The sequence below is a fragment of the Ornithodoros turicata genome, unplaced genomic scaffold, assembly GCF_037126465.1.
Source record: "Ornithodoros turicata isolate Travis unplaced genomic scaffold, ASM3712646v1 Chromosome58, whole genome shotgun sequence".
NCBI lineage: Eukaryota > Metazoa > Arthropoda > Arachnida > Ixodida > Argasidae > Ornithodoros > Ornithodoros turicata.
In genome coordinates this window covers 1-64989 of record NW_026999385.1, presented here as the reverse complement: position 1 = coordinate 64989, position 64989 = coordinate 1, and the positions used below count along the sequence as shown (strand labels likewise).

The 64989-nt window shown below is 46.6% G+C and overlaps 1 protein-coding gene across 1 annotated transcript; it reads right to left on the bottom strand.

The window, feature by feature from the left end:
- Window positions 1-9475: 9475 nt before the first annotated feature.
- Window positions 9476-59102, bottom strand: LOC135374442 (venom metalloproteinase antarease TserMP_A-like). Its single transcript, XM_064607403.1, has 13 exons — window positions 58953-59102; window positions 51337-51429; window positions 51141-51264; window positions 49929-49967; window positions 47631-47758; window positions 47490-47561; window positions 47278-47408; window positions 22073-22110; window positions 20011-20119; window positions 18342-18503; window positions 16838-16970; window positions 13820-13915; window positions 9476-9650 (listed from the first exon to the last, which is right to left on the bottom strand). The coding sequence occupies exons 2-13, from the start codon at window positions 51379-51381 to the stop codon at window positions 9558-9560; spliced, it is 1170 nt and encodes a 389-aa protein (XP_064463473.1). The 5' UTR covers window positions 51382-51429; window positions 58953-59102; the 3' UTR covers window positions 9476-9557.
- Between the last annotated feature and the right edge of the window lie 5887 nt (window positions 59103-64989).

The window sequence follows — 64989 nt, the reverse complement described above, 5'->3', positions numbered from 1 at the left end:
GGATTTCTCGACAGACAACGTTGATACCTTGCGTAACACTTCGATGTTACCGGGAAGACGTTGTCTGACTTCCTCTACGAGCGCTAGAACAAACTTGATACAGCGTGCTCTGATGTTGGACTCGTCTTGTAAGGACATACCACGTTCTTTCATTTCCGCCATCTGTCTCTCAAATAGGTAACCCAGACAGGGTCTAGGGTCCAAGTTCCCTTCCAGTGTCGAAGTAAGTGGGCAGAGTTTGGCTGTTGGGAGAACCATCTTTTTGACGAGGGAAGTAAGCAGAAGCGTTAGGTCATTCAGGAGCTCCGTTTGGTCTGCGTCATTTGCCTCAAACGCTTTGTTTACGTTCTGGACTTCTCCGAGGATAGGTCGCAAAAACGAAAAGTACGCCATGTTCATATCATGCTTGTACATCGCATACAACACCTCTGCAGCATAGCACTTCTCCGTGTGCCTCACGAGCTCAAAGTGTTTCGTCAGCTCCAGACACTGGTCCACTATTCTGACCACGGCGCTTTCAATTGACATCCACCTCGTTGCACATGACTGTAAATCTTTAGTGGCTCTTTGACGTCATTTATAAGCGCGTACAATTCCTTGTAGGCGATCTGTCCCCCAGAAGACCGGGAGAACCAGTTGTACGTTTCGCTGATCCAGGTACTCAAGGTTCCTAGGGAGCGTGTCCGACGCCGCAGAAATGGATAGCTGTAGTGAGTGGCAGACACAGCGGATAAGAATAAGAGCAGGAACTTCCTGCTTAAGCCTTTGGTACACTCCGCTATTTATCCCAATCATCACACTTGCATTGTCTGTACCGAGTCCCATCATCTTGCCCTTTGCGAGGTTGTACCTTCTCAGCAGGCAATGTATAGCTGACACGATACTGGCATCGTCGCATTTATCGATAACGGATAGCCCAAGGAACGTGGTAACGATCCTTGAAGTCATTTGCCTGTAATATATGATGGATACAGCCAGCATCTTGGTCACACTAATGTCAGCGGACTCGTCTATGATCAAGCTCTAGAACGACTCGCCAATATCTTGCGCAAGGTCGTCTCTGAAGTGGGGGAAGAGCACATTTTTCAGCACTGCCGAACATTTGGACCGGTGCATTCTGTAGTGCTTTGCTGCAGCACTGTCGACAAAACACTTCTTGTCAATCCCATTTAAGTGGTCAGCCGTAAGCACTGATGTGCGCTCTGCGATAAAAAGAGCTGTTCTACGTTCTGCATCATGTGCTGTGCCCACTTTTAGAAAGGCAAATTTGACAGAGTGCTGACCTGACGATATGTGTCCCACCGCAGCCTTGTGTTTCGCACTGTTGCTATGCGCCTCCAAATCCGAATATTTAGAACCTAAAGCGCATCCACAATACCCGCACTCAGCCGCCTCAGAACCTTCTGCCCGCGTTCCGCATCGTAGCCATGAGCTCAGCAGTGGGTCCTTGAGCCACTTCTTACGGAATTTTTGGGTATTTTTCTGGGTAACTTTCGGCATTCCAACAAAGTGAGAGCACACAGAGACAGCAAACGCTTCGAACCGAAACTTTAGCATGGAATGCGCGACAGCGGTCGAGACGCGAAGACGTGGGGAACCACCTCAAGCTTGAGAGTCCGAACAATTCGCTCAATAAGAAAAGGCAAGTCGGTGTTCCGAGGGAACAGTCAAATTCGGATTGTCGTTTCATGGTCCCGGTGTCGCAACGAAGCTATTGAATATGACTTTATTTGCACGACAAAATGACCCTCTGACAAGCCTTCTCTGTGCTGACTTTCCGCACCGAAAGCAACGGTCCGCATGAATTCATAAGTGACATGATATTTATTTTTTCTCTTTCTCGCTCCTTTTCGCTCTCGGCATGTTGGATGTGCTTTGTACAGTTGAAATTATTGCGTAAAGTACTACTACAGCACAGTTTCCGGTTCGTGTTTGTTGTTCCAGCGAGGGGCGCGAGCGAGACAATAATTATCCGGCAAGAATACGCCAGAATCCCGCCGACTCCACTAGGATCCGCCAAATTTTGGGAGGCCACCGCCTGAATTCCCGCTAGCCGTCAAATCAAAAATTTGCCCCGTCAGACGTGACTTAATCCGCCAGATCTAGCGGGAAATCCACTAAATTGGCAACACTGCTCAAAATGCCGGGCCTCCTCGGAAGAAAATACCACGTGACTCGTTTCGTGCAATCACGAGGCGGCGTCGGCTCGGAAAAGGAATACGATACTTTGACCCCTGTTTAGTGACTCTAGTAATCCCTTACATCGATTCACAATTTGTGAGCTATATGCCACTTTTGGAAAGAAGAAGAAAGATGAACCCAGCTGGTGAAGAAACTTGGGTCGTGGAACCATTGCGCTGAGGCAATCTGTTTTCACGTGCCCGGTATTGGCAAAAGGAGTAGTCCGCTCTCCAAGCATCAATTCGCAGGTATCTGCTTCCAGAGTAGTTCTCCTGATTTTCCGAATCCCCTGCTCAGTTTTTGCCGACTCGAGCTGTACAATGTATTATCGGCGTTATGGATCGTTGGAATTACCAGGGTTTGAATTTCGCGCGAAGAAAGATGTATACGCGACTTCAGTTCCGAACAATTAGCCGCAGCCTTGGCGCGTGACCTGCTGCCACGAATACGTGAATCGAGGAGGTGTGGGGGAGGACGCTGACACATCACGGAAAAGTCGCGCGACCGGATGAGCAGATTCTCCGGCCGCTCGTCCTCATAAGCGCGAGTCCGTGTCCGCTGCCCACTGTCACGACAAAGCGTAAATAGCTCTTGAAATACGTCGATTTCTAGCGAAAGGGCTGGCAGGAGAGTCGTTTCGATTCAAATAGCTCTTGAGAGACGTGTTTTTTTTGAGGGAGAGAACATTGCCTTTCACCTGGTTTTGAGCTATTTCTTCTACGTCGCACTCGCAGGGTCAGAGTCTACGCGGCCACAGCCCCTTTAGTGATGTCCTAGCTGCGGGTGTCGCATCTGCATCAACATGTTCACGTTATGCCTCGTCTCACGCTACATCGGACAGGAAACTCGTAACATCCTGGGGAACGTGCACTACCTGCATCGGACAGGCCCCTGACAGTCGGCGAACATACCGGCAGGTGATACTTTTAACTGCTTTGCCCCTATCAGTATTTCCGCTCCTGTTCTCCACCCTGTTCTCCATGTCCCAGGGCCGACCCACCTTATGGTAGATGACCCGCCGACTCAGGCATCATTGACATGAGGGTATTGACATCGTGTCTGATTGACATGATATGTGTCGTGCACTCCGGAAAAAGAGGGGGTCAAGTTCAAGTATTTGAGCAAGTAATCAAGAGCTGTATGGCTCTTCCACATCCTTGCACTCTTTTGCCTTCATGCTTTGTGTTCTTTTTTTTTTTTAATTTCATGCCGTTTCGATTTGATAATTGAATTTTCCCTTGCTGTATACTAAAATACCAAGAGTCAGATAGCATCCCATAATGCGTTACTGTGACTGTGTTCAAGGAACTCACAAAGCAACACTCTACACCACCAATAATCTCAAATCGACCCACGGAAAAAAATAATTCAGATTGCTGGGTTCGTCCTTGGTAGGTGTAGGATGCGGTGTGACAGTTTGGTATATAAGAAATTATTTCTTCATGCACAGAGGTACTGAATGCGACTTGACCAGGACGCGCAAACATGTGCATCCAGGAGTATACAGGGTGTTCAAAATTAAGCTTTCACTAGCACTTTATAAATAGGCGAACAAAAGAAAACTGTTGCTATTTTTTTCTGTTCCTTGAGTAAGAAACAGGTGCTACATAATTAGCAGCACCTGTTTCTTACACAAGTAGCGTAAAGTTATCATCCGGTTTCCTGTCATCGCTGTGTTTGCGTAGCGCTCGTGAAAGCTTAATTTTGAACACCCTGTATTATCAGTACAGACAGAATGGGTAAGATTTTCACCTTACGTGTAAATCTACTCCCAGTTTGATATTTCTGGCCTTCATTTTCTTCTCTGGCGGGAACTGAAGTGGCGGGATTAACTGCAGTTATTATACAAGATCAGCTAACGCGCTCAAAATATTCCGCAGCTCGCAGTCAGTGGCTGCCAGGCATATTTTCGTGGCTGATTAGCGGATGCCAGCATTGAACACACGCCCCAACAGGCAAGTTCGGTGACAACGGCACGGAGTACACAGTTCGTGGTACTGTTTCCAACGGCAGTCTATTTACCGGCCTTTCAATGTGCATGCCTACAGGGTATTAAATTTCGACAGCATTTATGAGCGAACCCTTCGAGCTTTCCTGAGGTGAGGTATGTCGTAGTGTAAGCTCTGCATTGTGTGGCTGCTGCTTGGATATCACGTGTTCAAGCAAGCCTACAAAACGGCCGTGAGAGACGACCAGCTCTCGGGGCCTAGTGGCTACAATGATGGCATCTTATGGACCATTTCACTGTTTGCAAACAAACGGCGCAAACCGGAAGACCTACGGGGAACAAAACAGGTTAACGTGCCCTGGCGCTACCTGGCGGCATGGAGCTGTCAAAAGGGTCTTCGCGAACAACAGCTGTAACCGGAAGACCAACGGGACACAGATCTAGCTGTCGCGCGTTGGCGCACCCTGGCGTCGCGAAAGTGTCTGTAAGCTGACCCGGGTTCGGACCTGTGTGTGGCTGTATTGTGTCTGAGTGTTCTCCCTCAGACGATTTGAGATATGTTATCGGTACGGTAAATGCCCAGAACGCATGATCACCGTGCGATAGTCGTGACGCTGCCCGCCAGAGCGTGGCCGACTACGGTGAGAGGGTGAGCATCAGATGTGTCACACGGTTGTCGGCTGAGGAACTTTTTCAGTTCAAGTGTAAGCGTGTCGAGCGGCGTTGACATCTCCGTGCGAATGGGACTTCAGAGCAATGCGGGCATGTCTTGCGAAAATGAAGAAGAGCACCAACTTCATCTGCAATGTAAGTAGGACGCGCACTAGAGCAACGTGCCACCCTGCAGGTAGGCAGACCGCTTGGAAGTACTATGTCACCACCTTACTAGATAAGCAAAAAGCTATGTAGTACTCTCCAACTTTCCGAAAATATGGTGCAGCCAATGATGTTGCGGGCCAAGGAAAACGACAATGATCATAGATAGGGGCCCTTAACGTGCAGAGCCCGAATTCACATGTTACCGACATAGCGAGAAGCCTGCTTCTGGCCAAGTGCAACGTACTTGTCCTCTTGGAGACCTGAACCAACCAGCCACGAAATATGGAATGCGTGTGGTGCGTTTCTCATGCCAAGAGAGGAGACAACCGAAGTGGCGGTGCCGCCATCTACTCGAGAAATGACGACACTATCTCTGCCGTCAAGATAGTCACTCTCAAAGTAGACATAATAGAATACGCTTCAGCCTAGCTACCCTAGCCAATGCAGACGAAGTTGACGACTGGGTGCACCGTGGGGAGGAAGAAGAAGGAAGGGTGAAAGAAAGAGGGAAAAATGACAATAGTACAGGAGAGGGAAAAGTGCGTAGGTCCTCCTTGTTCATAAAATGGGGTAGTCGCGAACTACCCACCACAGAAAACACAGGAGCATCCCTCAGTGGCCTTTATTGGGATGCACTCTGTTGCACGGTAACCGCCAGGATTGTTGGACGACAAGGATGCCCCCACCCTCATCGTGCTGATATACCGGGATCGTCTAATGGCAAGATCAAGAATGGCAAGTTCCTTCTAGCCAAACTCTTCAATTACTCTGCAAAAAACACCTTCGTAGAAAATTTGAACCTCCAGAATGAACAACATACCCATGATAGTCATATCTGCCACAATGTCGCGGGGGGGGGGGGGGGATTGTGCGTCTTGGGCCGACTTTCACAGGGAACTGCGCCGACGTTTCCCTTAAAGCCTCTGAGGAAAACACAGGGAAAAATCACTACACTTCTTGGCGCACTGCCGAACGCGTATGAAACGCGATGGCACTGCATCAGAAAGGCGGTTGTCCGCTGTGACCGCACATTGACCGTGATTTGCGTGCAGCTCAACCGTAAACCCGACCGTAGGTCGCCTTGGTCCTCGTGCAGGAATACGGGGGTCGCCTGTAGACGCGTTCACTTTATGTTACACTGTACCCTTTGGTACGCATATTAGAATATCTGGACGAGCGTAATGCTGGCACACTTCGTTGCTCGCCTCTCACGTTCCGCATTTTCGGCCATCGCGTCTGCATCTCCCGCAGCAATAGCGGCACACCTGTGAACTCTGCGCTTCCACTAATGTTCCGCAGCACACCGCCTACGCTGTAGCTCCGCGGCGTCAGTGTTGCCAGACAACGTGAAGGGCATAACGTGGGACGCGCTGTGCAGATACTGAGCGACCAGCTACATGACTGAGCGGGCGAAAGCGTCCACTCCTTGGTGGCAGCCAAGGTCGTGCGGAAGATTAGGAAGCGGTGGTCTGGGGTCCTACCAACGGTTGTGCCCTCTAAGTTTTTCCGGAAGACTTTCCAGACGAAGAACAAATAAGTAGGGTGCAAGCTAGCTGGTGTGAATAAACTCATTGCTGGTTTGAGTATCGTCCCGTTAACTTACGCTCTCTTCGTGTCGTCCTACCCCAAGCTCAGGGTCATGTCTACTATAACTACTCGTATATCCAGACGATTTTTGGCGCAGTTCACTCTGAGGTAGGTCCAGGACGCACACCAACCCCCTTGTCCCACTTCTTCCTGCTGTCCTGTCTCCCTCTGTCCACGTTTGTACGTCGCTCATAGCCACAGTTGCTTCGTGGCGCTAACACGAAATAAAAAACGGTGCACATTAGGGTGTCTTAGCACATCGGAAGTGTGATAAAAGGAGACCAGACCCGATACCAGCAGCTGACTTTACTAGAAGTCAACTGACCCGTAGCTCAGTCTACAAGCGAAAAAAAAAAAAAACAAAGCGCGAGACCCCCGCGCCCCCCATTCTCCTCTTCGTTCTCAATCTTCAACAGGAAGCGCTATAGGAAAAACTAAACGTTAGCGGAAGGCGTCGAATCCAAGATCAGCATCGTGATGTCAGCCACAATGGAACCAGGTGCTTGGCTTATTATGTTGTCGGAATCGTTGTCTTCAAGACCTTCCAATTGGGCGAAAAGGAACGTGAAAGAGCGGAAAGCTAGCACTAGACTGCGCAGTGCATATTTTTCTCAGTGCATGTGGGCATCCCTCAACATATCCTGGAAATGCTCTAGAAACTGTAAGACATATGATTCAAAATTGTGTTTACTTGTGAAAAGTTCTAGCTTCTACAATTATGGAACAAGTTTTGCAGTTATTTCTCTAGTAGATTTCGCATCTTATTTCCGTATCTTTCAGACTGGTAGTTTAGAATGAACTAGTTTCGATATTTTCACCTCACATGCTAATTGTCCTGCAGCTAGTGCAGAAATATTTCTCGTTGTGCTCCTAACTGTCCCCATTCAAAAGATTTTACCGTGCAAAGCAATCGGAAAGATTCACATGTTTGTTTATTTTGATGTGTTATGGGACTTCGCTCTATGTGTAAATTTCTTTTGATCTGTCGCGAGGATGACGTAGAGCAAGCTTAATAGTGCAATCAAAACTGTAAGTCATTGTATTCAGAATCTCTTCTTCCATTAAAATTTGTGTCCCATGGTTAATGGAAAGGAATGTTTCTGTGTGACGTGAACAATGATATGAACATAGTGTGTGACTGCAAGAAATGATTATATTAGATGTAAAATAATAGGTTGCTCGCCTACCCCTCTATCCATTCTTTGATATAGGTCGCTTTGATTCGATTCATCTGAAAAAATTTGTAGTGAGCATAAGAAGTGCCAGTTAGAAATTATTGGTCGTGTAGGGTGTTGGATTGCAAGGCTGTCTTGTGGTGGAATGCCGCAGAGTTTGGCGGTGATTGGGAGGCTATCGGAGCGCTCTAGCTCTCACGCTATACGATGACAAGACTTCTAATTGCATCGAGTCGTGCCGCCATCTTTGATTCTTGTCATCCAGGTCTCTGATTATTTCATATCGCTCGCTTTGATACTAGAATTAGTATGACTGGTTGTGGAACTGGTTGTGCCTGAAGTCAAGTAGAATAATAGTTGCTCGGCTATCCTTTTATTCCTTGATTGATTGATTAGTAATTGACTGATTGGTTGATTGATTTGATTCTATTCATGTGATCTAGTGTAAATATGTATACGAAATGTCAGTTAGAAATTTATAGCATAGGGTGTCGGGTCACATTGCTGTTGGGTAGTGGGGCGGTGGTTGCAAGCTATCCGGAGCATGCTAGTTCTCATGCTATACGAAGATAAGACTTTCTATTGTATGGATTCATGCTGCCCTCTTTGATTCTGTTCCTCCCTTTCTCTGATTCTTTGCTATCGCTGGCTTTGATACAGGATTTGACACGAAATGGAATTGGTTGTACCTGAAGTCATGTAGAATAATAATTGTTTTGGCTCTATCCATCTATGCATTCTTTGATATCGATCACTGCGATTTTATTAATCTGATACTGTAAAATATGTAGCGTGTGCAAGAAATGATTGTTGATTGCTTTGGTACTATTCCACAGATATAGTGGCAAGTTTTTTGTGATATTGAATACTTAATTCTTGATATAACTTGTTCCAACATGTTGCTGTACCTACCTCTTTTGATTGAAATTCTTACATATTATTGGAATTAGGATATAATCAAAACTGTCGAATGTTGAACTGTGCAAGTCTATTTTTTTGCATGTATGGGTTGAAAGTTGATTAATAGATTAGTTCTTTAATAAAAAGTACATCCTTTTTATGAGGAAGTGCGGCTGCTCGAGGTGATTGTTGGTGCGCGCGGGGAGTTATATAACGAGGACAAGGCTCGGAGGCGTCCGTTGCGGATGTGCACTAGACCGCACAACTGTTATGTCTGGAAATCGCCCCACAAAAATGACAACGGTAGCGTCCCTAGCGGCCAGCTGGGCACGTCCTTATACCACTGATATATTTCGTCGCTTATGGCGTATGATCTGGGTCATCAGTTCCACTAATCAATTACTTGCCGAACTAGAAGACACTTCCTACAACAGAAGGTATGTTGGGCCATTCACACTGCAAGAGGTAACCTAATACTAGGCAACATAAGACGCTCCTAGCCACCCATCATTCAGTTCCACCGTTCTCTCTGTTTGTTGTTGTTCTTTTTTTCTTTTGCAATCTAGGGGTGTACTCCTCTTGGGTACACCGCATTTAGAAACGATCAGAGACGGGCGTACACAACGTCCTCTCCTCAAGTGAGAAGTGATAGCACTATCATTATCTGCAGTGGTGCGCGTTGAGTGCGTTATGTAGTGAAGTTACCCTTTTAGGGCGTCTCATGTGGGGAAACATACTGCACAAAGTACAGGCCTGCGCAGGGCCTGATGATACAGCGCATTGCCAGGAACCTTGTGTAGTTGAATATGTGTCTCTGTACCATGTGATGCTTTGTTATGATTCAATATGGATTTTAGTACAAACATTGATGGACGTTCGCTTTATTTTGCAAGTGCGCCACATGGTTGCTCTTGAAGTTGAAGTATCAGAGAGGACACCTCAAAAGATCACACCTCTGAGGCCTCTGAAACTTGACGAGGAACGCCCGTGACCGTTCGTGGTATTTTATTCCTGCTGATGCACTGGCCCTTTACGCACACCTGAGAATAAACACAGAAATGCAACGTACACTTGAATGAAATGTTGAAATATCTAGGCACCTCTCCAAAGCAAAGGAAAGCCACCGACGCTTCCATCTCTCTATGACTTCCATGACTGAGATGGTTGAATGTCGTTACTAACGCCGTAAACATTTGCAGGAGGTCAGTGAAGAACGTGAAGAAACGAATTGCACCGGCGTGATTACCAAGCTCCAAGTAGTTTTGGGGGGTGGGGTGGGGTGATAATTTTTGTTAGGAGTAGCAGAACAAGTCGGGAGACGAGTTCAATTTCTCCTTGCTTTTTTTTCTTACAAACAAACAAACAAACCAAGCTCCGCAGTCATTCTTAGCTATTTTTCATCAAGCCTCTTCTATTTACGCTGTCGCTTGCATTGTAACTACAGGTTTCTGTTGACGCGTGACGACAACATGACGCGAAAGACGCGTAATTACATAATTTGTCTCATTTTATGCGTTCATCGCATAAAACTTCGAAATTTTAGACAAACACGTCTTCCACCTTCACAAATTTCTTGCTCAATAGGATGATGTGCCACAAAGCCAGGTTTTCGACCTCGAATTATGCTCAACTTTGCAATATGCTACTTCACAAAATTTCACGCAAATACAAATTAAGGGTACGATGCGGTTCGCTGTGGAGATGACAAAACTCCAGCTGATGAATGTAATCTACGTTGGTTGCTTGAAAGGAAACATAAAGTAGAGGGTGTGGCGCTCACGAAGAGGGACGTGTGCTCCAGTTATTTTAATTGCGCGGCGAAATAAAAGAAACTAAAGGACAAAAATGCGGTGGACACGAAGACGATTGAAATCACGTCAATGTGATTTGATCAATTGATAGTCACAGCGAATCCACAACGTGGTGTCTGTCAACACCGACTGCAAAGCCTGGAGGAGTCGCAGATAGTTCATCGCAGCTCAGGCACCCTATATTATCGTCATGTCGAAATGTCTGCTGTCCAGACCGGCCAAGGCTGCCTTCTGTCGATGCCGATGATGTCATCGGCAAGGCTGATATTCTACCTTAACCCTAACCTCTAAGTGAGTCATAGCGTTTTGCGGATTCGATAGTAAATTTTTGTATGCGAAAACTGTTATGCGCTTCCTTTAATTTCGCTATATACTACTGGTCTGATAGTGCGCCGGCAGTGAGACCGTGAGTAAGTTCACAGGCTGAGCCGCGCGCCGATGCTCCGCTCTCTGCTGAGCCGCGCATAGGTTGCTCCAGTGCGATACCCGTCGAGCGATCTATTGCTGCTCTGAGTTACTGGTGAGTTTTCGGTCGCGTCGCACAGAAAATCCTGAGGGCTATCTCGAGAACGCTAAGACATCAAGAATAAAAGTCAACGCTGTGCGCGCTTGATTAGAGACAAGAAAGACACAGTGTTGTAGCGCAATCACCGCGTTTGCATGAATACGACAGAATCGTATCGAATTCACTTGCCAAAACGAATCCATCCACATAAATGGGCCGATTCGCTAGAGGAGCGTATTTCATCTAATCCGCCAAACAGACGTGAATCGAGACGGTAAATGCAAACTAATACAGTGCGTGCAAACGAAAGAGTTGCAGTAGGTCAGGATTCCAGGAAAGGCGTTAGCAGCGGGTCATCTGCGCTGCCAGTATAGCTGAGAAAATGGCGACAGCGGCGAGTTGACGGTCACGTGCTGTTTTCGCAGAGAAATCCAAGCGTTTTTCGGAATAATTAGCGAATTAAATAGCAGTGAGCACGTTGACTTTAGGATGCAGACGAAACAAGCGCACTCTCAAAAAGTTTCAGGAAGAAATACAGGCTGTAGGTAACAAGTGGACATGACAGTACCTGAGAGAACCTGAATGAACTTGAAGTCCTGGCACAAGATGTTACGTTCCTATAATGCTATTTTCTACTAGATGTCTTTCTTTCTTTTTTTGTGTGTGTGTGTGATGAAGAAACCACTAGACTGGGCCAGGATGTTTGCACGTTCGGTGGGACGACGGCAGGTGTGCACGTCTAATGTAGCATTAGAGGTGCACATGCGCCGTTCCCGAAGGAGTGATCTTTACAACAAGAGCGGGAAATCGACGCGAGTACGAAGACTCCATTCCTCTCGCTATCACTTAGCGATACCGCGTCCGCCTCAGTTCCCACACATGTACTCGCGCGAAACGTAGGAGTGGAAGACTGTATTTTGGGTAAGTAGGGGCAAGATGAGACACGGGGCAAGACGAGGCATTTTTTGCTCGACGTCGCCTGTCTCAGAGACGCTTTGCTCCATGCGGTTGAAACTTTACTCGTAGGTGGCTCTGCATGTCCGCTTTATTGTACGTGAGAATTGCCAGAATTGGTGGATGCGTTGAAGAAAAAAAAATCGGTTACTTCTGCCTGGAATCTAACGACCCGCCAAAGAGGTACGATTTTCTGGAGTCCATTTTCTTGTCATGTGTACAGCAGCGTACCGCAGGGTTATTCTGTCAATATTAGTCCACATTCCATTTGTTTATTCATTAGTAGGACACCTTTCCATCATCACCCCTTTCTCATCTCTTCCAGAAGAGCAATGGGGCATTGTACCGCCATGACGGCGGTGAATGACCCACCACATCATCATCCCATTTATGTGTGTGTGTGCATTCATTCATCTAGATATATGCAAAATATGGGTACTCTTGGTTTTCCGGTGTTGAAGAGAAAAACTAACTCATCCGATGATATGCAGTCAACTATTAAGTGGCTTTATGCTTGGTCCTCCGATATTTCTTTTTTACATATTGCCTAGGATTTTCCAGCCACTTTTCCTGTTTTCTAGGATATTTTCAGCAAAGCAGAAGCGCACGCAAAAACGAGTGACCGGTGACACGTCAGACTGGCGGTGCCTTGTTTGCAAGGGACGGTGGAGTAAAGTAGTACCGGGTTCTATGTGGTTTCATTGCACAGCATGTGGGCGGTGAGCTCAAGACTGTTGTGTAGGGGCCCACGGGCACTACTTTGTTTGCTTCGATTGCAAAAACTAATTTGTATTGTTCATTACCGCGGCGTGTCTCATCTTGCCTCACGCTATGTCTCGTCTCGCCCTGAGGGTTGGGGCAAAATGAGGCAATCTGCATTTTTGAATTTCTTGTTTGGTGTTTACCTTACACCGGCTACGTGCGTTCTGCATTTACAGGTCAGAAGCTTTAGACCCCTGAGAATGGGCCTATGGCTATTTTTTTTTTAAACAGGAAAAATAAAAAATTCATATACAATTGCAAATTTCTGTCCTATCTTGCCCTACCTTACCCTATCATATACGAAATGTGTGTTGTCCCTTCAAGTCATCTCACATAATGTCATGTTAGATGCTCTAACTTTTAGAGGTAGACGTGACGGTAGAGAGGTAGACTTTGGAGGTAGACGCAAATGTGATATTATGAAAGAAGGATGTTTTTGTTCAGTGCATTCACAGACTGCACAGAGCTGTGCATTGATTGCCGAGTTGTTATAATAATTCGTGGCTTCACGTCGCGAGAAAGCTTTGATCATTAGCAACGCCACAGTGGTCTGTCTGTAGATTAATTTTGCCCACTTGTGTGTTCTTTAACATGCGTTGAAATCTCCACATACGGCACACCGTATTTAACGTCCCTCGCGGCAGACGGCGTGTAAAAGCAACTTGCACCCTGCCATTTCCGAGTTCTGCTCTAACAGCTTCTTCCTCTGCGTCTTTTGCAGTGACCCTTGCAACCCTGCACATCACACCCGTCTGCACCGCAATCTCGCTTTCGTTTTTCAGAAACTTTATCGTCAAAGTTTGCTACCCTTTTTATTGCGGGTTCTGCACTCACGAAACATAGGCCACTTGTGTGAACATTTGCTGCGACATGAAGTCACCTAGCCGATTTCGAGGTGAATTTATTAACACATTTATGCGCGGCTCTATGTTTAACATAGACCGACGCATGCAAGAAGGTCTTCATTTTTGTGCTCGATATGTGTTACGTATACGTGCCCTTATGTTTCCGCTTTCTTTTGTTTATTAAGTCTGCTGTCTCGGAAGCTACAACGAGACCATGAAGAGGTAGCCTGTAGCTCCATATGAAGGTCAATCGACTTTATTCGAAGTGCAACATGGATAAGACACGCTTTCTGTCGCATTCATCTAAATACGGCTAATGTGTGTGTTCTTACCGTCCCGTTTCTACTTGCGCATTCCATGCCGTCAATGCCCGTGAAATATCCCACAATATTCGTTCTGGTTGTACACCTTATTCTGCAATCTGGCTCCTGAAATACAGTAAAGAACGACATACAGGGTTTGTTTCATTCATTACTGTTTATAACCGGCCTATGGGAGCATCCGTAGATGCTGACTCATGCGATCCTTGGTGTTGGTAGGACAGGTACGGTCGTAAACAAAAAATATTTACAACGCGCGCATGGGTTTTGTATGTACTAATAGCTTATTCATAATTTAAGTATAGGAAAAGCTATCTGTTGCCCCACTAGTACCCATATACGAAATCATATAGCACCTGAATACGTTTCCGTATCCTGCTCCACTACGCATGTGTAACAGTAGGCTCGGTTGTTCGTGCATCCTTGTATCCGTGCCATGTGCCCGTGCAAAGCAGCACGCCAATATTGGACCAATATGGGGAGTGCAACCAGGCTCCATATTGGACCAATATTGCCAATATTTCTGTGGTAACACCAACGGGGAGTCCGTATAATAATAAAGCATTATCCTGTATATTATTCACCATTAATAATACTTTTCTCTGATTTTTGCTTTTTTATTTCTGCGGGTTTAATTGATCCACGTTACACATGATTACAAAATACAAACACGGCACCACAAAAAAAAAAAAAAAAAAAAACGAAGAACTACGCCCGCCTTGCTGAAGGACACAAGCAGGCCCACAGAACTGCCAATGCCAAACCCTCAGATGCCTTAATTGGGATCACAATATTTGGTGAACTACAAATTCCAACCCGCTCCGAGAATATAAAGAAGCGAAACACTTTCGTGGCGATGACGGACATACGCCAGAGCAATTCACACTGCTTAGAGCAACTTGAAAGCACCTAATTTTACAGAAGAGCCATCCTTTCCTATCAGACATTGCGTTTTTTACTTGCCGCAATTCCGTTATCATTACAGCAACCAGCGACATTTTAGCCCTATGAAGCGTCCGTTCGAGCTGTCGCGCATGCGCATTAGCTCTAGGACGCGTGATTTCGCTCAAACAACCCGCTCGCTCTCAGTCGGCTCGACCGATTGGCATTGGCATCGCGAAGGAAGACGGCGGCTATTTCCAGAACGTGGAATGTTGTGTTGTCGAATTCTAGCGAACGTTACATTGGGATTGCCAAGTACGTTGACTGTTTCGAACAATGTGTATCATCTTTGGGAAGTTGTTGGATGTAACGATGTCCTGAATTGGGTATTTCACACGCTTCAACGTTCAATCTTGCCGTGCTGCTTTGGCATTTGTGCAACACGGGTACGTACCATTTTCTGTATTTTCAGGGAATATGGGGTGTACGCGGGCATTATGGGGCCCATATCGCCAGGATTTTCCCAATATTGGCTCAAACTGGGCAATATGGGGCCCATATTGCCCATTTTCAGCCAATATGGGGAAAATCTTGGCGAAACGGGTCCCATATTGGACCCGTGTCGCCAATGACCAGCCAATATGGGCCCAATATTGTGTGCTGCTTGGGGTAATACGGAGTTCGTGCACTTTTTGGGTTAAGCAGGAAGCGACGTTCACATCTCAAAGCTGTAGACCAAGATTAACACGTGTGAACAGATGAGTGCAAAGTTGAGTGACTGCTCTGTTGCTAGACACGCAAAAAAAGAAAAAAACGTTTCGTCATGGCGAGACCGGCCAGGATAGCGTGAGTGTTAGCTGTACACCAACGATGCCACGTTTTTTGCAGCGGACCCATTATGACCACTCATTGAAGAAATACAAACGGCTAGTCACTACGTGTACGTTTAGCTCTATGAGAAATGGACATTCAGTGAAACTTCCTGTTTATCTGTGGTTATCTCGTACCCTTCGTCAAAGCCTGTGCCTCTTTGTATTTCGAACTGCGAAGTGTCATTAAACCTGATATGATTTATTATTCTCTGTTCTCGTCTGGTATTGCTGCCCTGGGTGATTAGTATGGTTCGGTCAGGAAAAGGGGAAGGGAATAGAACGCAAACGAAGTACGCGAATGCAAATGCGAAGAACGCGGAACGCCATGGCTTGTTATGCACTGCTTATTATTCATACTTCTGACGTCATATCTGTCGTCATTTATTTACAATCGTAGTAGCCCGCGCAAAGGATGGATGGCGCTGACGGTCTCTATCGTGGCGTCACTCTGAAGACGCAGGGCGCTATGGGAGTTTCGCTACCTGTCTATATATACCTTGGATATCCTCTCGAAGTGAGTATGTAGCTACTGGATGACTAATTACCTAACATTCGTTAGGTAACTCCGTAATTAGGGTCTTTCGGGCAAAAGTGAGACAGCAGAATGAAAGACAACCCTCGTTGAAAGCACTTCTTCAAAAAATGATGAAACAGGCACGTGCTTTGAAAATACGTAGTCATCGTCGAATTTTGGTTTGCCAGTAAGTCCAAGTCCACACAGCGCGCATGTGGAGCGCATGCCCTTCGCCGTCGGCCGCTTATCTGGGCCGCGAAGCGGTCGATCTGGCCAGCGGATCATAACCTACTCAAATGATCTCCGTCTCCCAAAGCACGTGACCCTCTAACGTATATAGAAGGAGCGCCGTCCTCCTTGGGCTTCTGATGCGCGCGGCTTGGGTTTCGGCTCATTTGCAAAGCAATATTCGATGATGGATGTTTCAAAGCACGTGCTCGTTTCACGGTAAAAAAAGGAAGAACTAGGAATGCTTACAACGAGGATTGTCATCCATTCTCCTGTCTCACTTTTGCATGAAAGTCCCTACTTGGAAAGTGAAATTAAAGACATAAGTAATGAATTTTAGGTAAATAGTCATCTAGTAGTTAGATATTCCCTTGGAGAGAATGCCTGTCTGGCCGTAAAACCCGCCTGCAAAAACGGTATCTATGCTCCTCTCATAGCTTTTATATGTAGCGAATTAAAAAGCAGAACACTCTGTACCTACATTTTTGCGTTTTGATAACTGAACGTTAGAGTTTTACTCAAAGGTGCACTTACAACATTACCGCCTGTGTACACGCGTGGCTTGACAAGTAAGCAGAATTCGGTGACGTTGATCTTGGATGCCGGTAATGTTGACGTCGTCAAATCTTCGGAATGAAGAGGCATCCAGCAACGAGGTCTTTTACTTCTGCAAAGGTGGTCCGGATAAATTTTGTTCACGCTGTAAGCGGATCGCTTGTTGCCAGAGCAACACCCGGCGAGGTTCCCTGCCTCGTCTTCAGAAACGGAGTGTGAGAACAGAGTGACACTGGAAGGCAGCCGTAAAAGAATAACAATGCTATAGGGCTGTTTCACACGGGGGTGTTGCTCGTCCGCGTGCTGTGCGTTCGTCTAACAACCAGCACACAGATCCATTAAAGTTTATAGTGTTATATTTACAAGTTCAAGTGTGTCCGTCACTGTGTTGCCAACTGAAATAAAGAAATTGCCACGCGACGTTTGGTATGCGAGATACGGTGCAGGCACGATGCAGGTAACAGATGAGTGTCAATCCTATGCCCAAGGACAGATATTGGGCGCAGACAACAAAGCATATTGTGAAACGTTTCCTGCTTTATTTGGTGTTGTAGGTAGGTAAGTACCAGCCTTCCCGCCCAGTGGCGTCACTCGGGGGGTGCGGGGGGTGCGGTCCGTACCGGGTGAAGCGACGACAAACACAGTCAGAACTCATGGCCGGACAAATTGACTTGCTCAAGAGATGAACCGACATTTTTCCTAAATTATGCTGTTCCAGATGCGCATTAAGATTAGAGATGTAGCGAGCCTTTCGAGGTTCGAATTCTTAATAGTTCGCAGAAGTTCGACTTTGACTGCACATGCGCGCACATATCCGTACCGGAAGTGGAAACATATGTTTCACGACTCGAAAAGCCGGCAAGTACTTGTGGTATGTCTAGATTATGACGTTCTATATTTTGCTCTGTGCTATATATCTATTACATTAGCAAGGAACCTGAAAATAATGCGAGCCATCTGCTGGCGTGAGTGAGGCGCCGCCGGACAACAACCGTGTTTTCCTCTGCGTCGCTTGTCTTCATAGCATGCGATTTCATGCTATTCAGAAGCAGACGCAGACAGACGACATAAGGGGTAAGTTTGATAGATGCGGGTGCATTATTACAACCTCGATTGCAGGTCCTGTGGTAGTGGTTATGAGAACTGTTGTTTTCAATAAACGTTCCGTAGTTGCTAGTGAGCGCCTGCGTGGTGTCATTCTTTCTCGGTCGCCCTCCGTGTTGCGCTCGTTTCATCGTGAACTTGTTGTGACTAGCCAAACTAATGTTTTGTCATGTTTGACAAACAGACATTTCAATTGTAAGAGCTATATCAGTTACAGCATTTTCAACTTTTCACGACAAAGGCCAAGTCTGCGTACCACTGCGAACCTGGGCGAATATGGCTTGAAATTCGAAAGTTCGTCGAACCCCACGAGCCTAAGGTTCGCAAAAAGTTCGCGACTCACTAATTAAGACGTCATACGGGCGTTACGCTCACGCACTTCAGAAGAAATCTAACTTGTTCTTGAGTGCAGTTTGACATCCAGTGTGCGTTTCTCGTTGTCTGGTAGGGTGACATTATGTATGGTCCTGCTGAACACTTCGTTCTAGCAATCCCCGTCATACGGACGGGGGCTAGGCTGCCATCGTGTCCAGCGCCGACTCTGAAAATATAATAGGCAGGACTAAAGGAACATTTGAATATTTGAACATTTGAAGTAGTGAATCTCTTCATGCAGTGGCAGTGCACTAACAATTTTACAACTTAAAATTACACTAATGATATTAATGATGTTGTGTTGTGTGTATTTTATTGTGGCTCTGCCTAGACGGGGGTTCGATTCCCTTTTGCAGATCACTAATAAATGAAACAAACAAACACTGTTCATCAGTGTTATTTGAGTGTGCGCGAAGACATAGCCGGTTAAACTGACTGCCCCTTTCTTTCTACATTATTTTCTCCTGGTTCTTGCAAGGTTCGCAGAACATTGTCACATGTTCACATGTTCCGATACATTGTCACAACGAACTTTACTATATCTAGCATCATGAGCTGACACAATAATGCATTTGTTACGTGAGGTGGCCAAACTTAGTACGCGGACAAACCACCTTGGCGTCGCTTATGAGCAGAATTGTCTTGGTTCATAAAGTACCAAATGGTTCTTATTACTAGTTCCTATTACTAGCCAAACTTTTCCACGGGTGCATCGAGCTATACATAGAGGCGGGTTATGTTTTAGTCACGCACATGTTTGGACACACCCTTGCCCTTCCAATTGAAACCACTACTACTTACAGTTGAAGAAATGTGGCCAATGGGAAATTATCCGGTATATACGCAAATGACGTAACACGTTTCTTTATTACACAGTGAGGGTCGGGAACGGACAATACAGCCTCAAAACTCCCGAGTAGTGATGCACAGTAGACGCGGTTTGAGTCTGCAGGGGTTCGGAGAAAATCGAACTTTTTGAAGAAGTTCGTCGAAAAATTCGAGGACGTGCGACACGTTTGCGTAAGACATAAAGTCCGTGGCATTTAGAAAGACACGGAACAGTACCTCTGCCTAACACGGACCATGAAACTCACTGCATCGTGTACAGTGCTGGATTTACAGTGGTGGGGGCCCCGGGTACTGTGCTGCGGGGGCTCCCTCGTGTATTCTATGTATTCGTTTATTATGTCTATAAATGACATCGTTTTGTATCTAAAGGATGGCGGCCGTGTAACACACTAGTACGAGATTTTTTCAGCAGTCAGGTTTTGTCATATTTTGAACATTTCGTAGACATGAACATTCTATTCATGTCTATCCACTGTGTTATTCGGCGTCGATATGCGTGGACGGAGGACAGATTTTTACTAAGTTTCCGTTTCAGGGATGCGTTTCAGGCATGCAAAACAGATTTCCCTTGGACAAGACCTTTTCTGGTGGGGGCCCCGGGGCAAGTGCCCCGTCTGCCCTCCCCTAAATCCGACACTGATCGTGTAGCTCTGCGCGCCATTCATCATTTTGACCTGAAATGACATCGCACCATGCGAACCTGCCCGAACCTCTAAAGTAGAAAGTAGAAAAGTAGAACTTTGCATTTTGAAAAAACTTCGCGACAACCTTACTTAAGAGTCGGTGAGAACATTGAGCCATTTTTCCAGAATGCGGATGCTTACATGTGGAGAACCTCGTGAGTGACTGTGGCCATTCCGCTGTAGCTACCTGGGATATCTTCACCGATCCCCACACGTTCTTTCCTGCAGAGCTGTCCCAGCATAGCGATGCCTGCGAAATTTAGACATAATGCATATATTCTGCAGTCAGACTTCTGCAAATTGTGTAAGGTGAAGTCATGTCTCCGTGGCTTATCACCGTTAGCGTTATCGCATTATCCAAGCTGTTTGTTTGCCCATGATGCCCTCCAAAACTGTTGAAGACGCGCAGACGCCTTAGCACGTCGGGCACATGGGGACACACACCACTGCTCGCGTCAAGAAGCGTCCATTCTACACCGACTACGCCTTAATGCCGCTAGGACACCTCTACTTCTCTGTAAAATGGGTCTTCTCCAGTCGCCCAAATGCCCCACTTGCGCTGTTGAAGCTGATTTTCCACACCTTCTCCTCGACTGTAACAGATTCGACACCCCCCGAGCCACGCTGAGACGACGCCTACTCGAGCTCCGGTGCACGGACTTTTCTCTGACCACTCTGCTCGGCCCAGTACGAGATCACACACAGCGGTCTGTGACCAAAGCAGTCCTGACCTTCTTGAGAAATTCAGGTCTTATGAACAGCCTGTGAACTCAGTCCTGCAATCTCATTCTTCTGTGCCCCACTCTCACCCTCAACGCATTAACCTCATGCTTTCCTTTTAAAGTCATCTTCTGTGGTCCATCTCATCATTCTTTCACCGTTTGTTAGTCATCTTTTTTTGTCATCTTTGTCTTTAATCTACCTCATCCTTCTTCCATGATTTGTTAGTTTATCCTTTATTTCCTAATTCCTTTTCTTTTTATTTATTTCTTATTACTTAATTTTTATTTATTTATTTATTTATTTATTTATTATTCCTTCCTATTTCTTTCTTTCTTTAATTCTTTTCTTTTTATTTATTTCTTATTTCATAATTTTCTTTCTTTCTTTATTTCTGGAACAGCAAGCCGACGTCCCGTTTGGCTGACCTTTCCTCCCTTTTTTTCTTTCCTTTTCGTCTAATATATCCCCTCCCCCACCCCCTGTTGAAGAGTTTGCCGTTGATTAAACACGCGTTTCAAAAAGTTCGTCATTACCCTGTATGTACTTTTCTCTCGCTTAGACCCAAAACATCCTGACGCAGGATCCACATCACGAGCAATCGTGATTAGCGATAGTCCTCAGGTGCGGACAAAGCGAGTCTCGGCGACAGAGATCAACAACGCAGGCACTTGTCCCGCGTTCGCGAACACGATTACACACTTCAAGGAGGGTTGGCACAGGCGCAGTGGCTTCCTTTCACTTCTTCGTCTTCTCTCTACTCGCACTGCCGGTTCCGGGCTTGCAAGATGGCGGTGATGGCAGCGGCCCGAACGAAGAAAACAACATGGACAAACGCTGAAGCACCATAAATAGCATTTGCATTAATGTGAATATATTTCAAGTAGACATCCTGGATCAGTGTGTTTTCTTTTAATTTGAAACTTCAGTGGGTAATGTTCAAAGCTCTCACCAGACGGCGTCAAATGAAAACCTGGATCACGAACGTGAAGTGCGGACGGCGCACCGTGTCCAGCGGGATTGTGCCGACCAGGATTGCGGGTCGATCCAGATCGAGTGCGACAGTGCGTTTTGGGTATTAGAATACTTCCATGTGAGTATACGAATCTTCCGACAATATATATATGCGTATATACTCCGAAAACCCGGAGCCCAGCTTATAATCACTTGGCGGCAATGCGATGTTACAAAAACTTTGTACGGAGAGCTGTATTACGTACGGAGATCTGCCTTTTAGGGAACAGACGACAACAACAACAACAGATAAATTGATGATGATGAATGTGTTGGACGACGTGCTCTAGCGCGCTTACCATAAAAGTGTGACTGTCATGAAGCGTTATATGTATTGCGCTACACAATCACGATGTAGTTGAGACGCATGCGACATCGTTACTTTGCGTCCTTTCGCGCCATTCGTCATGCTCGTCGCCCTATAATTCTAGGGTTGGGAAAAAGCAAAGAAAAACCACAGAGGACATACCCTTTGTAGAGGATCCTGATGGGCCACTCAGGTCTCGCCTGGAAGAAACATATTGATAGATATGAAAAAAAGAAAAACAGCGCAGTTTCATTTTTTGGGGCGAATTTTCACTGGCAAACGAAGCTTAAGACGCCGCACGCCAGCCTTGCTAGAGCAACAACAGTGTTCTCTAAAGGGCGACCCGCATACGACGCTTTCTCGACGCAAGAACGCCGAGCGCTCGGCATTTTTACGTTCAGCTCCACGAACAATAGGCGTTGAGCGGGGACGCCGACATCTGAGCTGAACAGATCGGAGCGGCAAGCGCAGGAAGCGACGTGTACGTCTTGACCAATCGCATGCTTGGCCGGAAACGACCGTCTCCACAACCGCTCAGCTGTGTGGGCATTGACGATGTGGGCGCGAATTACGCCCAAGTGGAAGACAGAATAAAATGGACCAGGCAGAATTGGCTGGAAATGAAAATGAATGGGGACACGGGAGCGACAAAACGCATATCATCCCACTTGCTAGCCATTGTTCCATTGACGTTTCCCTCTGGCCTAGATATCTCTGCACCCAGTAGAGTGTTCTGAACGGTCTTTTTCAATCCGTCTACCGCTTTTAGAGAAAAAGCATTTCTTTTTCTTTTTTAAAAGCAGCTGCAGCAGCAATTTTCGCCTTTGTTCCATACTGGGAGACGCGAGAGTACAGCGGACGGTAGCGGAAATACGAGCAAGAGATTTCCAAGTTGATGGTCGGCGCGCCTTGGTTATTGCTTTTGGTTACCAGATATTGCATTTATACAAAGTTATACTGCGTGTTTTTCAAGTGATATCTGTCGCGTATGTTATGCCAGCCTATAATATCTATTACTCATGACGAGAAATGCCGCCAGGGGCCTCGAGTACAAACTTTGCGCCGGCTTCTAGGATGCGCCGAGAAAACGACGTTTGCGGGTGGGCCCGACGTTTCTCCATCGGGAGTGACGTCAAGACCTCAAAGCTCGGCATATCTGCGTCGAGAAAACGTCGTATGCGGTTCCCGGTTTCGTCTAATATTCAGGCGCCTGCCCGTCTGACCAATATATACTCTATTACACGAGAGAGGAATGCTGTACACAACCCCTGAAGATATATTAGATATTAGACATAGCGAACACTCCTACAGCCTGACAATTATGCCGTCGGGCATACCACTGCGATAGATGTGGTTCTGTTCCTGATTTTCGGGGCACCACTGTCCTAGGGAGTGCGAGGCATCAAATCACCCGGGAGATCATCGAAGCCCATCATATACTTTTAACGGGGGAAGGCAAGTGTGTTAGTCAACGATCTGTTGCAGTGTCTGATAAGGAAGTTGGCTTCCTAAACAGCTAATTACGCATCTTGTTATCTACTGGGAGGGATGCGTCGTTCCGCATGTTTGAAGTCTTGAATGTCGGTACATGTTGCCTGATACCGGTTTGTGTATTTATGCCCCCCTTTTTTCCGCAGTACACTTCAGTTGTGAGTGACGCTTGTGTTGTGTGTACCTTATGTCCTCGTCTTTCGTGTCCCCAAATATTGCAGTATGAGATTTTGGCCGTAATGAGGCACAATTGGGGGTTAAAGGATTTTCGGCCGTAATGAGATGTTACCCTTGCTTCTCTGGGCGTCGGTGAATTCTCTTTCGTTCACTGGGGGACTTGAGTCATCACTACTGCGCGGGAAAGTTGGCGGGCACCTCCACGGAACGCATCTCCACGGCGAGGCAGCGGTCGGAATCGCTGGGACGTCTCCAGAGCTTCAGTGGGCGCTCTCTTACCAACATCGGCAACTCGACTGGCCGAGATTACCTGGTGCTCCTTGCTTCCCTTTTTCCCGTGGACGCTTTTAAGGGTTCTCCAAGGTCCCGGCCTTGCTCGTGACCCAGAATGGCCGGCCGCTTGGCGCATTCCAGTGCATTGTGAAGACGCCTGGGCAAGGACGCTCTCAAGCAATGTTCGTCGTGGAGGTTTCCATAGATGAAATCGAGTGCGATATTAGCAGCGCACATCCCCTTCACATCTCCCCTTCTTAGAAGAGGAATATTCTCTCCAGAGGATATTCTGATGCACAATTCACGTACATTCATAAGCCATTTTAAGGCTTGGCAGTCTGTCGTCAGCTTAAACTTTCTAGCGTACAGGTAGCATCGAAAGTGTCCCACAGCCCAGATAACAGCGAGACATTCCCTTTCAGTGACTCCGTACTTTTGCTCCGCATTGTTTAAAGGAATTATCGCATCCGGAGACATGGGTAGGAATTCAGAATGCTTGGCATTATTCGACAATCGACTTCACCGATTTTCTCTGGTGAGAAATGTTCGGGTATTAAATAAACGAGTTTTTTCGATCAGCGAAACCTTTGATGACATCATTATGACGCAGGAGCGAACAGGACCAATGCGAGGGTGACGCGTCGCCGGCGCCGTTCTCCCATTTTGTCCCGGAGATACCGTCTGCTTTGGAGATGGCTACGGGTACGAAACAACCTATTTTTTCGGAAGTGCTGTGAGTTTCGCTAAATGGTGAAATTACAACATGTCAAGTTCGGGACATTGACATTTCACGAGCCCAAGGACAGGGACACCAAACGAAAGTTGGAAGCAGCAACCGCCGGCAGGCTTCCTGTCGTGGCGGAAGAATTGCACGTTCGGCAGGTTTCTTCCTCGCATTTTGCCGACGAAGAGTACGTGGAGTAGGACTTATTGCAATTCCGTATGGGAGTGCCTGCAAAACGAAAGAGGCTAAAGCCCGATGCCCATATTCAATGAGCAAATGAGCACCACCGACGTGCCGTATGAGCAGGTATAAGCATTTGCTTTCAGTTCATCTCGAATGAACCCCCACAAAAGTGTGGTGTATTGATCTAATAGGCAACGAAGTGGCTCCAGGTATACTGGGTGTGGTTTGAGTAAGATGAGACTGCGCTCCGTCGATACGCCGAGATCTAGATGACTCAATGTAAACATACACTCGGAATGCAATCACGTACAATAAAGGGGAGAGTATCTCACGAGATGTCGGTTGTGCTGTTCGGGGATAAACACCAATAATATAGCAAAACGTATGTACGGCAGTACGCTTTTTTCACGCTCTTTACGCGGATTTCAGCCATTCATTTTTTGCAAGTGTGCATCAGAATATGTATGAACCGCGGCCGGCAGTGATGCACTAGACCCCATTAGGCCCCACTAGCACCCCACGTAAATTTTTGGCGACATCCCTCTAACTTTTCCGGTTGCGATATTCAAATTCATTGCTATATTCTTACAGAAAAAAAGTTTCTCCCGTCTTTGTTCGTTTATGTAACTCACCATGCGCTCACTGTCATTTTTGTGAGCCAGAGAGAGCCAAGGAGGCAGCTTTCCAACAGAAGAGCGCCATTTGGCATTACGCTTTTATGCAGGAGCTTGATGAAATCTGCCTGTGGCCAAGTAGAGTGTGCCGTTGTCACGTTCGCAACTTTCCGCGAGTATTCGTTCGTTGCATGGTGACGTCCAGCACACATATTAATCTAGCGATCATATTGCTCTAGAGTTGGCATTTACGTAGCCTTAGTTTAGTCCGTGTGAAACGTTAGAGGGAGCCAGTCTGTGTGGCTCGTCTTCCGCCCCGATGCCAATACACACGAAATCTGCTTCAGGTGGTGAGTGGGAAAGTTTAATATCTGTGTTGTATGGTGAATGAAATGTGAATTCTGAGTCACACTGATTCTTGTTGTGAAACCGGCAGCTTATGCAGGACTATTAGCTTCTACGACTGATATATGTTGCTCACATACTGTCATGGCTTGATGTTGTTATAGTGTGAATTTTTATTTACAGGGCTTCAGAAGTGAGGCTTCCATCTGCGTCACACACTGAACGAACCATTGAAACTAAACTAAAAAAGGCCCTTTTCAGGGCCACCACATGTTTTATGCAGAGACATGCATTGCGTTATGAACCCACCAACGTGCACATTATTGTTTGTGATCCAGCTGCAAACAGTTTTCTGAATTGTGTTGCTGATTCTAATGAACTTTTTTGTAAATTCCACGTTAGCAACTGGCTATGAACGGCGCCTTATGAACTATATGAACACCTATGACTTTTAGTACAATTCCAGTTCCAGTTCCCGTGAGGACACTCCAAGTGTTCAATATGGTGGTATTGGGCACTCGCATGCGCACGATGGTACGTTTTTTCTCTTTGTCTTAAATACGTTTTCTTTCTGGTTTCAGCACATCGAGCTTCACATCTGCACTGCTCGTATATTGTATGGAAGGCAAGAACCTGATACCACCCCGTCAACATGAACCTAATCCCCAGCTCTCCATAGGGCAACTGAAAACTTAGTAAGAATGAGGGAAATAAAATCTACTGACATAATGTAATCAGCTTTTCTGTGACACGTTTAATATTCTTATCAGGTTCACAAAGCTTTCATGTATATACACAGGAGGAGATAAAAGTGCGGTAATACACACGTTGGCGTTAACCTCTAGCCTCCATTTATAAATAAAGCATAAAGCCACGCTCAGGGCAAAAGGCCTCAGTTTCTTCTCCTTCTTTGCAAACATATGTGAAAAACGTGGTACAGAAGAACCCTCTCTGTGGTGAAGCTGGATAGACTATTCAAAATGTGCATTACACAAGTACCAGTGCTTGTGATAACCTTGGTTTGTACTCCAGAACGATTTGCAATGAAAATTATTTACACTTTCCGCTGTACTTGCAGTATTTCACAACAACTCTCTACACTGCTTCTCAGAAATGCGTCTTGAACTGAAACAAAGGGTTAAAACCTTCGAAACTGTTAATGCATGCACATAGGACCAGTATAACAGCTCAATAATTTGTGACTTCACACTGCAACATTTCTTTACGATATATGGTTATGGAACGCAGGAACCATCGAGATTGTTTTGATTGTGTACACAGCAAGGCAGCTTTCATGAACATGCAAAAACAACAATAACAATAACGATGAGCCTTACAATGCAATATATATATGGTTTGAATTCTACAGTGGCCCACTTGACTCTTATGTTACTTGTAGTATCTACTGTATGGAATTGATGGGTACAGCGTCCTGATTCTGCGCACAGCACACCCTTGTATCTGGCTTCGGTTTCTTATGCAAGGTATCCATAAATCCAGCTTGTGAAGGAGCAATATGCAGTGAATCGGAGGCGCCTGTGTGACACAATGACAAAGAAGAAAAGTATTGAACTGTTTGACAAAGAGCAGCAAACTTTTAGTAAAGCGTTATCCATGTGCTCGAAATGAAATTGGAATGAAATCACGCCATCTACGACGTATGATAAGTTTTTTGACACTGTATACCTATTGTGAAGTTGCTCGAGAATACGCATGCGGCGGTCATCACGACAAAAGATGGGTGCGTAAACCGGTGAGCTCCCTTTGCAGACAAACGCCATTGAAGAACCGGTGATCGCTGATACAACTGACCCCCGCAGTCTCACAGAGAGCCGACACCCGGCTAACAGAACTGCAGCATCGGTGTTCGTCAGGTCCTACTGGAGTACAGCGAGTGCAGAGGCATCTTTCATTTCCATGTGGACAAATGTCAAAATGCTTGACAGTGCACAATCATCATGAGCGATCGGATATGATAGGCGCACCTGAAAGTGTCGCCGCCATCGGACGGTTCGTTTTCACTGCCTGCATCCTCACCTGCAGCAGGGTCAAGTGGCAGAGGGCTTGTGGAGTAAGGGTCGTCATCTAGCACAATTTCTTTAACGCTGTAATCCCCAGAGCTTGGAGACGACGCGACGTCACATTCGTATTCCGACGATTCCGACATGGCGCTGTCTGTCTGCTCGCCGCCTCGCATTTCAGATACCCGCCGACCCCACCGATCAGCTGTGCGGGAAGACGCGCTCTCATTGGCGCTGCTACGCGACTTTTCAAGGTTGTAGAGTGATTGTGAAGAGTGACTTCGGGGGAATGAACGTGTAGTATATTTCTATTGTTGGGAAAAACTCACGTGACCTCTGACGTCGGGCCAATCGTTGCGCCTCGGTAGAGTAGTTTTTTGCTTTGTTTTATTTTGTCTCCCTGGGTGACGAGTGACGTAAAGCGACGCTGCAGAGGCGTTCTTTTTCCCTTTCCCTCTGTTCTCTCCCCCGCTTTGGCGGTTCTGGATTTTCGTTCGCATCCAGTGAAATAAATAAAACGCGGAAGCGTTGGCTCTTTCTGTTGCACAAGGTGCTTTCTTTTTCAGGATTGGTATTTCCAAATCACACATATGCAGTCTTCTGTATCTGCGCCAAACACAAACTTCACATGAACATTGTTTGATAGCAAAATCTCGGTGAAACAGGAGAAGTCAAGTCTGAAGTTCGAGTAATATGCCGAAGCAACTTCGCATTCACTGTTAGCTGATATGTCTCACGTGGAAGATTCCACAGTAGATCAGTAAAGTCACTGCACAAGCACACACATTCACAAATCCAGCATGACAGAAAACATGTCCATATTCCTTTGCTGCTTGTGTAGTGTCACATGTCAAAGCTGACCCGTCACAAAGGAACCTGTGCAGCTGCTAAGCCGAAAGATGATGTTCTAACCACTCAGGCTGGCTTAATCATTCTATTGCATCCATGCACACATGCTTTTCTGAAGCAGATATGAGTTGAGCAGTACCTAGTTGATACCTGAGCAAGAAAGACCAGAACAGGGATCAGAAAACGTGAAAACTAAAAATTCTACCGGCCGAAATGTTGCGTATATGCCACAGGTGTGGTGCTATGCTATGCTACGCTAAGCGGCAGAATGGAATAGGAACTGACTTACCTGCCATCGAGTGGAAAAACACAGTATTGATCCTTCTTGAATCGTTGTCGCACCAAGCAAGCGAAGCAGACCTGCATTCCACCTATCTATCACAGAATTTACTTGCAGAAGTATCCAAGAGGATTCGAGTTTTGCAGAGTCGGTATCGACGGGCACTACAAACCATCCAAAGCGGTACCGGCAAAGATGCTTTACGTGCGTCCCTGCTGCACCATATTTCGAAACTTCACGGCGAGCTGCTCCGGCACCCCAGACACGGCGGTGCCGGCTTACGCGCGCCACGAAAAGGTTATAATTTCAAACCGACCAATGAGCGCTCGCATACCGGTGGAGCGGCCACAGGAGCCAATGGGATGCTCTCGGTAGAGAACTCGCGCTTCGACGTAAAAGTTTTGACGTTTCATGACGAGTGATGACGCGAAAGGCTCGCAGCGCCTCACTTTAGTCCGCAAGTGAACTCGCGAGTTTCATCCCCTTGGTGACTTCATAATCCGTCGTCTGTTTTTTCGATGCATTTCATTGATTAGTTAGCATATACGCCACCTATTCACTTGGGGTATTCGCTATACCCTTGTCAGATATCACCGAGGAATATATTGTGGTACTGAAGTTTCGGAATCGTGTGTGTGTGGGGGGGGGGGATCTAGTATTTATTTTGAGAAAAGGTCAGCCAGAAAAGTCAAGCCAGGGGTTGGATGCGATAATCCCTTTGCCTACTGGCGAAGGCCACCGGGTGTTCTCGACCTTCAAAAACCTATGATAATACAGCTCCCATGGCGAACTTTGACGCATCTGTGGCCAGCAAAAACGGTCGGCTGAAATCAGGGTGCCGAAGGATGCGAGCAATAACCAGTGTCGCTTTAAGCCGCCTAAAAGCATTTGCCTCTTCTTCGGTTTACCGGAATGTGGCGTGTTTAGCTGTCAGTGCTGTCAGGCGTTTTGGTATTTTAGCGAAGTCGGGTACATGACGTCTATAATAGCCGACCAGTCCCAAGAATTGTCGCACAAGTCGGTTTTCATATGTCGTCGCCATCTAGTTTAAGGCGAGCCAACTTTTGGGCTTCCGCCATATTTTGGGCAAGGATGAAAGCGTTGCCCGCGCGCGGACAGTATGGCTCTCTTTGAACCGCGCATCTGGGGTGATCTTTTGTCGTCTGCCGCCTTGGACTAGGTCTGCTTTCTCATCGAAGCATCTCTCTTTTCATGAGTGGATCGTCCATCTGCATTTGTAATGTCAGTCTGTTGTTGCGTGCCCTCCTGCAGTCAGCGTAGCGTGAGAGACGCCGAAGGAAACAAGGCGTGTGCACAAACTGTTTGGCGGCTAAAGTTCACATGATACATGGCTTTCCAAGTAACTGTCGTCAGCAGCGTTCTGTTGCCATTCTAAATGGACGAACTATAAATACCTCGCAGGCGAAAGTATAGAACATATAGTAAGATAGTAGGAAGCATCGGCGAAAGCATGCACCAATAAAGTAAGGTACCACATTCAAAATACACAACTGGTCCTGAAATGTGCATAAACACAATACAGCAGGCAAAAATATGGTGTACCGTATCTGAAAGTAAGTCGACAAGGCGACGGGGAATGTGAATTGGAATCTGTATATGACACGCATAATAACTGTTCTCGCTAGTGCGGCCAGTCGTGCCATATGCACTCATATGTTCACAAAAGGCGTCCACACGTCCTTGGGAAAACCCATCTGGTATGTTCGTCAAGTCTCTCGACCACTGAATATTCTCGTTCGCCATCGCGCGTCCGCTTACTATACACGGCACCACATGTACGACGTGCCAAAGATATGGCCGAATGTCGTCTGCTAGAAGGTGGCCAGTCTGTCTTTTGAAAAGGGTCTCTTGTTTTACCGTCTTCTTTTCGGGAAAGTTTTGTGTGCTTTCTACCTTACATGGATATGGTTTTACCCCGCTAGCCGAGACAATATTCCCAAGATACTTAACTTCTCTGCAAAGAAACTGGCATTTTGACGGCTTAAGTTTCAAGCCTGCGGCGTGAGACGCAGAAAAATTTGCTCTATATCTGCAATATGGTCTGAAAACGTTTGACTGTAGAAGATAATGTCGTCTATATATACAACACATTTTTTTTCAGTAAGCCCATCAGATTAACATCGGCAGTCCTTTGCCACACAGCCGGGCTGTTTACGAGACCGAAAGTCATATTTTTTCCACTCGTAGAGGCCTTCTTTTCTCTGTGTTGTTTGTCCATCTCTATTTGCCAGAAGCCGGTGGGGATAAGGACTACAGAAAAGTATTTGGCGGACCCTATAACTACGACAAGGCTTTTTGGATATTGGGCAATGGGTAGGGGTCAACACGAGTAACAGAATTGAGCTTGGGGTAACCGAGGACGAAACGGTAGAATCCGTCATGGTTCTGTACCTACAATGCCGGTGACCCCCACGGCGACTTGGACATTCGTAAACACAATGACACTGAAGCTTTCCAAATTTAATATGTACAAGCTTTCGCGAGGTGGACTGCGCTTCATCATGTACGGAATGTGCGTAGTTCACCACGCGAAAGCTTCAGTGTCATTGTTTTAGTGTTCTGCAGCCATCTTGGACTTGGCTCACCTATACCTGCTCCACTACGAGCTACTCATACGCAACCTTGTCTACCGCACGGCGGCCATCGTTCGGTCCACTTCTCGGAGAACGCGCCCAGACGCGCGCGGATATCTGTAGTCGATGGATTCCGGTGTCCACCATCAGCGTGCGTTGAAAAACTGGTTTTTCCAATGTCACACGCATGCCGAGCGCGCGCGCGTCCTGAAAACGCCGGAAAAACGCTCCATGCGTTTCGGCCTTAAACGAAACACCTCGTGCCTGAGCCACTGCGCGCCCTACGTCGTGGCACCAAGTCGTGCGGCGCCTTCAACGTGACAGCATTTCGCACAAGACTAAGGGTCGATTATGAGGGTCGGGTGTGTCCTTCAATTAAGAAAGATACTCACACTTTCGCGTCGTCTAGGCGTATATTCTGCTCGCTGGCCATCCGGCAGCTTCTGTGACGGCACTACACCGCTTCCTAAACGACGCGGGACTCGATATCCAACATGTTGAGGAGTTTCAAGGATCAGGAGACTCAGACCAGTTGCTAGACAGGAAATGTTCACCAGAAACACAAGTGGTCGATGGCACCGCATCATCAACCATTGCGGACGTCCGATTTCGTCCGATTTTTTTAAAAGAGTAGCAAGCCGGCACTTGCCTGGCTGACATCTCCTTTTGTGTGAATAAACATATACGCCTCCCCCCCTTCGAACCTTGGAAAACGGGCAGCTTCATGGCGCGGAAGCACACGGCATTGGATACCCCGTGAACGTTTATGTGAATTGTGGGCAACCAACAACCAAACATTACCTCGGCATCTCGACGAAAGCTACGCAATGACACGCGCACATCTGGTGAAAATGTCAAGTCAGCGCTGGGGTACCTTGAACCCGACCTGGATAACGCTCCAGTACGGCAGCCTCGGGAAGCCACATGACACTCAGAATCTTGCCTTGGCTTGGCTCTACATGAGCTGATGCGTCATCAGTTTGTTTATAGGGACTTTCTACAAGCGTTGGTGTCAGATGAGAGTTGTGGCACATATTATAAGTCCTGACGCTAAGAAATGTCGCGTTTTCACACTCAAAGCACATTTTAAGTGCAAACTTGAACGAAAATTTCGCCCCCAGACGCAGATAAAGTTTGCAGGCTGCGACTTGGCGAAGTAGGCCAGCAGGAGGGCTCATGAAAGACGCAAACCGTGTTGAGCGAGGACAGGTTTTGGCACAGCCTTACAGAAATCAAGATGCGGTTTCAAGTCAAGTCACATCTATGAATTCGGAAGTTAGGGTCATCCCTTGGGCGCCGGCGAGAAAGAGCTGAGGGTATACGGAAGGTCAAGGTGGCTAAACAAGGAGATAAAGGGGTAAGGGGACGCGAGTTACAGTGACAGTGTGAAGGAAATAGTCCGCTCCTGTACCGATACGTCTTATACCGAAATATCCTAGACCACCTGAACCTGGAAGAATCAGATGCAACACCGCGGTCATAGTCACCATAGTGGTCAAGTGCAGCGATGGCTCACTGCAATTCAACATATTTCTGGCTCAGGGTGGGGTTGTGATCAGCGCTCCTTGCTCGCAGTTCACGGGATGTTGATGAGGGCGACTGTGCTTTACAGCCTTCTCATCCTGCACAGGATCTCGACATCATTAAACACACTTCGGACCCTCTTTGCCTTCGTCGCTGCCTTGGAGTTCCAAGAATGGCTGAGACACGGCAACTCCTGGCTAAAGTTGGTGAACTCCCGGCTGAAGTTCTACGTGAACCTGAAACGGCTCGGCGCTTCATACGTTCGCGTTCTCACATTCCCCGTCACCCGCTCCTCAGGAAAATCCGATGCCGCCCTGAAAGCAGCTTCTATCGAGTAGCGCGGAGGATACGCCAGAGTTTCACAGGCTTCGCTGCTAAGAACGTAATCCCGCCGGAAGCCCCCTGGTCTCTGCCGGTACCACGACCTTCGTAAGCCTTCCGAACCTTCTGGAAAGAAGAGATCATGTTCACCCTCAAGTCCTTTAAGCCCATTTTTATGCTCTGGTAGACGAGACGTTTTCTACATGTACATCACCATACACAGATGGCACATCCAGAAACGGCAAGTCTGCCTCGGCATTCGTCATCCCATCCGAAGGCGTAGTGCAAGGACGACGCCTTTCGCATCCAATCTGATCAACAGCTGCGGAACTCTATGTCATCATTTTCTTTCTGCAGTATATCGTCGATTTTAGCCCAGTAAAATTACTGGGTAGGACCAGTATTGCACTGCTAGCAGGCGACCGTCGTTCCAGTCTGCGACACGACGGCTCGTGACACCCCTGGCTTCCGGCAATGGACAACCGACATTCTCCCCCATCTATGCTGAGCAGAGTTGATCCAACACTGGCTTTTCGCATGCCACGAAACACCTCACGTCCAGATGCTGCATTAATTCATCGAAAGCGACTCGATGTGGCTTTTACAGCTCAGTGGCGTTACCGCTAGAGACAAGTTCACTCTCCCAGATGCTAACAATGCGTTGCTCTAGAGGATCAGGAGCACATTCTTCTTCATTTCCTACACTACCAACCTTCCCCAACCACACGCTTGGGGTCTCTTAGTCAGCGGGACTCTTGCCCCTTCTCCCTATCGAAATTGCTTGGTCCTTGGCCGAATCCAGCACACGCACGCTCTGCGCTCAAAGCTCTTTTGACCTTTCTGGACAGAATCGGACTTCGATCCTTATTGTGAAGGAGCTCATTATTTCATTCCCCGCATCACCACCAGCAACGGGGTAGAGTATCGCCTCTGGCGATGAAGCTCCCCATTCATCATCTAAAAATAAAGTTGTTGTTGTTTATAGTCACCATAGTGAAGCGTCTTTGATGACTTTGCTTTGATCAGACGACGCGACCCGGCACGGAAGCTGAGGTCATTGAGATTTGCACTCCTGATGGACGTACGTGTGGGAATATGACCCGTCACGAATGACATGTCTGGTTACGAGAGGATAGAGAGGTAGCAAGCGAGCTGGTGGCATAGATAAGGTCTTTTGAGACCTTGTCTGTGTTTGTCGTTTTTTTGTCCCCTAGTCTCGGGGTTTTTAAGTTATGGATATCTGGTTACTTCGTCGTTTTCCCTCCAAGGCCTTTTACCCTGCGGCCGCTCTTCCCTTCTGCATGGACTTCGCCTCAATGTGGCTTTCACCCCGCAGATCAGACACAGACTATAGGGTATGCGTCAACCAGCTCGTGTTCCAACCAGAGTTCGAGGCAACTCGTTACTGTAACTAAGTTCCTTTTTTTTTGGTAACTTGTAACTTAACTAGGTACTTTTGCGCCGTGGTAACTTTCAGAGGAAGTCGTTTTTTTTCAGGTAACTTTGGCAAAGTAACTTAAGCTAAGTTCCATGTTACTTTTAATTCGCTTTTCACTCACGTCCACATATTTTCTTGCTTTCTCTCCGGATCTTTCATGGCATTTTTTGCCATAAAACGTTATATACAATCAGCGACAGTATCCTATTCAGGAAATAAGAACCGCTGCCATTGAAATGAAGCTGAACCATTGTGCGCCCACAGGGAGTAAGACGCAAAGCGTTCGAATATACCTCTACCAGAGATACGTCATCATGACGTTGGTACACAGACTGAAACCCAAATAAATCGGAAGGGGAGGGCTGAGTTCCACGAACGGGCACTTGTTCTCTGCTTTCCATTGAAAGAAAAGCAGGACCGAAGGTCGCATCCCTTTCAGGGACCATCGTAATCCCCTCAAGACCGTGGCTTTCGGGAGCGACCTCGTTCACCTCTAGCTTATCCCCACCTAGCTAGCACCACCAGGCAAAGAGCAGGCTTGCTATTCAACAACGGAAAAGAAAAAAAAAGAAAAAGGAAAGAAAGACGGAAAAGGAGAAAACGGATAGAAACGAAAAGGAAAGAAAGAAAGAAGAAAAGAGACACCATAAGAACGTCACATGCTGTTCATGAGTCTTGCGGCTCTGAGGAAACTGAATAGAGCGGCAGTGACAGCCTACTGGTTGGGGTACGGGACGGGGCCAAGGAGAGCGGCCAAAGAAAAGTCGTTACAGCCAAGCTAGAGCACACGGCAACGTATGGTGTTCCTATGGGGAAGGTGCTGCTGACAATACAAGAGTTGGTATGGGATGTCAGCTTCCACGCCACAGACAGTGCAGTTTGGGGAATTTATCCGACCCATTTTGAAGAGAAGCAAGGGTGTACGGGAAACATAGGTCATAGTCATAGGAAACATAGTCATAGCTGGTGGGATAAGGGATTCTTCTTTACGACTGCGGTGGGAAGCGATGACAAACTCCATCAATGGATCGATAAACTGTATGAATGTGTTATAAGTCGTAGTTTCGGCCCGGAACTGCACGGCACATGTGGCATACAGACGGCGAATATGTTGACGGCTTGTGGAGACTGTATGCGGCAGACGCGTCAGGGCACAAGTATCATCGGAGCCAGCGCGTCTTGCTAGTGCGTCTGCTCGGGTGCATGCCATGTGGCCAGGGACCCATTGAAACGTGATGTTGTGACCAGTGGCTAGTAGTTGATTAAATTTCTGAAGTGTCATGTTGTGCAAATCACCTATTATGCTGGGACGACATGACGGCAATATAGTTAATGATGTCTTGCTTTCGGTAAGAATGACCCCCGTTTCGTGCCCTGATCCGACTATATGCTCCAGTGCTGCCATGATACTGAACAGTTCGGCTTGTCGAGGACACTGTATAGGGGAGTTTGAAAGCATGCCCCAGGATGTAGAAAGCCGCGCTGGAACTATCATGTGCCACTGAGCCATCAGTGTATATATGGCGACTTAGTCGGTGTGTTGAGGCGGATGCTCCAGTGTGAGCTGATGGGCTACGTCTGTGGGGACGTCTTTCCTTCGTTGAAGACCAGGGATGGTAGTGTAAATATGGGGTCTTTCAACAGTTGACGTGGCCGATGCGACTGAGTACGTTCCCTTGTGGAACACCACGATGCACGCGGAACGTCGCAGAATCCCCGTCAGCGGTGCGCACAAACAAGGAGCGGTCAGCCAAAAAGCCTTTTCTTCATGACCAGGGGCAGCCCCGACTTCAGCTTCTGAAAGAGTCGCCATGATTGCGCTGTGGAGGAGGACACTTTCGTCGTACGCTTTCTTGACGTCGAGGAAGACAGCGGCTGTTAATAAACCTTCGGCCCTTGCCTGTTCTGTCTTCCTGATTAGATTTGTGCCACTGTCCATCGTCGACCGGCCTGTGCGAAATCCCGCAATCACCTCAGGAAAAAAAAGGAAGAAAACATGCTATCAAGGTACCAGCTCAGCCGACCAACGCAATTGCTAGGAGCAGAATTAACTTGTCTACACCCGCCAGTGTCCAAGAGAGAAGTGCATCCTTGCGCCTCCTGCAGGCCATTCTCATTGGTCGTGACGTCATCCTATTGCCTCAGGGCTACACTGTTTTTTGCCACTGATGATCCTCTAGTCAAGGTCAACCTGAAACAATAGTACCGCGGTATGACGTCATCATGCAGGTGCGTGGCTCAAGGACGCTTACGCTCTAGACAGGGGACCTGTTACTTATTGAATCACTATCCGAAGATAATTTCCTTTATTCTACTCTAATGATTGCATAGGGAACTATTGCAGAAGAGCACCATACATGAGAGGAGATTGTAGGAATTAAGCATTTCATTCCCAAAGTCTTACTAAATTAGACTTGCAAAAAAACAAAATATCCTAACACCTTCAATGCCTACATACAACGAGCTAATCGAGACCTGTCCACCCGTTCCGAGAGCCACTCAGCTAACTGAATAATGTCGTTTTGTTCCTCGACTGGATAAAGCCATGCACCTGTCCCCCTTGCGGTTACTCTCTGAACTAAATGAATCGCAAAATTATTAAGAATAGCACTACTCCCATTCAAGGCAGCACTATCGTCAAGAATGTTCCTTGTCAAAAAGAAAAAAAACTACATGTAGAAGGAAAACATGACAGAACAGGTCAGGGCATGTCAGCGCATGTTTGTCAGACAACAAGGGGGGAAAAAGCAAAGTGAAACACTTGAACAAAGCAAAAAACCAACATCAAACTATTTCTAAGCACACGCACTCCTCTTATTCAAAAACAGTGCTCATCATAAATCTGTCCAGGACAATACATACCATTTTTCTATTGCTACACTTTTTTCCAGTAATGCATTGCTACAGACTGCGTGACGTCATCACATCCTGCCTGGAGAAGACAGCGGCAAAGACAAAGACTCCTATTATTTATTTATTGGATCGCAAGATTATTTCCGTTGTCCGATTCTTAATGACGTTCACTTTTACAATAAAATTCAACAGAAAAAGCACCGTGCATATTAACGATTTTCACCCCAAAGGGTCATCATGGTCATTAGAATCACAACACCAGTAAACTACCACTGCTCTTTTAAAATAATAAGTGAGACCACCCAACATCATCATCAGGCTTGTGTAATACATGACCCTTTCTATGCTCGTGTACTCATTGGCTGAGGCTACACCTGTGAGCAAAAAGGCGCGAAAGCCGGGGGGCAAAGTTCCATTCGCGCTCGACGGAGGACTAGACAGAACGCCTTTACGGGAACATGATGGCATTCTCACCATATTAATGATTATTGGATTGCAGTGTAGAAAAACTACTACAAAACTATAATTTTAGGAGCCTATTAAAATTCTATGGAAACTATAATTGCCCTATTACTTGGATCGCTATTAATGAAGCGCACAAATTTTCTCTCTCTTCCCATTTCAGCCTTGTCATGCAGTGAAGCAGATTCACATCCAAAATAATTAATTTACACTGAGGGTGCCGTGCTTCAGGAATTCCTATCCTGCGTTCAGATGCTAGCATTTCTGAACGAATATGTATAACAGCTTACTTCTTCAACATACCGAGCTCCTAACAGCATCTAACAAACAAGCAGAGAGACCACTTCTCAGCTTTACCATGCGACTTTCTTCTGCACAAAAGCAGTGATTTGAGGAAAGAGCAGCAAAAATTGCGCGCACTTGTGATTGACTTCAAAAAACTGAAGCAAAAGCTAATAAACTAAGAAAAAGACACTCATGTCTGGTATCAGACAATTCTTGCATAATGCCACATAGACAGTCGCATTGCCCTTGCGTAAAGAAAACAGGACAGGGATACACAAACTTCCTTAAGCGAGCAGGGAAAAGGCTTAAGTCGAACCGCTCAGGAATAATCGGAGAATCACCGCTTATCCCTATACGCGGCTAGCACAACAAGACACCACTGAACAAGTCCAGACATGCGACATTGCATACAAAATACTGCTCATCGGGGAAAAGGTCTAAGCCTGCAACAGAAAATCATAGAGCCATACACAACTTCATTTTTCTATTTCACGTAAACTAAACGCGGTCTGCTTGGAAAACGACGCACAAATTTTCTTGCCGGCGTCGGGCACTCATAAAACACCCTGCCCAAAACAAAGGCTTCCCCAGGTTCGCGAGGCAATTCCATTAAAAACGCTCGTCCTATCCTACAGATAGCAATGCAAACGCGACTAATACCCTTATTTTTTAAACCACTATTTCACGCAATAGTACATAAATGTATCACTCGTGTCACACGAAACGGCAAACATTTACTTGTCAAGTGGGGTCCCTGGTTCAGAAAAGCGCGCGCGCGCACACACACACACACTCACATTTTCAGATTCACAAACACAGTCTATTTTCACAACCACATAAATCCATATTATTCCCTAGGTCAATAATTATCCAACCAGCGTCAAAACGGGGAGAACGCACATATGCCTACACAAAACAATAGGTCTTCGTTCCGGATGTAATAGGATATCACCAGTCGAATAACGCAAAGCAAAAAAGAAACACAGCATCGCAGGAATGCATGTTCGCTATACATCCACCAAGAAAACCGTACCGTGCCTCTGCGCAGCGATCATTATACAGGAGTGAATTCACTTTGTTTTCCTTTCATGTCCTTGCACGCATAGATTGAGAAGTTACCCGTCAAAAAGAACTCGTTACAAGTTAAGTTACCGTGTGCAAAATGTAACTAAGTTAATAACGAAGTTCTTCAGCATGAAATGTAACTCGCAGTTACTGAGTTACTTAAAAAAAAGAACGAGTTACTTCCAAGTTACTTCGGACAAAAAATAGCATTACGCAGGTGCAGCGCGCGTGAGCAGTTGAGTTAGACTTTGAGTTGTCTGCGGAGGAGTGCAACACGCTTAGATCGTTTCCGTTTATGTCCAACAATAGACCTCTCCCTGTTTGTAAACAAATGACGTCATAGTGTTCGACAGCACCAAATTTGGTAGAATTGAACTACGCTCGAAGCTAGAGGTGAACAAGTCGCGCACGAAAGCCACGGTCTTGAGGGGATTACGACATGGTCCCTTAAAGCGACGCGACCCTCGGTCCTACTTTTCTTCCAATGGGAGACAGCGAACAAGTGCATGTTCGTGGAACCCAGCCCTCCTTCCGATTTGTTTCGGTTTCAGTCTGTCTACCAATATCATGATGACGTTTCTCTGGTAGAGGTCTCTTCGAACGCTTTGCATCTTAAACCCTGTGTTTTCGCACAATGGTTCAACTTCATTTCAATGGCAGCGGTTCTTACTTCCTGAATAAAATACTGTCATTGATTGAATATCACGTTTTATGGCAAAAAATGCCGTGAAGGAACTGGAGAGAAAGCAAGAAAATATGTGGACATGAGTGAAAACCGGGCTAAAACGAACTTGGAACTTAACTTAAGTTACTTTGGCAAAGTTATCTGAAAAAAGGAACTAGTTCCTCTGAAAGTTACCACGGCGCAAAAGTACCGAGTTAAGTTACAAGTTACCAAAAAAGGAACTTAGTTACAGTAACGAGTTACTTGTAACGAGTTACCTCGAACTCTGCTTGCACCCATATATTTTGCAAGCATATTATAGAGCAGAACGGGTAAATGTTAACATCATTCGCTACACACTGTAGCTCTCATCATTTTTAAACCAAACCACTTAACATGTGTTCATAGGCGTTCACTAAATAGGTGAGCCGATAAGGACTCAAAATAAAATAAAATAAAATAATCATTTACGCCATCGCTGGCTGCAAGTTTGGGTACCCAACAGAGCAGTGTGCTCCCATCAACACGCCTTGGGCTGGATTTCACACACACACCCGAAGCCTTTTTGAATACATTCTGCTGTCGCCGGAATAGAAGATTTATCGCGAGGGTACTACAATGTCAGCTCTGTTGCTGTTTAAGTGATAAAACAGTGCGCCCGAACCGCGCCCCACGCGCGCCGCGCGGGGGCCCGTTCTAGCGACGCGACTCACGCGATTCCCCGTGCAAGCGCAACGGGGGCCCGTTCGCGTGATGCGGGCCCGGAAGCGTGACGCGCGCGATACGTTACCCCGAGCGAGCGCACTGTTTTATCAATTAAACAGCAACAGAGCTGACATTGTAGTACCCTCGCGATAAATCTTCTATTCCGGCGACAGCAGCATGTATTCAAAAAGGCTTCGGGTGTGTGTGTGAAATCCAGCCCAAGGCGTGTTGATGGGAGCACACTGCTCTGTTGGGTACCCAAACTTGCAGCCAGCGATGGTGGAATGATTATTTTATTTTATTTTATTTTGGATCCTTATCGACTCACCTATTTAGTGAAGGCCTATGAACACATGTTAAGTGGTTTGGTTTAAAAATGATGAGAGCTACAGTGTGTAGCGAATGATGTTCACATTTACCCGTTGTGCTCTATAATATGCTTGCAAGATATATGGGTGCAAGGACATGAAAGGAAAACGAAGTGAATTCACTCCTGTATAATGATCGCTGCGCAGAGGCACGGTACCGTTTTCTTGGTGGATGTAAAGCGAACATGCATTCCTGCGATGCTGTGTTTCTTTTTTGCTTTGCGTCGTTCGACTGATGATATCCTATTACATCCGGAACGAAGACCTATTGTTTTGTGTAGGCATATGTGCGTTCTCCCCATTTTGACGCTGGTTGGATAATTATTGACCTAGAGAATAATATGGATTTATGTGGTTGTGAAAATAGACTTTGTGTTTGTGAGTGTGAAAATGTGAGTGTGTGTCCGCGTGTGTGTGTGCGCGCGCACGCGCGCTGTTCTGAACCAGGGACCCCACTTGACAAGTAAGTGTTTGGCTTTTCGTGTGACACGAGTGATACATTTACGTACTATTGCGTGAAATAGTGGTTTAAAAAATAAGGGTATTAGTCGCGTTTGCATTGCTATCTGTAGGATAGGACGAGCGGTTTTAATGGAATTGCCTCGCGAACCTGGTGAAGCCTTTGTTTTGGGCAGGGTATTTCATGAGTGCCCGACGCCGGCAAGAAAATTTGTGCGTCGTTTTCCAAGCAGACCGCGTTTAGTTTACGCGAAATAGAAAAATGAAGTTGTGTATGCTCTATGATTTTCTGTTGCAGGCTTAGACCTTTTCCCCGATGAGCAGTATTTTGTATGCAATGTCGCATGTCTGGACTTGTTCAGTAGTGTCTTGTTGTGCTAGCCGCGTATAGGGATAAGCGGTGATTCTCCGATTATTCCTGAGCGGTTCGACTTAAGCCTTTTCCCTGCTCGCTTAAGGAAATTTGTGTATCCCTGTCCTGTGCTTTCTTTACGCAAGGGCAATGCGACTGTCTATGTGGCATTATGCAAGAATTATCTGATACCAGACATGAGTGTTTTTTTCTTAGTTTATTAGCATATGCTTCAGTTTTTTGAAGTCAAGCACAAGTGCGCGCAATTTTTGCTGCTCTTTCCTCAAGTCACTCTTTTCTGCAGAAGAAAGTCGCATGGTAAAGCTGAGAAGTGGGTTTCTCTGCTTGTTTGTTAGGTGCTGTTAGGAGCTTGGTATGTTGAAGAAGTAATCCGTTATAGGTATTCGTGCAGAAATGCTAGCATCTGAGCGCAGGATAGGAATTCCTGAAGCACGGCACCCTCAGTGTAAATTAATTATTTTGGATGTGAGTCTGCTTCACTGCATGACAATGCTGAAATGGGAAGAGATAAAAAAATTGGAGCGCTTCATTAATAGCGGTCCGAGTAATAGGGCAATTATAGTTTCTATAGAAAGTAGAATTTTAATAGGCTTCTAAAATTATAGTTTTGTAGTAGTTTTTCTAAACTGCAATGCAATAATCATTAATATGGTGGGAGTACCATCATGTTCCCGTAAAGGCGTTCTGTCTAGTCCTCCGTCGAACGCGAATGGAACTTTGCCCCCCGGCTTTCGCGCCTTTTTGCTCGCAGGTGTAGCCTCAGACAATGAGTATACGAGCATAGAAATGGTCATGTATTACATAAGCCCGGTGATGATGTTGGGTGGTCTCACTTATTATTTTAAAGGAGCAGTGGTAGTTTACTGGTGTTGTGATTCTAATGACCGTGATAAGCCTTTGGGGTGAAAATCGCTAATATACACGGTGCTTTTTCTTGTTGAATTTTATTGTAAAAGTGCGCGTCATTAAGAATCGGACAACGGAAATAATCTTGCGATTCAATAAATAATAGGAGTCTTTGTCTTTGCCGCCGTCTTCTTCAGGCAGGATGTGATGACGTCAGGCAGTCTGAAGCAATGCATTGACCGTTACTGGAAAAAAGTGTAGCTATAGAAAAATGGTATGTATTGTCCTGGACAGATTTATGATGAGCACTGTTTTTGAATAAGAGGAGTGCGTGTGCTTAGAAATAGTTTGATGTTGGTTTTTTGCTTTGTTCAAGTGTTTCACTTTGCTTTTTCCCCCCTTGTTGTCTGACAAACATGCGCTGACATGCCCTGACCTGTTCTGTCATGTTTTCCTTCTACATGTAGTTTTTTTTCTTTTTGACAAGGAACATTCTTGACGATAGTGCTGCCTTGAATGGGAGTAGTGCTATTCTTAATAATTTTGCGATTCATTTAGTTCAGAGAGTAACCGCAAGGGGGACAGGTGCATGGCTCTATCCAGTCGAGGAACAAAGCGACATTATTCAGTTAGCTGCCTGGCTCTCGTAACGGGTGGACAGGTCTCGATTAGCTCGTTGTATGTAGGCATTGAAGGTGTTAGGATATTTTGTTTTTTTGCAAGTCTAATTTAGTAAGACTTTGGGAATGAAATGCTTAATTCCTACAATCTCCTCTCATGTATGGTGCTCTTCTGCAATAGTTCCCTATGCAATCATTAGAGTAGAATACAGGAAATTATCTTCGGATAGTGATTCAATAAGTAACAGGTCCCCTGTCTAGAGCGTAAGCGTCCTTGAGCCACGCACCTGCATGATGACGTCATACCGCGGTACTATTGTTTCAGGTTGACCTTGACTAGAGGAGCATCAGTGGAAAAAAAAACAGTGTAGTCCTGAGACAATAGGATGACGTCACGACCAATGAGAATGGCCTGCAGGAGGCGCAAGGATTCACTTCTCTCTTGGACACTGGCGGGTGTAGACAAGTTAATTCTGCTCCTAGCAATTGCGTTGGTCGACAGTGGAAGAGCGTAGCATAGGTGGGGTTCTGTCTGCCTCTGATGGGGTGTGGATGTGTGGTTCGTCACTGGTGAATGGTGTTCGACGATGCAGGTGGATTTTGTGACGAGCGGATTTACAATGAGGGAATGTAGTGTACGTGTCCGATGATAGTGAGTGCTTCAAGTGTTTGTTTTCCTCTGTTGCCCAACAGTCGTGCGATTTGTCCTGACGTGTCCTGACATGCCCCAATATGCATGCTTTCCTTTGTTGACGCTTTGTGTTTTTCTTTTTTGACAAGGAACATTCTTGTCTTGACGATGTCGATAGTGCTGCCCTGAATGGGAATCGTGCTATTCTTAATAATTTTGCGATTAAATTAGTTCAGAAATCAACCGCAAGGGGGACAGATGCATGACTTTATAGAGGAGAAAAAGCATTAAGACTCAGTTCCGTGCCTGGCTGTCGGATGGAGTAGACGCATCGTTCTGCACTCCTTGCTACCCGTACTCTGTGTTGATTTGTTGAGTCCCCTGTCTAGAGCGTACCCGTTCTTGAGCCACGCAGGTGCATGAAGACGTCATACCGGGGCACTATTGTTTCAGGTGGACCTTGGACCTCAGGTGCAAAGGAGCATTAGTGGCAAAAAACAGGGTAGCCCTGAGACAATAGGATGACGTCACGACCAATGAGAATGTGGCTTGTCGCGGAGAGAAGTAGACAGGCAGACAGCTTAGGAGGCAACAGAATCAGACTGCACTGGGCTCGCTAGGAACTCGAGCCCGTGAGCGCGCGTCAACGTTTATTTTTGGCGCGTATCTACCGGTGGCGCCGACCTGCGGCCGCTACAAGAACGGCCTGCAGGGGGCGCAGGAATGCTCTTTTCTCTTAGCCTCTCGCAGGTGGTCGCCGCAGAGGGCGCTAAGAGCGCGCGCGCATGCGTAGCGGCCGCGGAGCGGCGTCCTAGTCAGTTGCTCGCTGGCTGTCGCGGAGAGCAGACGTGCGCTCGGTTGCTCCACAGTCCCCGCACCAGTGTTGCCAATTTAGCGGGTTTCCCGCCAGATCTGGCGGACTAGACTTGTATCTAGCAGGAAAAAAATATCTTTAGCGGCTAGCGGAATTTCTGACGGGGTCCTGGCTGAATTTAGGGGATTCTAGCAGATTCAGACTTTCGCTGCATTTTGGCTGAAAAGCCTGAAAAATCAATTTATTCCCTACAGTATGCTAACTTCCGAACCGAAACCAGTCACCTGAAATTTGGTATCTGACGGCTGTTTGCACGCAAAAAGCTCACTTTCGATTCGCTCTCTTTCCTTTGTGCAAGAACCTTTTTGATCTGTTTTGGAGAACACACCACTAGTACCTCGGTCAGACCACAACATTTAATGTTATGTTAATCTCGATCCGGAGAGAAGCGACTTTGCTCTGTCCTTAAGCGCGATATTAAGGCTTTAACTACTAAGGCCTTAAATGCTGCTCGCACCCAGCACAGTATTGTTGACCAGGGGAAATGATGACACATAAACCGATATTTTGCACCAGAACACGAATTAAAGTTTGTATGGTCATCTTGCTCCCTCTTGTAGTAGCCCACAAAGTCTGCCGATTGCTGTTCCCAATGCGAGGTGGCTTCGTTTCTCTTCTTCACTAGCGTTCGTGGCAGTGTGCACTCTTCTAGTTTGTTGAAATGCCAAAAGTGAGTTACAAACAGAAACTTTGCAAGGAATGGCTTCGGGACCCAGTGCTAAGGTACCGTTAGGAACGGCGACAGATTGGACGAAACGGTATAGTGCTGGTTCTAGTTCTTCGGTGTAGTGCTGGTGTGGGTCCGTGCTGGGTACGAACTACTGAGATCTGAAGGCACATGGAGACAGTGCAAAGCACAGAGAGGCATTGGGACATCACGTCCGGTCAACAGAAAGTCGCATCGCCCCGGGGAAAGTCAATCCAGTGCATGAGGCTGAAGGCAGGACAGAGCTTTTTATTGCTGAACACTGTTCAGTGCTGACCGCCGATCATGTCAGGGAACTTTACAAGAAGTCTTTCGCGGACAGCGCAAAAATTCCAGACAAAGGAATACAAGATGTATCGCTCCAAATGTTCAGCTATCTTGAAGAACGTGCTTTATCCGCACTTCAAGGATGATCTTCATCGCACCTTCAGCCAGTTGAACTTGATAAAGGACAAATTGGGCAATAAAATGAAGCCAGATATGGTCGGGCCAGGTCATGGTCAAGACACGGGCTTGAGACGGCACGCGAAGAGCTGCTTCGAGTACGACCTCCCCGGTACGACGAAGAAGAAATGAACGAGAATGCGAAGCACGCTAAAGAACACCATAAACAGAGGTGAAATTACATAAATCTCAACGGGTTCATGCACTTTTCAGCGTTAAGCGGATTTTAGCGGCTTCTTCGCAAAATTTAGCGGATTCTGGTGGAATCGGTTGGCTAGTTTGGCGGATCATTTGTCTAGAATGTTGGCGACGCTGCCCCGCGCTCGCTCAGTTTCTGGCTGGGTGTCGCGGAGAGCAGACGTGCGCTCGGTTGCTCCTCAGTCCCCACGCGCACTCAGTTTCTGCCTGGCTGATGAGCAGTCGCAGGGGAAAAAGGTGAGTGATTTACGGGTGTTTGAGCGTCGTTTTACCGTGCTCGTGTTAAGCCTTTTCTCGCTGTACGCGCATGTTTAGACTTGTTTAGTGGTGTCCCGTACCAAGCCTGTTGACACACATTTACCTTCGTGTGGCTAGTGGTTCCCGCCTTGTGTTAGCCGCGTACTGTTGTGACGCTGTGGTTAGGCTTTTTCTCTCGCATGCCTCGACTTGTTGAGCAGTGCTGCCATTTTTACGTGCCGCTAGTACTTTGTTGTTCTCTGTCTTTCTCGCATAGAGCTACGATTCTGGCACCATCTGGTGTGATGCCTTGGAACTAGGTGGCTACCTGCCTCTGCAACCGTCGTGCCCCAGTCGCCCGCACCGGCGTGATTTCTTCAAGATGGCGTCGTTGATTTTCAAATAAATTATTTCCCACTGCATGTCTGCTTCCTTTCTATCTAGTTTTTTTTTCCTACAACCCGAGTTTTACATAGAAAATCCACGACAAGTATTGCACTGAGTTAGATTTTGCCCAATTTACAAATCTTAAAAATTTTAAAAAATGTTTAAATTATTAATTATAATAATTAATTTTAAAAAAAATTTAATTTTTAAAAAATTAAAAAGTGCAATACTTGCCATGGATTTTCTGTGTAAAACTTGGGTTGAATGATTACTACTGACAATATGCCGGTGACTCTCGCTCTCAATGATATTCATTCCTTTCCGTGTTTCCTTCGCAACTCGCGGTGAGCACTTACCCTGTCAACAGAAACACTGCCGCAGAATTAGAGAACTGGGGCGAATCAGTGAAGTTAACCAGCTTTGGCAGCACATTTGGGTGAAAGAGGACTGATCCAACGATGCCCAAGACGTCACGCTCCTGTGTCATCTAAAGCACCGTGAAGGACGAGAGAGGAAGAATGGAACTGTTGCACACCTGAATGCATACAAAGGATGCTAATGTACCTACAGACAGAAGTTGGACGACGTCAAGTTTAATCTGAAACCCAGGCTCTGTGAATTCTGCATATCTTAGATTCACCTGCAGCGCATAAGAAATAATAGTTTGTACTCGATATTACTGCTAAACTTTGGAACATTCGGAGCTTACCGCATTCATAAGGATCGCTACATATTCGAGAGAGCTTTTCTTCATCCTTTCAAGTCCGTGATGTATCACAGAATCGACTACGATGCTAATGTTTAAGTAAACTGCATCGGGAATTTCACCGGACCTCTCTGGAAAGATGAGAAACATACGGAATTATAGTAAGTACATTTTCTTAGCACAGTAGCTGCTAGCTGTGTTGTACCAAGACAGACGTGGAACATACTCGGGTCTGGGAAGGGTTGTATATCTGCGTGCCGACTGTCGCACAAATGTTTGTAGCGACTAGAACACAACGGCAAACTATCTTGCGCTTGGGGAAATAGGCTATGGTACCAAGTACATACATTCAGGAAAATACATTCTGTTAATGTTCGACATTCAGCTGAGTGTTTATTTTTTATTTTTTTGCACTGGGTACGAGGTAGTGTAGTGTTATTGTGAAGAAGACAACATAGAGTGGGAGACGTTACAAGGCATGTGTAGCATCTTCCTTGGACGTGACTCCATGTTACGCGCTATGGCTAATGCGCCTATGCGAAGATGCGCTATAGTTCGGTTGGTCACGTTTTATGAGGTATACTTTCAGTAGATGGCAAGCGATACGATAAACGAAACTCTCAAGTAAACAATCAGCAACGCGATATAAGCCACTCCAAGCGAATACAGCAATTTGCTTATCGTTTCGTAGGCAGCATATCTCTGAAACCCACAAACTTGAACCGTTATTGTTAGCACCTCCCCATATCTAATAGAAGTAGCGATGTGCCTGCATCCGTGGCGCCATGTGACCCGGTGGGATGGGGGGGGGGGTCCTGGGCCAACTTTATACCCAGGGAAAACACCCACACAGCAGAGCCGGTGCCATGATTCGAACGCGGGTCACCTCCGAGTCGCTCGGGAGTAATGGATCCACGCAAGACTGTCTGTTTATCCGCAGTGGACTTTTTCTTGATAGGAAAGTGACTTAGTTGAACATCCGCAAATTGTCAGGCGACGAGAAGAGAACACCGTTCTGTGGAGGTTAGAAGGGCCTTTCTGCTAAGGGTAGCCTATGTCCTCCTCTAGTCCTTTACTGCTTCTATGCGTCGACCGCCGCCTATGCAAAAAATGTAGGAGGAGACACATCACACACCTCGCCCACTGCCTACTACTCTATCGCCCAAGATATTCTCTCCACGGGGAGATGGACATCTCTTTGCAGTGGCATGGAGCATTTATTAGGTAGTGAATCACATCTCCTTAGCGTAAAGTGTAACCCGTAGCTTTCTCGAACGTCTGCGTTTCATTCCTTCTCAGTTGAAAATTTATTGACCACGACTAATTAGTGATTGAATATCGTCAAATAATTGAATCCAGAATTTACATTCACCCGTCGCTCGCCACGAACAAGGATTTCGCACAAACAGCATATGTCTGAGATTGAAACACGGCAGTCAGTCGACGAAAATGCCAGACAGCGGCGGGAATTCAACCACGTGTGTCTCGATCGCCGATGGAGTCCGATAACCACTACGCTACGTTGACACACGGCATTTCAACGACTTACCAAGGGGCTTCTGGTTTTTTAGACGGACTGCCATATTTTCAATCTGTCATGTTCCTAGGCGTCCCGATGATCATATTGTGTTTATCTCTTTGTGTGTTTCAGCCTCAGAAGAGTTACTTTCGAGAAATGTCTGCTTCGAATTTGTTGAAGTTGTGTTTGTGCAGTTGCGACGGCACTGCTTCAAGTATGCGCTCTGTATGAGTACACGAGATGGTTATTTGTTTTACGCGAGAACTGGATCGACAGTACATGTGCTCTACCACGGTCATTTCAATTGTTTATTGAATCAGTTTGAAATGGATAAACTTCTGGTATGTAGCATGTATCAACAATTTTCCCCAAAGCGTAACTACGCATTGCTCTCTCTCTCTCTATGGTAGATGAGGCATCTTCCAGTACACGGTTTCAGCACAAACGAAAACAATCAATGCTGTGGACAAGGTTTAGAAGAAAGCGCGCTGCATGTAGCCTAACGCTGTGCGCATGTTTGTCCTTTGATTTTAATTGGATACTACAATTTTGTTGCTAACATCTGCTGGAGCCAACGCAGGTTATTTCCATGTTACCACTGAGAGCCTGTCACGTTTGCAAAAAATGATATCAAATGTACGCGTTCGTTCCTGTGCATTTTGTTCGTAGGAAGAAAGATAACGTGCAAAAAGGAAGAAAGAAACGGCTAAAAGAGTTCAACGAAAGTAAATACTGCAATAGTAAGAAAAGGATCGCAGAGTACGTTTCACACTATAGATTACCTGTCAGAAATGGGCCAGATTCTGCACCCTCAGCTTGAACTGAAAACAAAAACGCATAACACTTCATGTGAGAAGGGGCATCACAGATCGGTAATCAAGCATAACTTACAAATACAAACACAAATACACTGCCTAGTAATGTGCTGGACATCTATGTATGCATGTGATCCAGGCGCACACAACGGCAAACCTAGTACCTAAGGCCGTTTACGTGTGACTGCGTACGAACTTCCTGCGGGCTAAGCAAAATACTGGTCTTCGACTACGTCGCAAAGTTCTATGGTGGGGGCATGGCCGGCTCTGTGGCAGGTGGACCGCTCGTCTTCTCAACGTTACCCCCCCTCCCACCGGGAGTCGGAAGTCAGAAAAGTTCTATGGCACAACTGCTACTCTGAGCTTCTGGCACAGGAACGAACTGAACGAGCTAGTATAGCGTTCCAGAAACCAATTTTGCGAAATATTTGTATTGCAAATATCACAGAATAGACTTAATATGAATAATACAAGCGCGTCCGGATGTTATCCTCCCCTAGAGAAATTAATAGAAAATGTATGAAACAGCTCCCATTCTGAAATAGCGGGGCTGAATTACGGCATGGTCAACATAAAATGTGTGAGACGCACTTGCGTAGGTGTAACCCTCTTCACGGCCCGTTTTCCATACTTTCTGCAATGCAAAACTTCCTGGCCTGTTCCCCGCGCAACAACATTCTCAACAAGTAATTCAGGCTCTATGTGTTGTGTTTTTCCCTAGATGGAGCTCATCTCGTCTCGTTTGCCTACCTGTAAATATTCTCAACTCCACCAACAAGTAAAAATAACAAGTGCATTTAATGATGAATGTTGAGGGTTTCATCGCCAGGGCCGATACTTTACCCCACTGCTGGCCGTAATGTGGTTGAATGAAATAATGAGTCGCCTCACAGTGAGGGCCGAAGTCTGGTCGATGACCGAGACTGTTCTTCGCGCGTCATAAATGTCAGCGACGGCAAAAAGGCAGAAGTTGTGCCTAACGGTGGTAACTAGCAATCACCCCGGGAAATTCTCCACAAAATTTCAGCGTCGGATAATGGCGCAGGCTTTCAGATAGTACTTTTCGCTAGCACATCGCACTGCATGGCATACATTGCGCAACTATAAATATGTGGCCTGCCACACATTTCAGCATTCGAGCGAGTGACTTGGCCTGTAACAATAGAAACTCGTGCTTACCGACATCTCCGTAATACTTTTCAGAGTTATCAATGGTATATACTCTGTGAGGGATCGCTCCATCCCGCCGTTCTGAGGGTCCACTCAGAGGCTCAATCCGTAGCTCGTCTCCCAGGATGCCTTCCTGCTTAGACAGCAGCAAGACGTGCATTTTGATTTCTTTCTCGGGCCGACACAGGACGGAATTCCCACTCACCGCTAGGACACCGGAAGGCGAGTCTTTGAGATACACCGAAGCCATTTGTTGGGGATCCTGGTACAAGTGCTTCTTAATCGGACGGGTTGTCACCTAGCCGTAAGAAGATGGACAGCTAGGCGTTTCGCGAACATAAGGCTCATACGTGGATATGATTGTCCTAACGATAAAACACTCAAAAAAGCCTTATGATTTGTTCCGCTGCTCGTATACACATAAATCATCAGGGTTAATTCTTATCGTACTTAGTCATATATCACGTTTGTGTGCTATTTCTCGTATACTGTCGACTTGTTACATGATTGTCGAAAGGTGGCGTTCAGCTCCAATAGAGCTTCGCCCACTCACTAACCTCTCTCTATTTTCTGCATATTCCTCCATCTGCTACATCACTGGAGAGGTTGACGATGTTAAAGGGACTATGAAATGATTTTTTTCGCTTTCATCAGAATGAAAACAAACAACAAGAACAACTTTATTTCAGGATGATGGGTGGGGAGTTTCATCACCGGGGGCGATACTCTACCCCATTGCTGGAGGTGAAGCAGAGAATGAAGGAATGGGTCCCGTTACAATGAGGATCGGAGTCCTGTGGCGTCCAAAAAAGGCGAAGAGAGCCTTGAGGACAGAGCGTCGGTGAGCTGGATGCGGCCAGGGGCCGCAGAGAAAACATCTTTCTAAGGCTAGAACCAAAATTTTACCTTCGTCATGCAAGTAGTATTCTCGGGAGCGAATTTAAACGAAGCGGTGAGGGGAGTGCTGCTGGCGCCGAACGGCGCTACGTGGCAAGCTGCCGCGCGGAAACACAGTGAGCAACTTTCTCGGGACCACGGCCGTGTCCGCCACACGTCATCGTGACGTGTCGTGGTCCAGCCGGGAGCATGCGCGCTCGTATGCATACATCGGGAATGGAAATCTCCATGACGCCAGCTTCTGCGCGATGGTCGCAGTCTATCGCAGTCGCATCCTGTGCTTTTCGCCGACATGCTGAGACGATGTCAAACAACAAACAGTTATCAGAAATATGTACGATGTGCAGAATACTCTTGCAGAATACGCTGCAGTTGACCTTCTGTAGGCATGGTGGGTGCTAATGCTAAATGTTCAGATTTACGACGAGCTGGACATTGAATACCTCATAAAACATAAATTCTTGCGTGAAACATATTTTTAGGCAAACAACAAGTCCTTAGGGAAGGAAGGAAATACAGCCAGCCCGTCCCGTCTGTAGACCAAGCAACGTAGAGTAAATCAGAATCGCTTGAAGGCGTGAAGCTGCTTTGAAGAATAATAGTAATGATGACGAAGAACACGGGTTGAAACAAAGTAAAAGGAAACATTAGGCCACCCAGTTTTCTACGACAACTCGTGCAAACAAATCGAGCAACAAAGGGGGACATCTTCCAAATATCGCAGTCGTACTTCACAAAGCACTTGTTGTCACATTGCAAACATGTAAATATAACTGCAACGCCAAGCAACCACCAGACACTTTCCACTTGTGACGGCGATACAACCAATACAACGTTGCGGTTAATAGCTAGAGGCCCACGTCTCGCGTCAGCAAAAACCTCATAGCCACGGAGATGGGTGCTTGGGTTCCTTGTTGTGAACAGCCGCCGAGCAGAAGACGATTTCATTCATTGAAAAAGTACAGCTCACATGTCATACCTGCCAGTGCAAGTGTAGCAAACGATTCACACACGAAAAGCTGTTCAATATCGCGAATTATCCGAACGCCTTCAACGAACGAAGAGAAACTTCAGCCCTCAGGCGCGACCAGAGACCTCGTGACCTTGTAGGTACGATGAGCAGGGGCCAACGCCCATTACGCAACGCCAGTGACGTAACGGGGGCCAAAAAGAGAGCCCGTACAATTACCCGATCTGCAGGAGAACGCGCGCGGGAAAGGAGGAAAGCGGAAGGGACACTTCAAGCGCGCGCTCTTCACAGAATGGAGCGATTTTGCCCGGAAAAATTTCTGGCACATTAGTTACTCGGCGGGAAGAACAGTTTCCAGCACAGAAAATATGGAGGGTTCGGGAAATTTCATAGTCCCTTTAACCCCGACCATGCAATATTATTTCATTGCACGTGCACTTGGAATAATATGGTGGCGGTTCAAGTAACCGTGTCATTATTTCATCGTGCACATCGTGCGTCGTCTTGCCGAAGGCATACGGAGGCCGAAGGCTAACAATCTGCCGAAGGCAGACGAAAGCGGGGGAGTAGGTTTACATGTAACGTGAATCAGCCTATTTTATGGCGACACGCTGTGGGGTAGCACTACGGATAATTTGGACCACCAGGGATTCTTTTGACGTGCGCTGGAAATCTCTGACACAGGGTTTTGGAGGCAATGTTTACCGTCCCCACATAGTTACCTTCCTCGGCAAACAAAATCGGAAAAGGCATTCGTATCATTCGCGTTCGGACTTTACGTTGCAGGAAACGAAACAAGGAGGAGTCGTACTATTGTCCATTGACCCTGTTAGAATACAAAAACGACGCTTTTCCAGCGACTACACGCTGCATCAAATCGAGAACATATCAAAAGGCAACCAAAACGAACAAGATCGTATGATCGCCTTCCACGCCGAGACTGAGAAGCGACACGGGTTCCAATCCCGGCACCGGCTGCGCTGTCTGAGGTTCTCCCTGAGTTTTCCCGCGGACTTCTCGAATGAATGTCAGCAAAATCCTCTCTGAAGGCGGTCCAGGGCGCACACTAAACCCGTGTCCCCCGCTCGTTCCTGCTGTCTTCTCTCCATCAATCGACATTTGTACGCCGCTCATAGACACAGTTGGTTCGCGCCGCTAACACGAAATACAAAAGTTAAAAAAAACAAGAAACTCAGGAAGGAACGAATGCCCACATGAAAATACACTATTTTTTCCTCGGACGATATGCCATGCGCACTAATGACGGAACAGGTGGAAAATTCGAGGGGTGGGGAGCTCTCTATGTTGGAGAGGTTCGCGAGGTTTCAGGCATATATTTATCTTTGGTGACGTTAATTGTTCTAGAGGGGCGTTCGCATCCAGAAACCGTCAATGAAAAAGATTCACTATGTACAGCATCAGCCGACGATATATTCAGCACATTTTTCGTCCGAAAAGTGCTTAGATATTACATGAAGGAATTTTAAAGATCTGCGCTGCTTTCGCAGCTGCGGAGGCTCCAGCGGCAACGGCATCAGCGAAACGTCGCCCCCTCACAGGATGAGTGAGAGGGCGGCATACAGAAGAGAAAGACTGTCCTTTTGCGAGTTTCGTTTTCACTTTCGAGTTTTTGGCATCCCTTTCCTCAAGGCCGTGCTGTGACTGGTGTAAAACCTTGGTTTTCACCATTTTCCGGAGAGGGAGTTCCGGTATACTCTCAGGATCAGGCGGCTGCTCTTGTCGTGCGTTCCACTATTTCACGTTGAATTTTCTGTACCGTGGTTGGTGGTCAACGAGGAATAAAATGACACCGTTTGACGGATGACGGTGATCAAGTTTTAGCACTAGGTTGCAGTACTTCAACAGTAGGCAGTTGTGAAATAACTGAAGAACCTCTGGCAGACGACATTGACGGCCGTCGCTTGTGATCGAGCGTGGTTTGAGGTGTTGGGACGAAATTTAAGGAGCCGTACACCTCGTGACTTGCTCGGCAAGGCTTCCTGCCTCTCTGCTTTCGAACACGCTATGCTACGTGACGCCAAAACGTTATATGAAATTTCATAAAGCGACTGTCGCACCCGTGGCAGTCGATTCGGAAACTACAGTGCTGTTTTACTTCTCGTTCATCACAGACAATAACGCCAAAAATTACGACGCGGAGAAATAGAGTAGTTTCTGTGCAATTTCAGGTAATATATGGCAAGAGCAGAAGACGGGCGATGAGAGTATGCCGGAATTCACTCTCTGGGAATAGGAGAAAACGTCACTTGGACAAGGCCAATCAGAGAGCGGCTGGAGGGCCCTTGGTGACAGGCGGGCGGGTGAGACGGTGTCCGCAGGTCGAGGAGAGTTTGTGGTCGGCTTGTGAAATGACTTGTATTAACATACATATAAGAATTAGCATACTTCTGGGTTATCGCCGGACGTGTTCGTAGATGCAGGAACGTACAATCGCGTGGAACGCGATTGTACGCGTCGGAACTCAGACTGGCAAGATAAAGTCGTCGTATTTACCGATGACTTTTCACCTAGTATATTTTGAAGCAAGAGAAGGAAAACGATGTGCAGAATGCATGACGTTGATAGAAGTTCCCTTTCTGCTTCTTTCTCTGTCATCCATCTCTCTTAGCCCACTTTGCATGGCTGATATTTTCTCGAGCTACAAGACAGGGAAGAACAGAGACACAGCTTCTCAACCTCCGGCTCGTCAGTAGTGATCACTACCTGTTTGTCCTGGCATATTCCTGTAGTTGAGTTGTAGCAGTTGAGCAAGAATATTCGAATTTCTGTTGTGTCGGTTGGTGGTGAAAGGTTCTTACTATCGTGTACGTTGGGATGGACTGGATAATTTCATGATCACTCAGGATAACACCCAAAAATGAAATACTGTTTACCCCTTGCTTGCATTTTTGCCGATGCAGATCATGCTGAAAAGCCACAGTTGAAGGGTATGGAGGTAAGGGTATGTTTGAACCTCTGTAATCGAAAGTCGCCGCACGCGATGTTTTCGGAATCGCGCGCTATTTGTTGCAGAAGCTGGAGCTGAGAAAGTTTTATCTGCGTACCTGTCAAGCATGAAACTTTTGTCTATGTGAGTGCAAAGAGGGAGTCGGGGACGCTCTGCTGGAGGGACACTATGGGGTTCCGAAGGTTCCGAGGCTCTTATCCTGATTGAGTGCCAGTGAGCTTATCGAAGTAACGACGTTTCAGTAACACTTCATTCCTTATTTCTTGTCATGCATGCCAATCGCAATGCTACAGTTTTGGGAACTGAAAGGAAAGTCGGATTCTAGTCTGCAGTGTGCATTGACCACTACTGACGTCTTGAACAACACCGACTTATACATTATCTGTTCCATTTTCAGTTCCATGCTTAACAGTGCCAAGTTACTTCAGCATAAGCATGCTGCTGAAAGCGTTAAGCTAGGGATTTGACCCGGAGGTCCCCCTCAAAACAAAAAAAAAAAAAGAAAAAAGAAAAAAAGAAAAGAGAAAAACAGAAAAATAGGGAATATATTGCAAAACACACGCAAAATACCTGTTCGCAAAAGCTGAAACCAGCCCCAAATCCAGTACATTTAACACTGTCGCACTCCCACGGGACACCAAGATGAAAATTATCTTCGGGATCCCTTCCTTAAAGGTACTGTAAAGCAGCACCGATCAAATGTCATTTAGTGTGGCTATTCGATAGTTCAAGCCACCTGGACAAAAACTGCGCAAGTTTCATTCCAATCGACGGTGCAATTAATTAGAAAATTACAATTAAAGATTACGGGCAACACTGTACTAGGTATTCGAAATGAATCCGTACTCCTGCCACATACGGCGGCAACCACATTGCATGCGTATAACACTGGGCCCGACATAACAATCCACGACAATCCACCATAAAATCCGCCCCTGCTATCCACACAACGATCCACATCTGAGGATAAACGGATAAGCGAACTAAAATGAAATGCTGAACCGTTGAAAAAAATGTGTCAGACGTTCAAGAAGCCCAGACAGCGTCGGGACTTGTTTGTTCACAGAGGTTCACAGAGAGAGTTTGTTCGTTATAAAGAGGCCGCGAACAGAAGGAGCGCGCAGGCGCAGCAGAGAAGTATAGGGAGAGCATCCATCGAACATCGGCCAGCGCTGGGTTACTTCGCAAAAAAACACTGTTAACAGGGGTTTCAAAATACATAGGTAAAGAGGGAACTAATAATATGGTTACTAAAATAACGAAGTTCCGATGCAATAGTGTGTAATACCAATTTTCAGTGTTGCCTGCTGTACAGGGGGGTTGTTTGACACCAAGCGTCGCACCGCTCCACTACGCCGCATTTTTCGTGGCAAATTAAAAATATTTATAACGCGTTATCGGTCGTATGGTTCCGCATGTGGTATTTAGAAGCAACAAAGTCTCTACTCACAGCACCGGCATATCATGCTTGTCTACTGCTTTACACTGCTTTAAACAGAAGATACGTGTACTGAATCCTGCACCAGGTGTACAAAGAGAAAGTGAGTTCTGGCACATCGGTATTAAATTCATGTATGGCGGCATGCGAAATGTAACTCTATGCTAGTGAATGCATCACAGTTACGACAAAAAATTTAAATTCGGAGTAGATTTACACTTAAGGTACAATTACGACAAAAAGCGCCCGTTTTCCTAAGCGTTTTGCACACGAAGTAGCTGGGAGAACCGCGTGCGACGAAGATCTCGTGCAACAGCGGGAATACAAATGTGGATTAACCAGCTCATGACCTCATTTCCTTCTACGCTGCGAGTTGCTCGTGGGAAGTAATAATAATCAATGTGCACCATTCATAAATGCACTGCTTGCGATACGGTTGTCTGAAATCAGCGGCTCGTGGTTTATCCTATCTCAAATCTCGAGGTGTTGCAAGATCATTTATTTCGAGTAAGAAGCACGTGTAGCATATCGTCGACCTTTAAATACAATGCTGGAACAACATTTTCTATGGTAATCAAGGAAATATGGGCTCCAGAACTACTGACAGGCGATTTCAGACAACCATGTCGCGTGCCGTACGTCTCGCAGTCGCGCGTTGCCGGTCATGAAACTTACACCCGCACCATCTGGTGCGGTGTTGTCATCATGATGTTACTATCGCGGGGGCTTAATTAGGTTCAGAGCGAGCGTGAATCTTTAAAACTCATATATTTAACATGTAAGCCGTCCCCGTATGAGAAACTTGGCAAGTAGACTGTGAAGCGTGCCGAACATTACCGTATGGGTCTCTCACGTCTCTAGCGTGATAGTCCCTTTAAGAGCTGGTCACGTAAACGATCTGAAAGATGTCATCGTCACGATATCATCGTCATCATGTATCTCTCTCTCTCTCCGCCATTTATTCGTAATCACTACAGCTGTACATTGGATGAGTTGTTAATCAACAGGTTGGGCATCAAAAGAGCAGCTGTTACGAGTCCTGCATGAGCAGCTGCCAAGCAGCTGTTGCTATGATTTGAGATCTCTGCTCTTTAATGATGGCCTCATGGCCTAAACTTGCACAGCGAGCATAATGCGCTTACTGATTTTGTTTCAATTCCGTGCCGTCAACAACCGTGGCTATATGAGCGGCGTATAGACGTGGGCAGATGGAGAGAGTACAGTATGAAGCAGTAGGGGTCAGGGGATTCAATATGCGTCCTGAACCGGCTTCAGGGGGATCTGTGCCGACATTCACCTGGAAAATCTGCCAGAAAACCCATGTAATATGCCCCACACAAGACCCTTAGTTTTTATTCCAGGCCCTTACCCGAGTTCAAACTAACTTCTTCTTCGCGTCTTCTTCTTCCGACCCGTCGGCACCCTACAACCCAGGGAAAACCTCCTACAGCACGCCCGGTGCGGCGATTCGAACCCGCGTCACGTCTCAGTCTCGGCTTGGAAAGCGATCATCCTAACCCCTAATGCCACGGGAGCTGTCGCGCTTACTGTTTCACTGTGAATATCGTTGCTGTCATCAGTTATAACGGTGAGCGTTTCTCCAAGAACAGAGGCAGGTTCGAGCTTGAGGGTGAGGTCAGGGGTAACATGTAGCTCTTTTTTCCCGTCATCTGATCTTGCTTCGATGACCCTGGATACACAATGGATGTGGGAGACGGGCTGGAAAAAAGTGTTCCGCCATTCAGAAGGCGCACCCATGGGGGCCAAGCAGGGGACTGAATTTTTTGTTGTTGAAATTAAGTTGCTGCAATCTAGACATGTCACACAGTGCTCATGGGACTTACCCTATGAGTAAAAGACGTTCACGCATTGGGTGCAGGTCAACACAACTACCGGTCTGTCATTTGTGCGAGTCATTCAGCACGTTTGCGTACAGCTTTCTTAATTATTTTCCAGGTAGATATAACACAAGTATAAGACACTTTTAGAGTGGAATTCCCACGCACTTTGAGTCCCCAGAGAAATAAGGAGTGGCTGACTAACTGGCTGACCCTGACGTCACGAGGACCGCACGGCACCGTAGTGCTTTCTCAGGCCTCAGACGGAGGTGTAGAGGATGGACTGGTGATGACTTCAACAGTGACGTACGGGCTCTCCTGGCTCAATGTTTGGTTGCTGCTATCGTCGATACTGCATGACACCGGCTTCCGCTCCTTGGTAGCTACCCTACTCCAGTGCCAGCAGTGACGGTGGACAACGGTGGTGAGCCTACTGTCCTCTCACAGTCTGGGTCCCTGGGAGTACCGCTGCCGCCCCTCGTCTGTTGTTTTCCCGCTTGTTGTCGTCGCGTGTCCCTTGTCGTTCGGTCCCGGCATCTGATGCTTCCAGCCTCCACTCCGGTATGCCCCGTCGTTAGCGCAGGTCGAAAACAACTTGGGCGACGAACCTGTCTGTTGAATCTGGATACCAGACACTCGTGTGCCCGCTGGTCCCGATCCTCCTCCGGACCTCCACCGGAACTGCCGCGCTCGTTCTCCTTGCCCGCTGGTTTGACTCTTCCATCTTGGTTTCGACTCAAGTCTGATTCCGATCTGGTTTTCTCTCGTGACTTCAATGCGCCGATATGGAAGTTTTACTCAGCGTCAAAAACGTCGCGAGCATGCCGTGGCCTTGCAGACGCTGCGAAGCCCCCATGCGAGATGACCTCTCGGAATTCATGGGATGGCTACAAGGAGAGTGACGCGTATCAGTGTTGTTGTCGACCACACGCGTTTGTTAGAATGTGCTGATGTTGTTGTTTTCTATGGTTTCTGCATTAATTTGTTCCAGATGTCGTTGAAATGTACAAATAAATTTGGTGCTGTGGATATTGTCTAAAAAATCGCGCGAGCGACTCATACCTGAACTTTGCCGCTTCACGGCGGCCATCGCTCTGTCAACTCCACACAAAATGCGTCCAGACGCGCACGCATATCTGTGGTCGACAGACGCCGAAAGTCTCTACTCTATACTCTCGCGCGTTTTGGGAAACTGATTTTTCTGAGGGCACACGCACGCCGACGGCGCGCGCGTCCGGATACCGTCGTAAAGGCATTTCGACCTTTATAAACGTTCCTGCAAAATTACGTCGCACGGTACTGTTTTACGTCCTGGTCAATCACAACTGACAACCACAAAAGTCCACAACAATAATTCATACAATTAACACGACAGACAAAACAATTTTCCCAAACCACGACTCACAAAGAGACGAATAAACAACGCATGCGATGGTACTCAAAATGTGGTGACATACTTCACACCCACTGTACTGTACTTTCGCTCTTAGAAAGGCATTCCCGCGCTGATCAGCGCTATCTTATCAAATTCGGAAAGGCGGTGCACTATAGAGGATTACCCCATTGAGAACATGCTAAAAATGTAAGCACCTGAAATAAAACGTGAGTGAAGAATGACTGTGTCGAAAGTAATGCACAAATTGTATATATTTCTGCTCCTCTTTCCTTTCTTTCTTCCGAAGTTATCTATCAATGTATTACAAGTATTACTGGTGGAATACACACAGGTATTAGACACACATGTATTAGTATTATGTGTTATAATACCTCAGAATTAAAGTGTAATGTATTAGTATTATAATACAAAATATGAGTATTACTGCCCACCTCTGTCATACATATACATACTTTGTCGCCTTGCAAGCACTTTAGGCCGGATAACACATTGTAATTGTCAAAACTTTACCTGCAAATGATCTGTTGGTAGTAGTGCACAAGGTGATAAAGGCGTACATAAACAGCGCCGAAGTACGCGCTCGTCGAAGCTGGAACGTTGCCATTGTACAGTAAACATACGCGAAAATGAGCGATTGTTTGTGAAGACATGCGGCGTTTACTTATTACATAATCTTCGCCTACTTTTTCAACTACTCCCCTTTTCAAATGGCAACTATTGTTCCTCCCGTTATGTCAGGAAGTGTTCGACATTTGGATACAAGCACGCTCATTAATAACCTCTTTGCAGTGGGTAGAGTATCACCCTTGGAGATGAAACTCCGAGCCATCACCATTCAAATAAAGTTGTTATCCTTTGTACGCCGTAGTTCTTGTGCCTGACCGGGTATTATAGAAATAATATAATAGACATTTACATTTATCCGCCTGTAAAACTTCTGCTCACTTTTTTTTTTCTTTCTTTTCAGACCGTCGTGTTGGCAGCGTTGGAAACGCCACAGCAGATCGTCAACGGAAACAGAAACGCATTCACTGTTCCTCCATTCACGGAAACGGGAAACAAAAATTGAATTGCGGACTGATTTTGTCTTCGAGTATTCTAATGTTTGATTTCTTGTCGACCGTGTTCCTATATAGTATTACGTGCCCTGAATGCAACGCGACTGCATGGGAAACGCAACATGGGGTCTTAATGATTCGCCTGTCACTGCTCGTCCCAGTCCCCACATCGGGTATGCCGCGATATCCCAGCGTCCAAAATGCACAATACCAAAATCTCATATTCTAATATCGAAACTTATTTACGAGGTCTGAGAATGACCCTGTTTCAATACAGGATATGACAGGGCAGTGTGCTAGCTTAGTGTGTTTGCGATGTCCGTTGAAGCCCTTCTAGCGAATGAAATGCACATCACAGTCAGGCTTAGCATGGCGCACGCGCTGAGGCAACATGACGGGACCTTGCAGAGTGTGTGGTTAGCGGAAACCTATAACGTGGTGTGTGGCGTATCTACGGTGAGGAACAGCTCTAGATTAGACGCTGTGCAGAAGCCTGCGCTGCGTTTTATTTTTAACAGATACAGGCCCCTTAGTAGTATTAGTGACGAAACTTTTAAAACTTTTAACGAAAAGGCGTGAATTAGCGAAGTTGAAAACCTTATACTTAATCATGCACGATAAGCTTAAAATTGATAAGGACAAGTACGCTTTATTGTTGGATAAGCGGCCCAAGCGTAATACCCATAGTTTTCACATTAAACCGTATAACTGCACATTAGACGCTTTTAAATTCTCTTTTATCCCGAGAACGATTGCTGAGTGGAATATCTTGTCAGAAGATGTTGTGTCCGCAGACACCATTGGACAATTCTTGGAACAATTGGGAGTTGCAGACGTTGATGACGACGAAAAATTGCGAGCCAAAGTAACATTGTAACTCACTTCAAAATTTGCAGACTGTTAATCACTTGTTCGTCATAGGAAATTTAATGAGACAGGTATGAGACAGGTATGGTCACATGTTCAGGGGCTGCAGGATGACGCAACGATTATGTACAACGGTTATTTACAACATGGTGATCGATGAAATGATATGATATAGTTCACGGCGGCGTGCCCTTGATCGTAACGCAGCCACCTCGGGCTGAAAGCGACGGATGGAAGCGCCATCGACGAAGAAACCTGTCATCTCCAATAGCGAACAGTTCCCGCTGCAACTCAGTAGTGAGCAGTATGCGCGCTCTCCGCACCAAGCAAAAAATGGGCACATCTCGACGACGTTGCGCGACTGCCTTACAACGAGCCTCCCAAAGCACAACCGCGCCGCAAGCTGTGAGAAGTACACTAAGGCGGTGTGGGTGACGTTGGTTAAAGCGCACTGGGCATACTATGTTCGTGCTTCGTCGGACAAGGTTCCAAAAGACGCGAGCAATGCGGCAGGCAAACAACACGTGCATGTTTGTCTCACGTTCACTGCAGTAAGGGCACAAATCTGTCGCTGTTACGTGCCACGAGTACAGGCGGTCCCGTGTGGGTTGCACGCCCCACGCGAAAGACCACATGGTGTCCCGCAGAAATCCAGGGAGCCATGTAAACACCGTCCATGCTATGTTTGACGCCTGCTCAACACGCACTCGAAGGCTCTCGCTCGCTGACACGGAGTCCAGCAACAGCGCACCAGCCATCGAAGAGGGGGAAGCCGCAACGAGGCTGCCATCAGGAACAAGGGGCGAGAGCTGTTGGTAGTACGTATGAACCGCGGCGTGAAACCCCAATGGTGCTACCGCCCGTGAACCACTGACAGGGTTTGGCCCGAGGAGTTCCACCCAGTAGGTGAGCAGCACTTTCGCCGGCGAGTCTTCCTCAGCGTGCACAATTCGCAACGTGGTGCTGAGAGCGATGCCCCGATTCATAAGCCCGATATCTGGAAGGCTCATCCCGCCCTTAGAATTCGTAAATGCCAGCATGGTCCGTAGGACAGGGCCTCTCCGCTTTCTCCAGAACAATGACAAGAGGCAAGAGTGCACCCGAACGACGACTGCACGTGGGGCAATAGAAACGTGACTAAGATGCCACAAGCGTCCCGGTAAGACAGTACGTGCGAGGAACGATCGTTCACAGTACGACAGGTCAAATGCCTGTGTCGCATCACACTTCGTCTGGAGCTCCTCCAGCGCCCTGAACCAGTTATCGACCTTTGGGCCGCGGCAGTCGAACACAATGCCCAGTATTTTTAGTGACGCGCTGAACTGGAAAGGCAGTGATGAATACGGAGAAAAGCTCCCGAGTGGCATCAACTTGGTCTTGGCGAAGTTGAGCATCCCACCGGAAAGTGCAGCATAGGACTCGTAGACTCGAAGGACCTCAGACGCAGAGCTTGCATCCCGCAGAAGAACCGTGATGTCATCAGCGTACGCACTGACCTTCCATTCCCCGGATCTGGGAAGCGGAAAACCGCGAATGCACGGGTTGGTCTCAATGTTCCATAACAGGGGATCAATTGCCAAGGTGAACAGAGCTGGAGAGAGTGGGCAGCCCTGCCGTACGCCCCTGGAGACTGGGAACTCCCTAGACAACTGCTGCATCATGTACAGGCTGCTGCGATGATTGCGGTACAGCTTGGCGATGGCACTGATGAGCCATCCAGGGAACCCGTACTCTCTGAGGACAGCGAACATGTAACTATGCACCACACGGTCGAATGCTTTCTTCTGGTCAAGTGAAAGTAAGCAACCATCCGGTACACGTGGAGTGGCGTAGCTCAGTGCGTCTCTCAGCCCTGACAGCGCGGTGTACATCGTGCGGCCTGGCACTGAACAAGTCTGAGAATGGTGGATTACTGCCGGGAGAGCATTTTGGATTCTATTGGTCAATACGGAAGTCACTATCTTGTAATCGCTGTTCAGCAGCGTTATTGGCCTCCAGTGTTCGGGACTACCAAGGTCGCCGCTTGTCTTCGGGAGCAAGACTATATGTCCATAACCAAACGACTCCGGGAAGTCGGCACCTTCGAAAGCCCTTCGAACAACGTCGAAGACTTGTCGACTTGTTTGAAGCTTTACTACGATTTTTTGAAGATACTGTAGTCGTGTAAGATATTGAAATATCTTACTTCATGCATTTGTGTGAACTATCTCACTCACGATCCGACTGACTGATTGAATCATTTGACGTGTAAACGTCTCTAAGTTGGGTTTGGTAGCCAGGTCAAAATTTACAATGCAACGAAATTATGCTGAATTGCATGACGCAGTAACTCGGTGTTAATAAACCGATAGCAACCAACCGGCTAAATCCAGATAGCTTACACGTGTAAGATTCTAGCGTGCGAGCGAGACGGAAATATAGGGTAC

What these genes read in the sequence shown, in the direction of transcription:
- LOC135374442 (XM_064607403.1), bottom strand. Translation starts at nt 51,381, where the DNA reads ATGGCTTCGGTGTATCTCAAAGACTCGCCTTCCGGTGTCCTAGCG. An exon ending in AAAGTATTACGGAGATGTCG is followed by an intron (nt 49,968 to 51,140) that starts GTAAGCACGAGT and finishes TTTTGTTTTCAG; the next exon opens with TTCAAGCTGAGGGTGCAGAA. An exon ending in TAGCGATCCTTATGAATGCG is followed by an intron (nt 47,562 to 47,630) that starts GTAAGCTCCGAA and finishes TATGCGCTGCAG; the next exon opens with GTGAATCTAAGATATGCAGA.